The sequence below is a fragment of the Vipera berus genome, assembly GCF_964194415.1.
Source record: "Vipera berus genome assembly, chromosome: 3".
NCBI classification, from domain to species: Eukaryota; Metazoa; Chordata; class Lepidosauria; order Squamata; family Viperidae; genus Vipera; species Vipera berus.
The window spans coordinates 111,322,170-111,383,117 of record NC_138204.1 but is presented as its reverse complement, the minus strand read 5'-3'; the positions used below and the strand labels follow the sequence as shown (position 1 = coordinate 111,383,117).

General features: G+C 39.7%; 1 protein-coding gene across 1 annotated transcript; it reads left to right on the top strand.

The window, feature by feature from the left end:
- Window positions 1-4,729: 4,729 nt before the first annotated feature.
- Window positions 4,730-33,784, top strand: TDRD5 (tudor domain containing 5; the record flags this gene model as incomplete). The annotated part of the gene is made up of 16 exons (XM_081322492.1): window positions 4,730-4,961; window positions 5,653-6,084; window positions 6,614-6,801; window positions 8,377-8,454; window positions 9,978-10,034; window positions 10,490-10,643; window positions 16,000-16,151; window positions 20,564-20,784; window positions 21,840-22,052; window positions 23,006-23,072; window positions 25,077-25,277; window positions 26,107-26,265; window positions 28,011-28,235; window positions 31,525-31,614; window positions 32,010-32,181; window positions 32,841-33,784. 16 exons carry the CDS (start codon window positions 4,730-4,732, stop codon window positions 33,098-33,100), a joined length of 2,901 nt encoding a protein of 966 aa, XP_081178618.1. The 3' UTR covers window positions 33,101-33,784.
- Window positions 33,785-60,948: the final 27,164 nt, after the last annotated feature.

The window sequence follows — 60,948 nt, the reverse complement described above, 5'->3', positions numbered from 1 at the left end:
CAGAACTGCTTCAAAAGTTCTTGAGTATGTCTAGCAGTGTGCAGGCGAGCATTATTGTGAACCAACAACACACCAGAAGTCAGCATGCCCTGACGCTTGTTAGGGATGGCTCGTCTGAGTTTTCGTAATGTTTCCCAGTAGACTTTGAAATTGATGGTCAAACCATGCTCCATGAACTTCACTGGCAGTACTCCTTTGGCATCTTCACATTTGACAGGATTTTCTATGGCACCACTTCTGGTGTGGTGTTGGTTTGCGATAATGCTCGCCCGCACACCGCTAGACGAACTCAAGAACTTTTGAAGCAGTTTCATTGGGATCTTTTTTGATCACCCCCCCCATAGCTCAGATTTGGCACTGAGTGACTACTACTAAGGAATTTCAAACCTTGTAAGATGTTATGACAAGTGCCTCAATTTGAATGGCAATTATGTCAAAAAGTAATGTAATGTTGTAGTTTTCTAATGTGTATAACAAAAGTTCTGTATCTGTGAGTGTCTGTCACTGATAACCAAATGGAGGTTTATTTCTGAATTGTATGCGCTGAAGAAAAGCATGCACTGAAAGGCACAAGCTAGCAACTAGGCACTGTGTGCAGCAGGCATGTCAAACTGCTGGCCCACAGGCTGGATGCATCATACTGAAACCGCGCCCACCCCATTGCCAGCAATGGGGAAAAAGTCAAGATACATCGCACGACATCACGTGGCATCAGAGTTTGACGTGCTTGGTATACAGGAACAGCTATCATGTATGGGCCCTCCCAAGTCCAGATGAGAGATTCCACAGAAAGTCATGAGGAATAAAAGGGCCAAGATCATGTGGGACTTCCAGATTCAGACAGACAGCTAGGTCCTGACCAATCACGCAGACGTTGTGGTAGAAGACAAGGACCAGAAGACAACAGCAGGAATAGTCAGGAATAGCAACGTCAGGAAGGAGGAGTATGAAAAGGTAGAAAACTGCCAGGGCCTGAAGGAAGAACTAAAAAGGATGCGGAAAGTCAAAGCGGTCCCAGTGGTGGTAGTTATCACTCAAAAGCTATGAATCCTAAGGACGACATTTAAAGCTCTCTATCCAGAACAGTGCAATGTTAAAAAACAGCTTAGATCCCTCAAACTCTCAGGCCACTGATAGAAGACTTCAGAATGAGGAAACCACATATACTATGTGGGGGAGAAGGGAATTTTGCTTAAAACTTTTTTTTACACACACACACACACACAAGGATATACAACACATACATCTATCTGTGTGGTTGCTAGGATTCAAAGCTCTCTTTGCTGCCCCAAGTGGTTGTCCTGATTTTTTTTCCAGCCATCATTCCCCCTCCCCCCCCTTAGAAACCCCGATCCTGAGAACTGCTCGAGATACACTTCTAACAGCGTAGCCCAGGGGTCTTCAAACCTGGCCCTTTTATGACTCGTGGACTTCAACTCCCAGAATCCCTCAGCCAGGCACGCTGGCTGAGGAATTCTGGGAGTTGAAGTCCACGAGTCATAAAAGGGCCAAGTTTGAAGACCCTTGGCGTAGCCTTTTCTTTCTTTCTTCCTTCCTTGCAAGCGGTATCGCCATTCTTCTCATACCAAGCGCCGGCAGCGAAGCTACAAAAATCTCGAGCCGTGCTCGGACAGCCCCAGCGGCCCCAGCGCGAGCCTTAAGAGCTGAGCCAGAGGCTCACGCGGCTCTTCTCTCCCCCCCCCTCCCCCTCCCCCTCCCCTGCCAGGTGTCTGTAAGTGGTTTTCACAGAGCGGATTCTCGGGTTGAAAAAAATATAAAAGGAAGAGGCTGCGAGGCTGCACCCTTCCACCTTCTTTTTTTTCTTCTTCTTGAGAAGGGAGGGTGAGCGGACTGAGCGTGCGCAGCTGGCTTCGGGGCTCTAGTCGGCGCCTGAGGGAGCGAAGGCGGCCTTCGGAGCGGGCGTTGCTGTGGAAGTTTTTCAGACTCTTAAAACCGAGGCGCCGCTACTGGAGCAGGTGTGGATTCTGTTGGGAAAAGAGGGTTGTAAGTGTTGGACCTTGAGAAAAAAACCAAGCAAACGACATTTGCAAATGGGAGCTGGCTTGGCTGAATAGTCCCGCAGGCTTTCGGTGGGAGAGCTTTCAGTTGTGGGGATCCCACTTGCGCGTTTGAAAAGCAGCCCTCGTGCACCACCGCAGTTAAGAATAATAATAATAATAATTTTATTTATATACCGCCCTTCTCCCGAAGGATTCGGGGCGGTGAACAGGGCAAGTATATAAAAATACAAAAATAGAAAAGTTAAAAAAGAATTAAATACAATGCCCAAACTCAGGGGTCGGCAACCTCGGCTCTTTTATGACTCGTGGACTTCAACTCCCAGAATTCCTGAGCCAGCTATGCTGGCTCAGGAATTCTGGGAGTTGAAGTCCACGAGTCATAAAAGAGCCGAGGTTGCCGACCCCTGCCCAAACTAAAACAATAAATACATATATTTAAAAAAACAACAATAAAATCCCAAACCCATCCCCCCATCAGGCCAGGCCAGGCCGGCTTGTTCGAATAAGTGCGTCTTCAAACCGCGTCGGAAGGAGCGAAGATCGGGCGCCATCCGGAGCTCGACCGGCAACCGATTCCATAGCTCCGGGGCGCCCACAGAGAAGGATCTCCCCCTGGGAGCCACCAGACGACATTCTCTGACCGGTGGCACCCTGAGGAGGCCTTCTCTGTGGGAACGCACAGGGCGGAGGGAAGTTGATGCCGGCAGCAGGTGATCCCTGAGGAATTCCAGTGAAGAATTCCTCATCTGAGTAAAGAACAAGACTTACATTCTCATGACCTCAACTATAGTCAGCTAAATGTTAAATTAGTTTACTTTATGAATTTATTCCACATTTAATAGACCGGTTTATTGTGCAAAGCCAAAAAAATTAGTAAATGTGAGCATGGTTGCATGGAGACGTGCTCTTGTATGGAGACGTGCTCTTATGTTTTTGTCCAGGATTAAACAAGTGCGGAGTGGGGTGATCTGAACCTGAAAAGGTTATTTAAAAAACAACAACGCTTCTTTCCTCTATCCTAAGCCCATTGGAAGAGGGAGTAGAAGATGAAATAAGTTAAAAATCTTGCACAGGATTCCTTTCATAAACATACCGGTAGATATAAATATAAAAATGTTGCAAATATAGCTATAGTCATTGTACAGAATGAGTGTATTTAATGCAGAAAGTTTAATCAGATTTTGTTCAGGTTTTTCCCCCCTTATATTTTGTAATTTCTATATTACTGGGATTTTTAAAATTTTATTTAAAGCTGCCCATCTCACAAACAAGTGAGTCATTAATGGTGGCTCACAAAAGTATGCATACCTCGTTTAAGATTACTGAGTGGTCTACCACTTTAGACTTTAATAGATTTGTTGCATTGTTTTAATAAATAAATTGAAGTTCTTGGTGCTTTCTGAGCTTGGTTGTGCTTACAGACATTTTCATTACCTGACAGGTAATGTCTGCAAGCAAACAGCCAAACTCAGAGAGCCCTAAGGACTTCATAGTTGAACCCTGAGCTGTATATATTCTCTTCTGTTGGTGTATATATTTTAGATCTCTTATTAGTAGGCATAATACCTAATCACTTCAGGCAGGGTTTTAAAAATGGTTGTTCATACAGTGGAGATCAAAGAGTGATGTCATCTTTTCACATGGAATTTTATATAAAACCTCTTCCCTCTGTGGTCTGCTTATAGACTGCTGTGCTTATAAATGATGTAAATATGCTTTTTTATTCAGTAATGCCTTCCCTCTGTACCAACCTCCTCCAAACCAGCAACTCAGTCGTGTTTATAGCATATGATAATATTGTAGTAGAATAGTAGAGTATTAGTGTTCTAGAACCTTCATATTAATTGTTAAAGATATTTATAATGTATAGACTCAATGGGAATTTTCAATACAAGTATATTTTCAGAAGGAGAAAAAATTTCTGAACTATGATTGGGTTGCATTTGTGCTGAAAAAAAATAAAAGGAAATTATTTCTTTGAAGTAAATTGGATTTTTTTAATGGGACTTTTTTTTAAATTGCGGTGAGCTTCAAAATGATATTACCATCTTCTGGGGTTCCTCCAAGTTGTAATGGTAGCTTGTACTAAGAGCTACTGCTTATTGGTACAGATAGTCCTTGGTTAACAATGGTAATTGGGACCAGAATGTCCATCGCTAAGCAATATGGTTGTAGAGCATGATAATATGTGACCATCACTTAGTGATGGCAAACCTGGCACTCCTTACTGTCATTGTTAAGTCAGGAAAACGGATTATTAGGTGAGTTCAAGGCAGCTTGCAAGCAGACCAGCAACAGGGCTGTGGGATGTGTATAGCTGGGTGTGACTTACTGTGATGACCTGTGACTTTCCCTGCTGACTTCTCTGTTGACTTTGCTTGTGGGAAGTCAGGAGAGAAGATTACAAGTGGCCAATGACTGTGGGATGCTGCAGTTATTGTGTGAGCTGGTTGCCAAGCACATAGATCACGATCAAGTGAATGCAGGGGTGCTGGGCAGACTATCTCAAGGACCGGTTCTAAATACCATTCATTTAGCCCCATCTGTAACTTTGAACAGTCACTGAATGAATGCTTATTAAATTAAGACTGACTGTATTTGTATTCTTCTATTACTTCTTGACCATAGGCAAAGTTCTCTGACATTTTTGGTTCTGCTATCATAGGAAATACTATTTTCTTTGTCTTTTTCATTGTGTCAGTGTAAACATGACAGATCAAGAACAGCGAATGAACTCACTGAAGAAAGAAGTGAGGTCACTGTTGACACCTAGCAAGGAAGGTCTTACCCCTTGCCAATTAGAACAAGAATACAAGTCTATGATGGGAAAACTGCTTCCATTGCGTATGTTGGGTTACCATTCTGTTATGGAATTAGTGAAGGACATGCCTGATACTGTTAACATATGTCCAAAAGGAGACGGCACTGTAGTTCTCAAAGGTGGGTTTGATTTTAATCTGGTAAGAGCAGGGCATGGGGAAGTGATGTTTGAAAAATATATGGAAGGTGTAAGTATTGAAACAAGAGATTTAACTTGGCTAAGGAATTGGCTTTATAACTCTCTGACACATAAAACATTCATGCTTATAAATAAAGTTTTAGTTAATTAGAAAAGTTTTCACAACGATAGTTAGATTTCATTTTATCTGTTTTCCTTGGTCTTCCCAATTCTATCGACAAACTTGCAATATGATAATTTGTTTGCAGTCCCTTACATATTTTTAAATATGTACAGTGTTTTAGAGTTGTGATATCTTGCAAATCTTGGTCATTATGCTTAGCAAATAGCAGGGTTATTGCCAAACTATGCTATGAGCCTAATAGATTGGATATAGTTTATATTTTCCTTTATACTTTTTTAAGTCATGATTTTATCTTCAACTAATAAGGGCTTTCAGAGCAGCACAGAATTTGAAACATGAATTGTAAAGGTCAAAAGCCCAAAAAGGTGGGAGAGAAAATTGCAAATGAAACAAAGTAGAAAGCTGTGGGAGTGTTTGTTTTAAAATGTTCAGTAATGCTAGACTGGGAGGTTGTGGCCAGTAACAATTAGAAAAATACCTTTGCCTGCAGAAAGCAAACTCTGGGAACTAGCACTATGATAATACACACTATTTCTTCTGTCTTTTAGCTATTGCTGATGAATCTACCAAAAGGATTGCAAGCTTGATTGCCAGACAAAAGAGCAGATATAAGCCACAACATTCCAAAAATAAGCTGAATTTCTCTCTGCCTTCCACCTCTTGCTCTCAAGTGACTTTGCGCCCCCAACATTCTCTAAGCTTGCCTCGGCATGGAGGAGGTCCTCCTACTCTGCCTCCTGTTATAAAAAGTGAGCTGAAGGAAGTGCTGAGTTTTTCCCCAGTTTTGCTCTCAGATTTTGACAAAGCCTTTGCCCAACGCTTTGGACGCACATTTGAATTCATGCGTTATGGATTCTTCTCAATGTTTGAGGTGTTGAATGCAGCTTCAGATATTATCCAAATTGTGCAAACAAGAGCAGGCTCTTTGATGACATTAAAAGAACATCCTCTTACAAAGCAACCAGAAATATTGTCAGAGTGTAAGACAGTATTTATTTATATTCAACTGAAATTTAAATGTTTATATTCAACTGGAATATATTTATCACACTTTGATTACAAAGATTTTGAGAATTGCTGGAAAATGTATACTGTAGTGATTGAAGTTGTGGTGTTTTCCCTTCTGAGAGCATTTACTTTCTTTGAATTGATAACCAAGCACTCTTGGCTGTACCTAGAGGAGAAATAGTAATAGTAGAATTGCTAAGTGCTTCTTTAGGTTGAAGCTTGCAGCAGCTGGCTGGATTCCCAGTAAGAAGATTAACTTAGTGAGGTTAAGGCAAAGAAAGGTATATTTATTACAATAGTCTTTGTTGGAAGGTTGGTTGGTTAGATTTATGCATATCGTTACAGGTTACATACTGTATGTTGATGCAGTCATACATGTACATTCTCCCAACTGCTCTTTTGGTGAAAGATTGAAATTTTGCTGCTTAGAACTTTAATATTGACTGGCTTGAAATAGAAAATGGAGTTGTGTGTAATTATTTTTATGCTGGCTTTCTTAAGGCAAAATGGCAGTCCAGTCATGTGAAACAGAGCAAACTTTGCCTACTGCTGTATCAAAACCTGTGGCAGAGATGCCTTCTCCAGTCTTGCCTATGGATGTTCTGCAGTCAGCCACAGACCAGAAATCTAATGATTTGCAAACACAGATGAAACTAGTTGAAAGTCCAAAAGTGAGAACTGAGGACAGGATGGGACAAGTAAGATGTAAAAGTACTATAACCTAGAGATGACTGAAATGAAGGATACATTTAGATCATAGAAATTCTCTGGCACGGAATGCCTTTTAATTTTATATAGCAAGTCATCAGAAACTCACTGTGAAGTCAATTTTAAATATTACACTTAGCCAAAACCATTTTCTACGCATACCCACATATAACTTTTCAATGCAGCTATCCAAATGACAAGTCCCATTCTTGATTTATAATTCCTATCTAATCAGTATCTCTTAGGTTTTATTTGAATTGACTGTTTAAAAATTGTGAAAACATTGCTTTGGCTGAGCAATGGATTCAATGAAGAACTCCATCTTCTAAACTCCAATCCCTATCATTAGGGGAAAAAATATTTTAAATGGTCTTGGTATTTCCAGATATTTGGGGCCTTGCTGCATGTACTACTGGCTTAAGTCCTGCCAGTATGTTATCTTTGAAGATATACAGCCATTGACAAAAAAAGTTAACACTTCAAATTGGTATCAGTAGCAGAGAAACTGTGGTGCTGTTTCTGATGCTGAATTATACCTTTAGCATCATTCGCCTTCATCCATGGGGTTCTGGAAGTTGTAGTTAAGTACATTTAATCTGTGAAGATTAAATGATTAACATAAGGTAACGTGATAATCCTTGTGAACATTGGATTATCTATCTTTAAACATCCTTGTACAGTGTAAGGAGTTTAAATCCTATATTCCTAAGCAATCAACAAAAGTTGTGGGGTTCCACACAATATTCAGAGAATAGGTCTGTTTTCTAATTATTCCTGGATTAAAAGGTAGGAGCAATTACTAGTTTAGCTTTCAACATTTATTTCTGCTTTATTACAAAAATGTTCCCTTTTTTGTATGATAAATTTATTCGGGCCATTTACAAAAAGAAATAGAGAAATATATATCCAACTATTATGTAAAGTATTAAAATAATTTTTGAGAAAGAGAATATTAAAATAAATGGACGTTGGAGTAAAATTACCTTACATATATCAATCACACTTGAGAAAGCTCTTCAAACTTCAGCCTAATCTACGCATACATCTAACCAATCTACATTTGTTTAATAGAAATATCAGCTTCTCAATATTCTTACCTCATTAAAAAATGGAAAGAATTTTAAAAAAGAACTACTAAAATGCTTGAAAAGAAAGTTCCTTTCTCCCTGCTTATCACTGCAATGCAAAAGTTGGAGTTTCCCGTCCCCCCTCAACCAACAAATGCTATTAATTACTAATTAACTAGTGTACTGATTTACATAACTATTTAAATTTATTTCTGTTAGCTTTGTATTAGTTATATAAGGAAAGTACCCAAATTTAACACATTTCTGAATCTTTATTTTAGAACAGGTCTCTTAGATTTTTAATCCAATTCCAGCATTTTCTTTGGTTTGTAAACACTTGTTTTATTGTAAATGGTCAATGCAAATTTTCCATTAATGTTTTCATAAAATACTTGAGATGTAGAATTTTGCAAAAAAAAAAGTTTTTTTTATATGTACTTGTACTTCCTTTCACTCTGGATAATTCACTTTCCCCCCTCAAACCTCAAGAAAGAAATTAAGATTGCCCTTGCCCAAAAAGGACCTGGAGGAATAATCAGCTCAGAATTTAAAGAAAAAATTAAAATTGTAAGTACTCTGTTCTGTTTGGCTGTATTTTTGTATTTTGAGGATAGCAACCCAAAGAACATAGTAGGATCCATTCAGTGATAAAGGGAAATGCTTCAAACTTAGTGGGAAAAATTTAACATTGTGGCCCACCAGCTTTTGCTTAAACTTTTGTGGACATACCAAAACTAAACACTACCTGGGCGGGGAAAGAAACCCACACATATTTTTCTGCCTTTGCTTTTATCTATCATTGAAAGAATATTGAATTTCTAGACACAATAGTATCAGTTAGGATACAAACAATATTTGTTTTAAATGTTTTATAAAAATTTTATATTTTTCTTTTCTTATATGTAATTCTCTGGTGTATTTTTTTTAACAAAATTGAAATTTTCTTAACAACAGTAAATAGTCCTTTTAACATATAACTTGTAACAGATACCTTTTTGGATATATATTTCATAAATGGTTTTATTTTGTTTAGGTTTTTAAAGCAAGTTTTGGTGCAGCTTCACCGTCACATTTGCTGTTTGGATCTCATGTGTCTTTTCCATAGAAATCCTATGAGTTCTGCATTATAGTCCTGGGAATTTCTACAGGAATGCCCTACCTAATTTTTAAGACTGGTGAAAGTGCACCAGGATTCACAATGCTATTTGTACTACCAGGAAGCTGAGATTTCCCTCTCCTTCCTTTATTCTTAAAGCAAACTATAATTTGGTTTGCATTTACCCTCCACATCAAATTAGAATTCAAAGAATACCCAGATTAGTGCAAAACCAGCTGGGTTTCTTTTCTTATTTGTACTTCAAAATAATAAAAATGATACTAGCAAAATCAGAGTAGACAAATGTCATATTGCTATGGTCAAAGTATGGAAGTTTTGTTTAGGAATAAAGAGTATTGGTATTGAAACATTTTATAAATATTTAGACACATATCAATATAATCAATATTTTATACACAACAATATGAAATCACAGCTGCTACTTCCTTCATATGGCCTTCATATGCATCAAGTTCTTCCCAAGAACCTAGGATGTTGCAATATATCAGGGTAGTATATGTGTGGATCTAAGCAGTGTGGCCTTTTGTAATTGACAGATAGAAAATTTGTCAATGTGTAAATTTTCTAAGATTTTTTGGTATGGCACCCAGTGTGCCAATAATCACTGGGACTACCACGGCCGATTTATGCCACAATCCATACCAGTATTGTTATGATTTGTTGCACAGTCAACCAGATATTTAGACTGGATTTGGCATTTTTAATCCATCTATTGAGTCCCAAGCACCTGGGTTAGAGAAATGTTGTTGTTTGATGGGTTTAAAAGTATCCTCACAGGCTGTAAGCTGTTCCAAGTAAATCATCATCATTATTTATATCCTACTTTTATTTGTATAACTCAAAGCAGCATACATAATGCTCCCATCCTCTACTTTTCCCCACAGTAGCAAACTTGCTTAGATACAACGTTTTTTTACTGTTTGGGCCAAAGTTGTAAATAAGCTTAACAATCACTCTATGATTTGTTTTTAAGATTGTAGCCCAGTACCCAAATGGCCTCCGTGCTTCCAAGTTACCTGGAGAATTTGAGGTAGTGGTTGTTTGTTTATTCAGAATTACTTGTGTTTACTGCCTTTTGTGCCTGCAAGCCTTCTCTTTTTCTCATTCTATATGGCAACTTTTGGAACAAGTAGGACAGTGTATACTCTGGACTAAAGTAGCGCAATATTTAACCACTGCATGGATTTTTAGTATAAAAAATAGTCAATACATAACATTGCCTGACAGTGCCCATGCAGATAATGCCAGGTGCAGAGACATTGAGGGTCTTAATTCTTGGTTTCACATACTTTTTCCTCATTGTTGTGAATTTTTATTTGGAAATGATATAGCAATAGTAATAGCAAAATAGGCTTGCTATTCAGATGTCACTTTAGATCCTGGTAAATTCATTTCATAATGTTAGCTAAGTTAACTAATTTCTTATTTAATCATTCTTGCCATGGATTTCTATTTTGATTTCTAAGATTTTTTTTCTTTATCTAGGAGTATTTTCATGAAAAATTGGCTGTAAGAAAACTGGGTTTCTTAAATTTGATGGAACTTATTGGTGCCCTTAATGATGTTCTCCGTATTGAGTGCAGAGAAGGAGAAAATGATTGGCTCATCTTTGACATTGATTCACAAAGCCTACCAGATGGTGAGTGGAAGTCCTAGGGTCACAAATCTTCTAGAAAAATGGGCCTCTTAATTTAGTCATACAGGTTTCTAATTAAGTATTTAAATTTTGTTGCAATGTAATTAATAAAAATGCATATTGACATCCTCAGTGTAGATGCACTTTTTCCAATGACTAAAGAACCTGTATTGAATTGTGGTTTCTGTATGCCGTTTAAATTGCTTCCAGAAAATTGGGTTGATAACTGTTCTGTTCTTGTGTTCTTGGCACACAATATGTTGTGTATGTGTTTGCAATGGGAAGTTGCAACATGACCTCTCCATTATTATTACAAGTAGTAAAGTATATTTATTTATTTGGGAAATTTATATTGCCACCTACTTGCTCATGGCAACTCAGGGTGGCTTACAGGAAATTAAAAATACAATATAAAAGAAATAAAAATAATAAAAAATAAAAATAATAAGACAACCCCCCCACCCCATATCCCCGTGACAACACACATTCATGCCAGCCATTTAATGGGCTTTGTCCCATTTTGGGTTCCCCAGGCCCGCTGGCAGAACCACATCTTCGGGATCTTCCGAAAGAGTGTCAGAGTGAGGGGTCAGTCTAATTTCCAGAGTGATGATGCTCCGGGGGGAGGGAACCAGCACAGAGAAGGTCCTTCTTCCAGGTCCTGCCAGATATATCTCTTTAAGGTATGGGACCTGCAACATTCCTTGCCTCCCTGCTCTAGTGGGTCAGGTAGATGTGACCAGCAAGATACCGTTAACCTGATCCCAAGTCATGAAGGGTTTTAAAAGTGACAGGGGGTGTGTGTCTTGTGACATTTATTATGGAGGCTTTGTGACCTTTATTTAATATTCAAGGAGAGTCTTGGAGGGGGTGTGACCAAATGGATTGAATGTGATAAAGATATGGCTTCTTTTAAATAATCTACCTAAACAACTTCAGAAATTCACTGTTAATTTGACAGAAACAAACAGGGATGAGGACTTCTAGATAGTGGTAAATATAACTGAAAGTATCTTTGATTGGCCAGAATGCTGAGAATATGAGAAGATAATGTTTGAATGGGATATCAAATTGCCATTCATTTTATTTGAAATTTCTGTCCACTTAATTTTTTTCAATCGGTTGGCACCCATACCTGTATATCTTGACTGTGAGATTCAAGAGAAGATGGTGAAGACACTAGATATGTCAAACTTCCCCTAGAATAGTATACAATAGTTATAATAAATTACACTGTTTTAATTATACAATATAGATCACTGAAGTTTTTGTTTTTGTCTAAAATGCTTGCCCTGTTTGGGATAATCAACATTATTTGATGTTCTGCAAAGGACATTTTGCATAAGATGCAAATATGAATTTAAAAAAATTAAACCTCTATTCTCCCTGCAGAAGATGCATGGTAGATTCTAGGGAGCCTAATAAATGCTATGTGATGACACTTGACATGAGGCTTATTTGTACACTTCCATGTTTTTGCGCTAGTTGCCTAGTCTACTTCAGGATACTGAATAGAGGTGAAACATGAATCAGTGCTAGTTATAGCTTGTATTTCTGTCTTTCACTAAAATCAGACAAGTTAGGTATCATAAAGGTTGGTTATGAAACTCGACTTTTAAAGCTGTAGTTTGTTGTTAGTTGCGAAGTTGTGTCCGACCCATCGTGACCCTATGGACAATGTTCCTCCAGGCCTTCCTGTCCTCTACCATCTTCTGGACTCCATTTAAGCTCACGCCTACTGCTTCAGTGACTCCATCCAGCCACCTCATTCTCTGTTGTCCCCTTCTTCTATTGCCCTCAATCTTTCCCAGCATTAGGCTCTTCTCCAGTGAGTCCTTCCTTCTCATTAGGTGGCCAAAGTATTTGAGTTTTAGCTTCAGGATCTGGCCTTCTAAAGAACAGTCAGGGTTGATCTCCTCTAGGACTGACCGGTTTGATCGCCTTGCAGTCCAAGGAACTCGCAGGAGTCTTCTCCAGCACCATAGTTCAAAAGCTTCAATTCTTTGGCGCTCAGCCTTTCTTATGGTCCAGCTTTCACTGCCATACATTGCAACTGGGAAGACCATAGCCTTGACTATACGCACTTTTGTTGACAGGGTGATGTCTCTGCTTTTTAGTGTGCTGTCTAGATTTGCCATGGCTTTCCTCCCAAGGAGCAAGCGTCTTTTAATTTCTTGGCTACAGTCCCCATCTGCAGTGATCTTGGAGCCCAGGAAAATAAAATCTGTCACTACCTCCATTTCTTCCCCATCTATTTGCCAGGAATTGAGAGGGCCGGATGCCATGATCTTGGTTTTCTTAATGTTTAGTTTCAACTCAAATTTTGCATTCTCCTTCTTCACTCGCAACAAGAGGCTCTTTAGTTCCTCTTCACTTTCTGCCATTAGAGTGGTATCATCTGCATATCTTAGGTTGTTGATGTTTCTTCCGGCAATCTTAATTCCACCTTTGGATTCATCTAGCCCTGCCTTTCTCATGATGTGCTTTGCATCTAAGTTAAATAGGCAAGGCGACAGTATACAGCCTTGCCGGACTCCTTTCCCAATTTTGAACCAATCAGTGGTTCCGTGTCCAGTTCTCACTGTTGCTTCTTGGCCCGCATATAGGTTTCTCAAGAGACAAATAAGGTGGTCTGGTATGCCCATCTCTTTAAGGACTTGCCACAGTTTGTTATGATCCACACAATCAAAGGCTTTAGCATAGTCAATGAAGCAGAAGTAGATGTTTTCCTGGAACTCCCTAGCTTTCTCCATGATCCCGCGTTTGTTAGCAATTTGATCTCTAGTTCCTCTGCCTCTTCGAAATCCTGCCTGTAGTTCTGGTAGTTCTCGATCCACATACTGCTGGAGTCTAGCTTGTAGAATTTTAAGCATAACTTTACTAGCATGAGAAATGAGTGCAATGGTGCAATAGTTTGAATATTCTTTGGCACTGCCTTTCTTTGGAATTGGAATGTAAACTGATCTTTTCCAATCCTGTGGCCACTGTTGAGTTTTCCAAATTTGCTGGCAAATTGAGTGTAGCACTTTTACTGCATCGTCTTTTAAGATTTTGAATAGCTCAGCTGGAATACTGTCACCTCCACTAGCTTTGTTGTTGCTCAGCTTTTCTAAGGCCCACTTCATTTCACATTCTAGGATGTCTGGCTCGAGGTCAGTGACCACCTCATTGTGATTATCAGGGACATTAAGCTCATTCTTGTATAGTTCTTCTGTGTAATTTTGCCACCTCTTCTTAATCTCTTCTGCCTCTGTTAGGTCCCTGCCATTTTGGTCCTTTATCATGCCCATTTTTGCATGAAACGTTCCTTTCATCTCTCCAATTTTCTTGAAAAGATCTCTGGTCCCCCCTATTCTATTGTTTTCTTCTATTTCTTTGCACTGTTCATTTAAGAAGGCATTCTTATCTCTTCTAGCTATTCTTTGCAATTCTGCATTTAATTGGGCGTATCTTTCTTTTTCTCCCTTGCCTTTCGCTTCCCTCCTTTCCTCAGCTATTTGCAAAGCTTCCTCAGACAGCCATTTTGCTTTCTTGCATTTCTTTTTCTTTGGGATGGTTTTGGTTGCTACCTGTTGTACAATGTTGCGAACCTCTGTCCATAGTTCTTCAGGCACTCTGTCTATCAGATCTAATTCCTTAAATCTATTTGTCACCTCTACTGTATATTGAACAGGGATATGATTTAATTCATACCTAACTGGCCTAGCGCTTTTCCCTACTTTCTTTAATTTAAGCCTAAACTTTGCAACAAGAAGCTCATGGTCTGAGCCACAGTCAGCTCCTGGTCTTGTTTTTACTGACTGTATAGAGCTTCTCCATCTTTGGCTGCAGAGCATATAGTCAATCTGATTTCTGTGTTGACCGTCTGGTGATGTCCATGTGTAAAGCCGTCTCTTGGGTTGTTGGAAAAGAGTGTTTGCTATCACCATCGTATTCTCTTGACAAAATTCTATCAGCCTGTGCCCTGCTTCATTTTGTACTCCAAGGCCAAACTTGCCTGTTATTCCAGTTATCTTTTGGCTTCCTACTTTAGCATTCCAATCCCCCATGATGATAAGGACATCATTTTTGGGTGTTAGTTCTATAAGGTGCTGTAGGGCTTCATAGAACCGGTCAATTTCATCCTCTTCAGCACCGGTGGTTGGGGCATAGACTTGGACTACTGTGATATTGAATGGTTTGCCTTCGATTCGAACTGAGATCATTCTGTCATTTTGAGGATTGTATCCCAGTATTGCTTTTCCTACTCTTTTATTGACTATGAAGGCTACTCCATTTCTTCTGAGGGATTCTTGCCCGCAGTAGTATACCTGATGGTCATCTGAATTAAATTCACCCATTCCTGTCCATTTTAGTTCGCTAATACCTAAGATGTCGATGTTTAGTCTTGTCATCTCTTGTTTGACCACGTCCAGCTTTCCTTGATTCATGGATCTTACATTCCAGGTTCCTATGGAGAAAAAATCTTTACAGCATCAGACTTTCCTTTCACCACCAGACACATCCACAGCTGAGCGTCCTTTCGGCTTTGGCCCAGTCGCTTCATTCTTTCTGGCGCTACTAGTACTAGCCCTCTGCTCTTCCCCAGTAGCATATTGGACGCCTTCCGACCTGAGGGGCTCATCTTCCAGCGTCATATCATTTTGCCTTTTGGTACTGTCCATAGGGTTTTCATGGCAAAGATACTGGAGTGGTTTGCCATTTCCTTCTCCAGTGGATCACGTTTTGTCAGAACTCTCTGCTATGACCTTTCCGTCTTGGGTGGCCCTGCACGGCATAGCTCATAGCTTCATTGAATTACGCAAGCCCCTTCGCCAGGACAAGGCAGTAATCCATGAAGGGGAAAGCTGTAGTAGCTCAATGCAAATAATGTTACAGTTTTATGCTTTACGGTTTTCATAGTTCAGGTTTGTTTATTGTTGTTATGAGCCACATAGAGTTGCACAAATAATTAAAAAACTAAATAACATTCCCCCAGGTATGACTTAACATGGAAGAGGTAATATTATTTGGGAGTTTGAACCACTGTGCTTACCTAGCAGCTTTTTGGGGGGTGGGTAAAAGTCAGAAGACTACAAAGAGTGCTCTGTGCTTCTGAATTTTTTTTTCTGTTTTGCATTTCCAAAGGCAAAGAGCAGTCAGGTGGGCATGAGTTTCACCAGAAAACCACTGCAGGCATTTGGAGTATATCTCCCACTGAATTTTTTTCTCTAAAATTAAAATAGCCAGATTAATAAGTGTTTTTTAAATGTATGATTTATAACATACAGAATCACAGCATTCCTAAGTACAAAAACTTTGCTTATTTTTGAATGAAAGTTTCTGCGTGTTCTGATATAAATCTATATTGTTCCTACAGATGAACAGACAAATGTTAAGATTTCTCAGTCTAGTTTATTAGTACACCAGGAGGCTTCTGAAGAGCACAAACTGCCCACTTGGGATTTCCCGGCTGAGGATTCTAAGATTCTGGAGACTAAGTTCAATGTAGTAACAAAGATGGTAACGCCGGTATGACATTATAATAATATATATTTACGTAGTAAAAGAGCATTTAACTTTAAATAAGCGTAATAAAACCAAAGTTGCACAGAGCAATAACAGAAATAAAATCCAAGAGCTGAAAAGGCCAAGAAAACAACAATGGCTTTGCCTGACTTCAAAGTGACAATGATCTGGGGAAGGGGTGTGTGACCAGATACATTTCTGGGAAGTATTTACTATGTGAGCACCTCTACTTAAAATACCAGTTGCTGTACCTAGTGCCACTCAGTGGGGCCTCTAAAGAAAAACTCAAGGTCTAGTATTCACTTGTACAGAGAGGTACTCTTTCAGTACTCTGTACTAGAGATGAAGCCCCAGAACGAAGAAAAGGAAGTATGTTAAATTGGCTCCAAAGTGGAATGGGAGCTATTGCATATTTATATTTTTCAATTCTATTTAGTAGTCTCAACCATATTTTTAATAATATGACATTACTAATGCACTTCCAAAGGCCATGTGTAGTCCAAATGAGAAACCATTAAGACATGATTAGCTGAAGACAGGCTGTAATCTGTCCTGAGATCTTTGTGTGTGTATGTCATAGTTTAGGTGTTTTTAGCTGGGAAAAATACCGGCACTACAGTATAGTTTACAGAGGCTACTTGTTTTCTAAGGGACAAAAATGGACCATGAACATTATCTGAGTGTGAATCTGATCCTTCAGGGAGAACACATTTTATCTAGAAAACAGAACTTTAATAATATGGACAACCAACTGTTACAAGGTCCTTAACCTTATCCATGTTGAGTAGCCTTTTTGATCTCATAAATTCCATTACTATTTCCATGTACTAATTTAGTTTACTCAGTAATGAAATTAGATAAAAAGGAATAGAATTGGATGTTAGACTAATTATAATTTAACTCCAAATCAGTTCAATACTTCTAAGATCCCAAAAACATATCTCTTGGAAAAATTGAACAGCAATGTCCCACTTGTCCCAGCATCCTTTCTTGAATTTACAGTTAAAAACGGTGGAATCAATGAAAAATTCTGAGAGCCCAACTTCTCTGATGGATTCTCCAAAGTATACCAATGTATTCCAGAGAAGAGAGAACAAATCAATGAGACTGAGTCCCCACATTATTTTCCTGGCAAAAATTATTTCAGGAAATGGCCAAAATTGAGCCTAAATCTTGAATGAAAAGTGGAAAAAAAGTTTCATTTAAGAGTACTTGAAATTGACTAGCACCCATGTGTAAGCAATAATTAATTCTATTGTTTCCTTGAAAAAAATGTTAGGGTAATGTTGGTGTGAAGAGTTCTTAAATATTAAGATTCTCATACTTTTCAAGATATGTATTCTTCCACTGATTTAATGCAGATTTTTAAATTTGTTCATGCTATTTTGTGCAGTCCTTTTCATTTATTAAATGATATATAAAATGAAGGTGGAAGATACTGTATGATGTGGGTGATGGAGAGACTGTTGTTGTTAGTTGCGAACTCATGTCCGACCCATCACGACCCCATGGACAACGTTCCTCCAGGCCTTCCTGTCCTCTACCATCTTCTGGAGTCCATTTAAGCTCACGCCTACTGCTTCAGTGACTTCATCCAGCCACCTCATTCTCTGTCGTCCCCTTCTTCTACTGCCCTCAATCTTTCCCAGCATTAGGCTCTTCTCCAGTGAGTCTTTCCTTCTCATTAGGTGGCCAAAGTATTTGAGTTTCAACTTCAGGATCTGGCCTTCTAAACAGCAGTCTTTTATTTATTTATTTTTATTTATTTATTTTATTACATTTATATACCGCCCTTTCCCTGAGGACTCAGGGCGGTTTACAGGGAATTAAAAACCATAATACAAAAGTTAAAAACCAGTTTAAAAAAGATTAAACTTAACCCTGTGCAAATAAAACCCCAGTTAAAATAAATTAATCCTCAGCCTGGGCCAGAGAGCTCAAAGAGCCAGGTCTTCAGGCCCCGGCGGAATGAACGGAGGTCGGGGGCAGTCTTCAGCTCCACTGGCAGCTGGTTCCAGAGGGCAGGCTGAGAAGGCCCTATCCCTGGGTGTTACCCGCCGGCAATCTCTTACCGGTGGGACCCTGAGAAGACCCTCCATGTGGGAGCGCACTGGACGAAGGGCACTTGATGCTGGCAGCAGGTGTTCCCTCAAATACCCTGGACCCAAGCCATGTAGGGCTTTATAGGTAATGACCAGCACCTTGAATTTCACCCGGAGGGCAACCGGAGGCCAATGCAGCTCGCGGAGTAGAGGTGTTACATGGGAGTATCGGGAGACCCCCATTACAACTCGCGCGGCCGCATTCTGCACCAGTTGAAGCCTCTGAGTGGTCCTCAAGGGCAGCCCCATGTAGAGAGCGTTGCAGTAGTCCAAACGGGAGGTCACGAGCGCATGAGTAACTGTGCGTAGGGCATCTCGGTCCAGATAGGGACGCAACTGGCGCACCAGGCGAACCTGGGCAAAAGCCCCCCTGGTCACGGCTCCTATGTGGTCTTCAAAATTGAGTCGTGAATCCAGGAGGACGCCCAAGTTGCGAGCCCTATCAACGGGGGGTAACACCTCACCCCCCATCGTTAGAGATGGAATAGTCTGGTTGACCCGAGATGCCGATATGCACAGCCACTCAGTCTTGGCGGGATTGAGACGAAGCCTGTTTCTCCCCATCCAGACCCGGACCGCCTCCAGGCACCGGGACATCATGGCGAGGGCATCACTGGGTTGGTTCGGGGTGGAAAGAAAAAGTTGGGTATCATCAGCGTACTGATGATACCCCACCCCGAAACCACGAATGATCTCGCCCAGCGGCTTCATATAGATGTTGAACAGGAGGGGCGAGAGAACCGACCCCTGAGGAACTCCACAAATGAGAGGCCTCGGGGCGGATCTCTGCCCTCCCGCCAACACCGACTGCGAACGGCCCAGGAGATAGGAGGAGAACCACCGTAAAACGGTGCCTCCCACTCCCAACCCCCTGAGACGCCGCAGCAGGATACCATGGTCGATGGTATCGAAAGCCGCTGAGAGATCTAATAGGACCAGGACAGAGGAGCAACCCCTGTCCCTAGCCCTCCAGAGATCATTCACCAGCGCGACCAATGCCGTCTCCGTGCTGTGTCCGGGTCTGAAACCCGATTGGTACGGGTCCAGATAATCAGTTTCCTCCAGGAACAGAGGAAGCTGATGCGCCACCACACTCTCAACAACCTTCGCCAAAAAGCGAAGTTTGGAGACTGGACGATAGTTATTTAAAACAGCCGGGTCCAAAGCAGGCTTCTTGAGGAGGGGTCTCACCACCGCCTCCTTCAAGGCGGCAGGGAAGACACCCTCCTTCAAAGAAGCAGTTATTACTGCATGGAACCAGCCTCGTGTCCCCTCCCGGGCTGCATAAGCTAGCCAGGAGGGGCACGGATCCAACAAACAGGTGGTGGTGCTCAGTCTCCCCATGATCCTGTCCACATCATCAGGGGAAACAGGGTCGAACTCAGTCCAGATAACATGCTGAAGACCGCCCGATTCCTCCACATCAGACTCTGCCCAGTCAGAGTCCAGACCGGTCCGGATCTGAGCGATTTTGTCCGCCAGATGATGACTAAACTCCTCGGCTCGTCCCCGCAAGGGATCCTCTCTCACCTCCTGGTTAAGGAGGGAGCGAGTTACCCTAAACAGGGCGGCCGGGCGATTATCTGCGGACGCGATAAGGGCAGCAAAGTAGTTAGACTTCGCCGTCCTTATCGCCGCAAGATAAGACCTTATAAAGGTTCTTAACTGCAATCGGTCAGATTCGGATCGGCTGGACCTCCAACCGCTCTCTAGACCTCGTCTCCGACGCTTCATCTCCTGGAGCTCCGCAGAGAACCATGGGGCCCAACGGGATCTGCGCCGGGTCAGAGGTCGCAAGGGTACAACGCAGCCAAGTGCCCCGGCGGCCGCCGTTTCCCAGGCATCCACCAGAGCATCGACTGGGCTGTGGGTAAGGGTGATGGGTATAGGCCCAAGCGCCCTCTGGAACCGTCAAGGTTGATCTACTCTAGGACTGACCGGTTTGATCGCCTTGCAGTCCAAGGGACTCGCAGGAGTCTTCTCCGGCACTGGAGAGACTGTAGGGATACCTTTTTGCAAATGATATCCAAGTTACAGAATAAGGCAGGCAACACCCTATTGCACTGGAGACAAATTCCTTGTGTGTCTAATCGTAGTTGGCCAAATAAGGTTTCCAGTTCAAATTTCTGTGTATATGTGTATTGTAGTATAATGAAGAGTGGTCATACACAAAATTCAAATATAAAGAGCTGAAACATCACAATGAAAATCTTGAAAGAATAGTTTTTCTGTTTCTTTGCATTGGTTTTTCAGCCATGATCATTAGTCCTGCATTTTATGTGAAAGTGATTCTTTCTTTCCTTGCATTTGCAGCACCTAGGCATAGAGAAAGATAACATTATACAGGAAATAATGGAAGAAGAAGTACCACCAGATGCTGTTCAAGATGAAACCCTTTATAATCTCCCTAAGCTTGACAACAATGCTTTTGTTGGATTATTTGTGGAGGACATTGTGTCTCCTTCACAATTCTATATCCGGATCTACAGTGGAGAAACTTCTGATGAGCTAGAAAATATCATGATTGAGATGAGGTGAAGATATATTTGGCCAGTTTTTGAGAGTTCTAGAGACATCTGCACAAACTTTACTAAAATTAAAGGGAGAGGGAGAATTTACTTTGTGTATAGATGCCTGTAATCCATAACTCTCAACCACTTGCAGTGCAACTGCTCTCAAGATGGTTTATCAATGCACATTTCAAAGTGTGTACTTTCAACATTTCATACTTGTCATATTTGTTTGAAAAATTGTGGGTAAGAACTTAAACATTGTCATAATCTGTCAATAATTCCAAGTTTCCACAACTTGCTTATAACCATTGCCATTAAAAAATAGCAAAGAAGATTAGATAGAAAACATTTTTGCAGGCTTGAAGAAAAACTTGCTAAAATAGTACTAGATAATTTAGCCTGCTATTAATATATCATGATATGAGATAATGGGGAAGTTGCTTAAGATGGCCAGTTAGGAGTTCAAAGATTGACACTCCAACTGCTTCCTAGTGCTCATCTCAGGGTTTGTTCTGTGACTAGGAAAAAAAAAGTGCTCCACTATGTGGGAACAGCAGAGTCACTCCTTAAAGCCATCAGAGAAGATGAATGAGCAGTATAAGGTACATGTATTCTTCAGGAAAGGGGAGGGCATTCCTATCAGTGGAAATTTCAGTTTTTCTCAAGACAGGAGAGAGGTAGCCCATGAAAATGAAGGATGTCTTTGTTCTGGTGTTTCTAACTGAAGTTTTCCCAAATGACCTGTTTAATTTTTTTAAAAAAATTGAAATTGGTTAAAAATAGGATTTTAAAAACTGGGTATTTTTTGCCAGTCCAAAAAATGCCTCAGGGATCAATTTCTGTTTATATGAAGTCCCATTGAATTCAATCCAGAGTAGTTCAGTACTGATCCATTTTTATAAGGTTGTGGGACGAAAATTGTATTAGTGTATGGTAGCCAAAAAAACAGGAGTCTGACAGCACTTTTTCAGGCTGCAGAGCTTTTAATAACATTTGTTAAACTGAAAAGGTACTACCAGTTTCCCTCAGATATATAGGAAGCTACAGTGGTGATACATTTGAATCTTCTCTTTCAGACGATGCTATTCTAGTAAATATGTAACTAATCGTTATGTCATACCTGAAGCCTTCATCCGTCCTGGCCAGCTTTGTTGTGTAAAGAACTCTCAAGACAAATGGTGGTACCGAGTTATCATTCATCGACTTCTTAATGACCAAGAAGTTGAAGTGTTTTACCCAGACTTTGGAAATATCACAATAGCTCAGAAATCTTCACTGAGGTTTCTCAAGTAAGTAAACTGTCTTTAAAGATGTATATTCTTTCATTACCCCATTATCACATGCTATAGTTTAGACTTAATGATGATTAAGTTTTGGACACTAATCTGGCGGTCATTGCCCAGACTGACAAATTAAGATCCTTACCATTGCCTTCTCCCTTTTGTGCCAAGATCAGATATACAACAACTTTTACACTGATTACACTTTCTGATCATTATTTTTTATGACCCCGTAATCCCTTAATTTGGGGTAAAGTTGGGGCATCTGAATGGAGCTGAGCATTTACTGGCCGGATGCCCTTCCTGACACCTACATGGAGTTTTCAGCAGATATTTTCTTTTTGCATCCTGAAAGAAACATCTGTTGCTACCTAGGATTCGACTCTCAACCTTCCAACCTTGGCTTGTTTTGGATTTGCATGCTCTGAAAACAGAAGCAAATTGTGTGGTTCATTTCAGAGTAGTGAACATCAGGCAGAAACGTGCTTTATTCATCAATTACATCTTTTACTTAGTGTGATATATGAATGGAAAGGAATTTTTTGTTTGTGGTTTTCTGAATTGAGGTTTGTTTTTCTACCTTTCCCCAGCATCTAACCAGTTCACAGAGGTGCAAGGCAATATAAATGTTTTTTTTAAAAAGGAAGAAAACAAAAAAATGGCTTTACAAGTTTTGATTGTTTTGCCAGCCTGTTAAACTGTGTTCTGAACCTTTCAACAGAGTATATTGTAATGTGATGTGCATATGTAGTCAGTGGTGGAATCACACACTGAACCAAGCTATAGTGAAGTTTTTTGGTTTTGGCTTAGTACAGTGTATGCATGAAGGCATCATGGTTTGCGAAATATGGTATACTGCATAAAGTGATATATGAATCAAAAGCATATAAAAGGATTGGAGAACATCAAATTACATTTTGTTGATAAATCTGAATTAGTCTATTATGTCATTCTTCCAATAGACATTGCTATGCAAAACTTCCTGCCCAAGTTATCCCTTCCTGTTTAGCCTGGGTGAAGCCAGAAAAGGTATGTAATTTCCTATTTGTTTGGTTCGCATCTGGGGAATTGGCTGGAGATAACTGAAGAGATAATCAAAAGAAGCTCAAAATGGAAATAGTTAAAGCACAAGTGATACAAAACTAATATTAAGTTTAGTCAGATCATATATTAGAATGCACGATTGTCAAAAGCTGTAAGATTTATGTTATTTTCTCCATTATAGCTAGTAAAGATTGTCCCAGTGATTTGGAATTTATTATAATCTTAATTTAATATTTTATCTAATATTGTGTGTAATTTATATATAGATAATATATTATATTAGATTATATATTATATTAGATAAAATATTATATTAGATAATATTTTATCTAATATTGTGTGTGTAACACACAATATTAGATAAAATATTAAATTAAGATTATAATAAATTCCAAATCACTGGGACAATATGTATATAGTCAGCCCAGGTTTGAGACCTGAATGCCACGTGATGGGGTGAACTCCATCCTCACTCCAGCTCCTGCCAACTTAGCAGCTGGAAAGCATACAAATGTGAATAGATGAACAGGTACCACTACAGTGGGAAAGTAACAGCACTCTGACGTCTGTCTTGGACAGTGCTGGCTCAATGTAAAATCTGCACAGACTCGCTTCCTTTTATATATTTGTATAGTGGTGATTGCATGACCTCTGTAAATGCCATAGACCAAATAAAAATCATCTTTTATAAGGAAACCTATGTTGTAGCCCTTGAAATTTGCTGTAACAAACTTAATATCAGATTGAGAACATACCTGTATCCTTCAAATAGTTTGAATGCCTCTTGGAATATGTTATGTACCAAAGTATCTTATCTTTTTCTGGGGACCTTTTTTCAGTGGTTTAGGTGAATTTAGGCAGTAGCAAATACATACTTGCATCTTGAAGCAAGTTCATCTATTCCTGAAAAGTTCATCTATTCCTCCCCTGAATCCAGAAGTCTGTGCTTTATTTAATGAAAAGGAAGATGACCCTGAACTTAAGAATGCCTCTCAAGAAAAACAGAAGGAAAGAAAATGATACACATAGATTAAAAAGTCCTATGCACTGCCTTCTTTGCCTACTGTATCAACTCACACTTGCCAAATTAAATTAACCGGGGAGATTTCTACCTTGTTCTGTCAGTGAATGACATCTATTTATATCTGTATGCATATCAGAAGTCACATTCCAAAATGGGCAGGGCCAGGATAATTCTTTTAAATAAATGAAAATAAAAAGTAATTGATTCCACATCTGTCTATATCAGCTAGTCGTCTCACATACATACAAACATTTTTTCTCCTGCCCACTTCTAGCACAAAAATAGAAAGTGACTAAACCTAGATGGAGTTGGGCTAGCTGCCTTGATTAAGGGATAAGAATTGGATTGATATTAAGTGATGGGAGGAGTGAAGGAAGAAACAACAGAGCAGAGAATACTGAGTAAGATTCTGGAATAATTTCATGTAGTTATTTATTGTTTTAAATATTTTGCTTATTTTGTATTTTAGTGTATGGATTTTTTTAGATTTAAATAATTTACAAAACTGCTGAAACAGGTTCAAAGAAAAAATAAGTTGCAACATTAGGAAAGAATAAGAGGTTTGCCTTACTTACAGAGCAATGTTAGCATTGGAATTTAAACCTTGGAACTATCAAATAAGTCAGGGAATGAATAGATCAGTGAAAATGTAAAAGCAGGTGAAGAGAAGAGAAGTTAAAGATTATTTATTAACTAGGGAAGAAGTTAAATTTGAAACTGATATTTTTAAGACAGACTGGCAAAAAATCAAGTAAAACAAAGCAAATATGATTATTTATTAAATTTATATTTTCCTTTTCTCCAGGGGTTGAAGGCAACATACACAGCACAACATTATTTCCTCCAAATTTTCCCAAAGCCTTCCATGACTCTGAGAATACTTGAACTTGTGCTTTTCTGATTCTAAATCTAAACTTTTCATTTATTTTATATTTTGCTTTATCCTCTCTTTTTTCTGCATAAAGGGTGATTGGTCTGTCAGTGCTATAAAGGAATTCCGAAGGCTGTGTGAGCTGAAATTGCTGGTGGGACTGGTAGATGAATATATAAATGATGTCCTTTACCTCTTCCTTTGTGATACCAGTTCCGATGATGACGTCTATTTGCACAATGTTTTGAAATTAGAGGGCCATGCTCTCATTTGTAGGGAGAACATTCCTTCCAAGGTAAAAGGGGTGGGGTGGGGCTACAATGTTGAATTATGGCAAGTAATTCTCAGACTTGCCTTGAGCTGGACTGAAAATTAAAAAAAATGAATCAGGAAGATCATGACATTGTTTCAAAGAAATCCATATTGGAAATGGGAGTTTATTTCTTATAATTTTTAAAGCAATATAATTATACAAAAAAAGCTGAACATGGATCAATTATCTCTCTACTTAAAAAAAAGTTTTAAAAAGTAACCTGGGTATATAGAAATAGGTTCCATAAAATTACCTTGAAAACAACTCCATTTTCTAATCAAACTACAAATCAAAAATCAGTAATAGGTAAGCAAGCCTATCGATGGGTTGGCATGATATCTAATTAACAAAGTAGTGTTCTGGTCATAGCTCTTACCTTCAGGTACAGGTAGCATTATCTAAATAGTACTGAAGTCATAAAACTGAGCTGTAAGAAAACAGCAAATGAAAACAAGTAATGTTTCATCCTGTCAACCTTGTGCGTTAAACCAGGTAAAAATCACAACCAGATGAGCTAATTCTACTTTATTGTAAAGCCACGTCAACCGAACCATGCAAGTCTGAAAATGCAGCCCTCCTCTCCCCCATTTCTTCTGCAGTGGAAGAAACAGCAGAGTCTCTCTTCTGAGCCGCTTGCCCCAGCTACTATACTTGTGGGCTACACTATTTCTTAAGTGACCATTCCCTTGCAGCCTCTCTCTGCCCAATGTCCCAAGGTCTTTCCCACGTAGCATTAACCATCCAGGGTTGCAGCTTGTTTCTAAGGTCAGACTGGAAGTTATTAAGTATTTCTTTATTTTTACTTTAACAGGGCTTCAAAGAGTTAAATCCTTTTACACTGTATATGAAACCAAACCCAAACCAGCTGGCTGATTTCACAGAAGCAGACACTCCATTGCTTCAGCAGGACTTTCTTGTAAACCTCCCAGCAACAAATTCAGAGATTTGCAACAATGAAACAGTTTCACAGGTGGGAAAATCTGAGTGTCTGATTAGTGCTTACTCTGTTCCTGTAAAAAATCACAGAAAAGTGGGGAAGGGTTAGTTTTTCTTCTAATCTAGCATCTAGTAACTATGGTTACATGGTTGGGTGAATCCCAAAAATACTATGTTGAGGCAGATTGGTGCTCTATAGTCAGAAAAAAAAACTTTTCTTGATGCCCTGCATTGTGTACTGTAGCGCCTGACAATCTCTTAGCATCGATCCAACTTCCTTCATGAGCTGTCCTTATATTTTTAAATTAAAATGAGTGTTTGCATGATGCAAATCAGAGCACCAGCCTCCAACGTTACCTCTGTTCCCAATAGTTATTCTGGACCCAGCTTCAGACCAAGAGGCATTAGAAAATGAAAATAATGGGTTGCCGCAATCCAGTGTTTTGTTTAGATGTACATTCACTTACCTAGAGAAAAAAACAAGTAGTATGGTAGTGAACAGCCTAGGGAGGTAATGAAGGAGTAACCTTCTAGTTTACTTTCTTGTAAATGGGTGTTTTGCGGCTGCCCAAACCAACTATACACTCATTTGCAAATGGGAAAGCCCACCCCACAGCTGGGGACTTCACTGTCCTTCAGATATTATTCCAATGCTCCTTTTTCTTCTTCAACTGTCTAGTATACTAACAATATTCTACACCCACATAATTTCCTTGGTAAGTAGACACTGCATGGATGAAGTGTCATTATTTTACTAGTCTCCCTATCCAGAGCTTTCAGTATTATTGTTCATATTACTACTGAGGGAATGAGATAATCTTACGTAAATATTTCTTCATAATGTTTAAAATATTTCTTTGCCAATCAAATGTTAATGCATCTACTGAGACATTTTCAGTGTTTTTACTTTTAAAACAATGAATGTGAAATTACATAATCAGATATGTCGGTGGGATTAGGAAATGAAGCATACATAAAAAAGACTTTAAAATAAAGATAGTTTCAACTACAGTATTTAGCATTTTCTATTTATACATTGAAAAGGTAGTAAATAGAAAAGTCCATGAATAAAATATTGTAAAGTCTCTGATTAAAAAGTTAAACATGAATATGTGGGAGTATTTATTCAGCAAATTTCATCCATATTTATTTTGAAACTATAAAGCACTAAAATGTTTTAGTGTCTTAAATCATTGGATACTTACTAAACTATATTATAAAGTTGATGCAGGTAGTCCTCACCTACTGACCGTAATTGGGATCAGCAACTCTTTTCTGTGACCATGACAATTTATGACCTTAGTTCCAGCTGTGGCCATTAAGTGAATCACCCATGGTTGTTAAGCATGCTGTCATATGACCATGATTGGTAACTTCCTGTTGGCTTCCCCATTAACTTTGCTTGTTGGAAGTTGTGCAGGTCACAAATGATGATCTTGTGATTGTGGAATGTTGTGACTAGTATAAATATGTATTGGTTGCCAAGCACCTAAATGTCAAATCACGTGACTCTGGAGGTGCTGTGATGGTTGCAACTTCAAAGTTTGCTCATAATCTCCTTTTTCAGTTCCTTTGTAACTTCGAGTGATTGCTGAACAAGCAGTCGGTAAGCAAGGACTCCCTGTACAGTGTAGGAGTTGAACAAAATGGCTACAAGTGATTGGATTACTTTTAATAAATGGAATTTTGTGCAGGATTTCCTAATGAACAAATTCTCTAAAATTCTGTACTTGAAATTAAATATATAATTGAAATGACAGTATTGTAAACATTTTCTAGCATACAGCAAGCCAATCCTTAGATCCTGATGTACCATACCTGGAGCCAGTGTATTTATGCCAAGAAATTTGGGATGAGAACTGGTTGCCTTCAATATATTATGAAGAAAAGAAAAATAAGGATACTTCTGATAATTTAAATTCTGATATGGTAGTTTCTGACCAGACTTCAGGTAACAAAGGCAACAAAAATGAGGTCCAACACAACCAAGGTTTGATTCAAAAGGTAGATTTTGTTACTGGTTTTTAGTGTTACTAATCCAAAGGTTGAAATGAAATGCATTACTCTCACTCCCAAAGATTCAAAGTTTGTAGTATATAGATTTTTTTAAAAAAAAACACCCCATAATCTATCTGTATGCATAAACTTTAAATTGGTGAAAATACAGATTGAAACTAAAAAGGGTAAAATACAAAATTACTAAAACAAGGAAACAGCGTGGCAATAAAAACAGACTGGAAAATCATTACAAGCCAGCAAGCATACCACATGGAGCAGAATACCAAAATATTTTGGAAAACTTAAGGCTATGATTTAAATGTCTGCTTTAAAATGCTTTCAGTTTGTACTTAGGAACAGTACATGTATTCCCCAACTTACAACCGTAATTGAGCCCAGGATTACTGTCATAAATTGTGCCAGTCGCTAAGCCAGTCATCATGACCAACCCGATTTTATAACATTTTTTGTAGTGGTCATTAAACTCAGTGGTCATAAAGCAAACACTGCGTCTGTTAAGCAAACCCATTGTCTACAAATTAAATGCAGGTTTCTGGGAAAAATTCGTTGTGAATTGGGTCACATGACTCTGGGAAGCTGTAAAGCAGGCCCTTTGTTGGGTGACCAGAATGTGATCACATGACATGCCCGGCTGTCAGAACTTTGAATCTGGTTCATTAGTATCTTTTGGGGGCGACAGATGTCTGCCATAACTTCAGTCACTAAGCAACCTACTTGTATTTCATAACGTGAATGCCACTACTAAAAAACCTTAATGTCCTACAAGCTCTGTTCAAATAACAGATGCTAAGGTCTCGCAGAGAAGTATGCAAGCTCGGAAAGAAGCAGATATTTAGCTACATTGTCGAAACTTTATTTCCCAGATTGGATAGGACACAGACATGAATGTTTTCACATAGTATCTGCTGATATGGTAGTGGGCTATTAAACTCCCTCTTTTTTTAAGGACACTTCAGCAGTTAGCAGTGCCTATCTGATTGTTTCTGGAGTTAGAAGGGTCAGGCCTGGAGAGTACTTAGACTGGGTTTAAATTAGGCTAGATTGGGATGCCAGAATCATCTAAGAAGAAAGTAAAGGCAAACTATTTCTACTGTTGTGTTGTCAAAAAGACTGCACAGATATATCTATGAAGTTCCCAGAAATAGATCTGGACGTGAAGGAGACATTGCTTATCTCCAAGATAGCCCCATGTTGAATCCCATGAAATAATCAAGATTTGGACGCTATGGAGAAATTGGTCTCAGAACAAATATTATATTCAGAACAAATATGGCACTAAAAAGTTCCATTTAGCTTATGAGTAGATTTTAGTGGGATATTGTTATTGGCACGTTGTTTGTAGTTATATTAAAGGGGAGTTAAAGCACATTGTGAATTTGATTAATTGTATATTATGCATAATTTTTATTTAGAATATGATTATTGTAACTATAATCCTGTATTTAGCTCTGGGAAGTGGGGGGGGGAAGTGGGCGGGTTTGGGGTGGGAGGGATTTGGGGATATATTGTAAAATTTTGTTTTTGTAAAACTCTTTAATAAAAAAAAATAAAAAAAAAAGAAATTGGTCTCACTTCTTCAGGAAGGAGTATTGCTGAGAACAAAGTCAAAAGTAGTTAAAAAGGAATCTTAATCATTGATGACCTCTGATACAAACAGCAACTGTGTTCAAAGGAGTATCATAGCCTACCAGTTGGATTTGTCTAATGGGGTGAAATCTTGTTCAAAACAAGTGTCACCACATTCCCAGATTATCTCCACCTCATCCCTAAATTGAAGAAAATGTAAATTTCCAGAAACTTAACCCTCCTCTAATACCATTTTCCTATTTGGAAAAAAAATGAAGTTCAAAATAATAAAATCCCTTTTTTAAAGCTTCTTTACTAAATTCACTTTGCCAATTGGGAAACCTAAAATGCATGATGGTATAACTTGCTTTTCTCACAAGAGCATCACGTTTGGTATATTAATAGATTTAAGAGTGTTTGAGGAGTGACCTGTGACAAAAGCAGACTGACAAGCATTTATATAGTTAAAGTTTTAATTACTCTTGCCTTCAGTAAGGAATACAAAGCTTTACAGATATGTTCTTCTTACAAACAAGTTATGATCCCAAAAGTCCGTTTTGGTCACAAGCATTAAAAAGAGACACAGTACATGTCTGTGAAGATTTTCAGTCATCCAGGTCATAGTTGTCTCAAAGGTGCTTTTTCAAAAGGCAACTGGACTGTTTTTTCCTTGAGGAAGAAAAAGACATTTTGCTTCTCATTCAAAAAACTTCATCCGTTCTGACAGGATGTGGGTGGGGGTGGTTGGAAGAAACATATTTATTTTCAGTCATCTGGTCTTCCTCACTTGAGGAAAAAACAGTCCAGGTGTGTGCGCGTGTATGTGGAAATATACCGTATTTTTCCGTCTATAAGATGCACCCTTGTATAAGAAGCTCTGGCATGTGAGTTTTTCTGCACCGATCAGCTGAGCCGGCAAATTCGGAGGTTTGGCCAGCCGACGATCTTGCCCCCTCCCCCCACACCCTTCCCATTAGTGGCAAGCCCACAGGGGCTTGACACCTGCACCAGGCAGCATGGCAACCCACACAGGCATGCCCTGGGCTGTGCAGGTTACCATTATTTTTCCGTGTATAAGACGCTGCACTTGTATAAGACGCACCTGATTTTTGAAAAGGGTATTTGCAGGAAAAAATAGCGTCTTATAAACGGAAAAATATGGTATATATTATTTTAGCAACAAGAATAAAATAAAAAACAGAAAAAACATACATCGAACACTAACAACAACAAAAAAGAAATAAAAAAAATTGTACAAAAGAGAAAAAAATGACCCAAATATCAAATAAATTTAACATTAAACATATAGAATCCACCCCAGCTGGATGCTGAGGGAAAAAAAAAGAAAAACTGATATTTTTTCTTCCCCTTTACATAATGGGTCTGCAAATAGTTATAAGCTTTCCCACCCCGATTTAACAAAAATACTACATTAAAGTTTACTACTAAAAAGTTTGTGAATGTCTCTTTTACACTGCTTTTGTGAATTTCACAGCTTCCAGAAGAGTTCTCAACACCAAAACATTTCAATTGATTTCTATTTTCTTAACTAAAGAATGCAAATAACTGTTCTGTTTAACCCTACTTAACTAAGTAGATTGCTACCCTCACTGCTGCTACCATAGTGCTTGAGTCTCAGGCAATTCCAAGACTTAAGGGGTGGAGGAAGTTCATTTTCTCCTTGTAATAAATCTAATTCCTCTGGCAGAACAGAGATGCATCCAGTGCCATTGAGTCAGCAGATCATCCAAGTCTGGAACCACCAAATGAAATTCTGAGCTCGACAGCAGAAATAAAGGTAATTGATTTGTACTGTTTCTATTTAGGAGAAAATATTTTATTAGGCTGGACAGATGTATGTTCTATAGCAGTTCCAAAAGAAGAAAATATATATAGCTCAGGGTTAAACTGTGGAGGCCTTGGTACTTTCTGAGCTTGTTTGGTTGCAGACATTTCATTATCCAACTAGGTAACTATACTCCACAGACTACAGCGATTGTTATAAGATATGCAAAATATAGGTGTATTGTTAGACTTTTCAGATCTTCGCCATATTTGCCATTCCAAAGTTATGTGACCGTCACCTATGCCACATGAAGCCTATGCTTCAAATGTTTTTTTTTAATTGCAACAATGTCAATCATATGGATATCCTGTGTTTTAAAGCAGGTTTCTTTTTTCACTTGACTGCAGATAGAATCCTCTGTTGGAGATATACCTGATTCTTTGTCACAAACATTAGAAGAATTTTATGTTTCCATCATTCATTCCAAGAAATCAGAAAAGCTGAGTCAAAATGAATCAGATGTAAACAAATCGTCTCCTTCCCATTCCCAGCTTCTTCCATCAACATCTCTGTTGCATGGTATATATGTATGCATTGGTCTTCTAATGATGCTAACTTTGCTGTTACTATAGTGTTAGTAAATTTGTTGCCAAAATGTCATAGCCTTTTAAAATGGATTTGTAGCTAAGCTGATATTACAAAATCAGATTCAGTAGAGATTACAAAATCATCAGCTTTTCAACCATAAAAGGTCTCTGTTGAATCCTAGAAGAACTAAATTCTGAGATACCAGGATTGGTGGTTAACCAGAATAGTATGGGACATACTGATTCTGAAAGGGTTAACATTTAAGGGAAAATATGGGGGAGCTATGGGTGAAAAATAGGGAAATATTGACTATTGATTTACACAGAGATTCTATTGATCATGTTTCAGATAAGAAATCATCATGCAGTCTAGACAGATTTCCTTTAGGGACATGAGAGCAGCTTCCTCTTCTCAGTTAGCACTTCCTGTTCATGATGAAAACTGTGTTTTGTTGATTTTATATGACTTCATATTTGTTTAATCAAAAGTAAAATTAGAATGATTTAAGGAGAAGCTGTGGGAAAGCAGAACCTACGCTTACATTGTGGAAATCTGAACTAGTTAAAGTAAGATTGGTCAGGGCAAAACAGTTGGATCCAGGCACTATAGCAAATAACTTCTGACCACTTTTTCTTCTCTTTGTTATGTAGAAAGAGCTGCTTCAGAAGAGATGATTAATGATGCTCCTGGAACTCAAACACTTTCAGTATATAATGCCAATCATTACTTTGAACCTTGTGCCATTGGTCACAATGCCTTAGTCTTTACTGCTGAGCTTCAGAGCTCTTCAAAATTCTGTGTTCCATGCAGTCCAACTGTTGCCTTGGGAGCATCTGCACGATTAGCTGCCTCTGGTGGATATTTCTTCCCTAACTTTAGGAAGATGAAGATATCACAAAAGTCAGCATGAAAGATTCTCAAAAGACTTTAATGTTCATCTAGTTAACTGGACAGTAGCTAAAAAAAATCTTATAATTTGAGCCTAAATTATAATTTAAAGCCCAATTGAAATTTAGGCAATTTATGCCATGACTTTTTCCCATATATTGCTTTTCCTGTTGTATACTACTGTTAACATTTCTACTCTTTAATATAGTGGTTTTACAAAGAATCAGTGAACTGTCTTACTTAAGTCGTATGCATATTTTTGTGGGCTGGCAGAGTCATTGAGAGTTGAGGACAGCAAATGCAACAATGTCAAATCACAGCTGCCAATTCTTTAGCCTGTATTGGCATTCATACGCATTAAGTTCTTGGCAACCTGGGATATTGCAATGTATATGTGTAGCGTGTGTGCGGGTATGAGCAGTGTGGGGCCAGCCTTAGTAATAACCATGCAGTGTTATTCAGTTGTTTTTTTAAGTGTATGGAGTTTTCTGGGAAAGAGCTTAAATTAATACGGACATAGTATTTTGTCTTCTCAGCATTTCTAATGACTCACGTTAAAATATTCAGTCTCAATATTTTCCTGCACATGTGCAATGTGAGTGGGAGTGAGTTGTTTATACAGCGTAAACTGCTGACTGTTTCTAATGAAATTTCTAATGGAGTCCCTCTTTGAAGGCAGTCTAGAAATGAGAAATATATAAATAATGAACTGTGCACCTGTTGCAGTACCTTTCTCATACATAGGCAGCAAGTGCTATTAGGGTGTGTGTATTTTATACTTCTAAAAATAACTATCAATAAAATACAAATAAAATATGAATTTATGATTTAAATATGAAAAGATATTGAATAGAAACACCATAAAAATAATAGTGCCTACCCAAGTAAAACCTACTTCAGTAGACGTCAGCTTTAGAGATCAAAAATCTGCCTGAAAAAAATGAGTATTTGCACAACACATTAAGTCGTAACATAATTAGACTTTCAAGTTCACTCCAGGTCTAAAATTGCTGTTAATACAGAAGATATTAATCAAATCTGGAACCATGCTTGATGGTAATTCAATCTTGGGGGCCAAATTAATTTCCCTCCTTTGGCTTCCAGCCATAGGCCAAGGAATGGTCCCTGTCCAGGATTTTCAGTTCTCATTAATGAAAATTTTAAACAGTACAGTAATGGGTTTAAGGAGTGAATCATTTTCACTTCTCACTTGGTTTTTCCCTCCAATTTTTGTTTACTATGGTTTTCAAGGCAGTGCCAAAGAATGTTCAAACTATCGCACCACTGCACTCATTTCACATGCTAGTAAAGTTATGCTTAAAATCCTACAAGCTAGACTCCAGCAGTATGTGGATTGAGAACTACCAGAAGTACAGGCAGGATTTCGAAGAGGCAGAGGAACTAGAGATCAAATTGCCAATCTACGCTGGATCATGGAGAAAGCTAGGGAGTTTCAGAAAAACATCTACTTCTGCTTCATTGACTATGCAAAAGCCTTTGATTGTGTGGATCACAACAAACTTTGGCAAGTGCTTAAAGAGATAGGAGTACCAGTCCATCTTATTAGTCTCTTGAGAAACCTATATGCGGGTCAAGAAGCAACAGTGAGAACTGGACATGGAACCACTGATTGGTTCAAAATTGGGAAAGGAGTCCAGCAAGGCTGTATACTGTCGCCCTGCATATTTAACTTATATGCAGAGCACATCATGAGAAAGGCAGGGCTAGATGAATCAAAAGTTGGAATTAAGATTGCCTGGAGAAATAACAACCTAAGATATGCAGATGATACCACTCTAATGGCAGAAAGTGAAGAGGAACTAAAGAGCCTCTTGTTGCGGGTGACGAAGGAGATTGCAAAAGTTGGCTTGAAACTTAGCATTAAGAAGACCAAGATCATAGCATCTGGCCCTCTCAATTCCTGGCAAATAGATGGGGAAGAAATGGAGGTAGTGACAGATTTTATTTTCCTGGGCTACAAGATCACCGCAGATGGGGACTCCAGCCAAGAAATTAAAAGTCACTTGCTCCTGGGGAGGAAAGCCATGGCAAATCTAGACAGCACACTAAAAAGCAGAGACATCACCCTGTCAACAAAAGTGCGTATAGTCAAGGCTATGGTCTTCCCAGTTGCAATGTATGGCTGTGAAAGTTGGACCACAAGAAAGGCTGAGCGCCAAAGAATTGAGGCCTTTGAACTATGGTGTTGGCGAGTCCCTTGGACTGCAAGGCGTTCAAACCAGTCAGTCCTAGAGGAGATCAACCCTGACTGCTCTTTAGAAGGCCAGATCCTGAAGCTAAAACTCAAATACTTTGGCCACCTAATGAGAAGGAAGGACTCACTGGAGAAGAGCCTAATGCTGGGAAAGATTGAGGGCAATAGAAGAAGGGGACGACAGAGAATGAGGTGGCTGGATGGAGTCACTGAAGCAGTAGGCATGAGCTTAAATGGACTCCAGAAGATGGTAGAGGACAGGAAGGCCTGGAGGAACGTCGTCCATGGGGTCGCGATGGGTCGGACACGACTTCGCAACTAACAAGAACATGGTTTTCAAGCCAGTCACTGTTCTATCTGTAATCAACAAGCTATTCAGTTTATACTTAAATTACATGTATCTCATTCCAACAATCTACTGAATGACCATGTTTGGCATCCCAATAATTGTGGGAAAATATAGAAATTGTGCTAATCTTGCTTGATGAATAATTGTCAGAGGCTGAAAAAAAGCAAACATTCCAGGAAGGTTAGATACGAAGAAGCCTAAACAGATTTATGTGGAGTGAACAAGTTGTTGTTATTACCCACTTGTTTATTGATTTTATTCAGATCACTTTTTGTTTTATTACATGTTTTGGTTTTATGAATAATTGCAGAGAGGTTAGGTTTTTCCAATGGCCGTTGTCCACCATAAGCCTTTGTGATGAGTAATTTGTCAGTATATGATAAATAAATATTTCAAATAGCCTGGTCCCAAATTTATTGGAATTAAGACATTTGTTTTCACCACTTTGAATTCTACAGACATCTAGTGAAACTATTGCATCAGTTTCTCCCCCAGCCATATATTGTGGTTTTTCACAATTTTTTGACGTAGGAGAAAAATTGAAAAAATATTGAGGTGTTACAATACTCCCATATTTGCAGTATAATTCTGTGGTTCCCCTTGCTCGGGATCATGCTATTAAATGCAGCCCCTTTTCAGTTATAGGACTGAAAAAAAAGGATGCATTTTATAGGGAAAATTTTACAGGACTGAAAAGGGGCTGCATTTGATAGGGAATTAGTCAATATAATATCAGGCATTGGTAGGTGTCACTGATCATGTATAAATACGTGGATATTGTGCTGTATTTGTAAGTTTTAAGCAGACTACAGCAGTTGTTTTAGAGAAATAGTGTCAGGTTGAACCAAAAGAAGTCTTAACATCTATTAGGTTGCAGCACTGAAAAGTAGCTGGTTGCTTCCCCTGTCTCTCATTGCCTCTGAAGTGGCAACTCATCTACAAATTACAGTACAGGGTGCTACGTTTTAAAAAGTTTAAGATTGCATCTTGTGTTTCAAACAGAAATGCTTTCCCATTTTTATTATTTTTTTCCTCTAAATAATACCAGCTCAGAAAAAGCTTCTAAGCAGACTTTCCATTGCTCTGGTCCAAAGCTTTTGTTCCAGCTTTTGGTCATTAGATGGTGCTCAATTACAGGACATTTTCTTACTGAAGTCATCCCTGGACTCAGTTCTTTTTTGGTTTGAAACGAAGCAGCGAAAGGTTTCAAACCAAAAAAGAGAAGTCCAATTATGTCTCAACTTCCAGACAACTCTACCTGGATAACTGAAAATCTTCATGGACAAAATGTCATTCTTGCACAGTTATTTTAAGATTTCTGAAATACCATATGCAGGTAGTCCTTGACTTATGTCCACAAATGAGCTCAAAATTTCCACTGCTAAACAAGACAGTTATTCAGTGAGTTTTACCCCATTTTACGATCTTTCTTGACACTTAAGTGAATCAATGAATCAATGAAGTTAAGTCAATAACATGGCTGTTAAACGAATCTGGCTTCTCTGTTGATTTTCTTGTCAGAGGGTCACAAAAGGTGATCACATGACTCCTGGACATTGCAACAGTCGTAAATAGATGCCAGTTGCCAAGCATCCAAATTCTGATCACATGACCATGGGGATGCCGCAATGGCCATTAGTATGAAAAATGGTCCTGTCATTTTTTTTCAGTGCTGTTGTAATTTCAAATGGTCACTAAACGAATGGTTGTATAAGTCAAGGACTACATACAGTATATACTAAAATATTTAGCCTTAAAAACTGAATTTAAGGTAGAATGATATCAGCAGACTGATATTCCATTAACCAAGAAATTTGGGAATTGTGTCTATATTTGCATAAACAATGAGAGAGGTGCTTTTTGGTGATGTAAGTTTCTAAGATTTACTCACCCAGGTTTTGGGGTTGGTTTGTTGGTTTTTTTTGCTATATAAGCTGATACTTACAAAAATGGCTTCAGACTTTTTTTTAAAAAAGGTGTGTTTTATCCTCTTTGCATGGACCAGAGATTAGATTGGCTGCAATCCTGTTAGCCTTCTGTAAGGTCTTAAAGTTGTAGCTCTGTTACCAGGACTGGGAGACAGAAGGTGGGACTGAGCCTGTGTTTTGGCTTAGCTAATTGTGATTGATGGTTTGTTTTTACCCTGGTTGCTGTTTTTTTTTTTTGCTTTCTGGGTTTTTTTTAAAATGCTTTTTAGAGTTTAGCACTGTTAGCCACCCAGAAACATGAACTTGAGATGGGCAGCCGTGCAAATGGAAATCATTGGAAATAATACATACATACATACATACATACATACATATATACATACCTGATCCAAATGATTTAAAACAAAACTTGTAGAATTTGTTGTCACTGGATGTCTATGGAGATTCTCAGTCATCCAGGTCATGGTTGTCCCAAAGGTGCTTTTTTTCAAAAGGCAACTGGACTTTGTTATTCCTTGACATTTCGCTTGTCATCCAAGAAGCTTTTTCGGTTTTGACACTGGATATTCTGCAGATCACCCTTAAAGTTGCAGTGATGCTTATAAATGGTTTAATAAAAATGATAGATCTTTATTCATGTGTAATAAAACTGTTACAAACAACATGTCGCTTTGGAAAAAACCAATCTATTGAAGAATAAAGAGACCTAAAACAAGATGCATCAATGACATCAGCAAGTATTGCAGGCCCAATTGGCAAAAGAAAGCTCAGGACCATATTGATGTTAAACATGCGGAAGAGGACTTCATCCTACAGTGGATAGACAATAGCTAAAATGATGAGGATGACTGAAGAATAATGGAACACTAAATAATGACACGCCCAATTAAATGCAGAATTCCAAAGAATAGCTAGAAGAGATAAGAATGTCTTCTTAAATGAACAATGCAAAGAAATAGAAGAAAACAATAGAATAGGGAGGACCAGAGATCTTTTCAAGAAAATTGGAGAGATGAAAGGAACGTTTCATGCAAAAATGGGCATGATAAAGGACCAAAATGGCAGGGACCTAACAGAGGCAGAAGAGATTAAGAAGAGGTGGAAAAATTACACAGAAGAACTATACAAGAATGAGCTTAACATCCCTGATAATCACAATGAGGTGGTCACTGACCTCGAGCCAGACATCCTAGGATGTGAAGTGAAGTGGGCCTTAGAAAAGCTGAGCAACAATAAAGCTAGTGGAGGTGACAGTATTCCAGCTGAGCTATTCAAAATCTTAAAAGACGATGCAGTAAAAGTGCTACACTCAATTTGCCAGCAAATTTGGAAAACTCAACAGTGGCCACAGGATTGGAAAAGATCAGTTTACATTCCCATTCCAAAGAAAGGCAGTGCCAAAGAATGTTCAAACTATCGCACCATTGCACTCATTTCTCATGCTAGTAAAGTTATGCTTAAAATTCTACAAGCTAGACTCCAGCAGTATGTGGATCGAGAACTACCAGAAGTACAGGCAGGATTTCGAAGAGGCAGAGGAACTAGAGATCAAATTGCTAACATACGCTGGATCATGGAGAAAGCTAGAGAGTTCCAGAAAAACATCTACTTCTGCTTCATTGACTATGCTAAAGCCTTTGATTGTGTGGATCATAACAAACTGTGGCAAGTCCTTAAAGAGATGGGGATACCAGACCATCTTATTTGTCTCTTGAGAAACCTATATGCGGGCCAAGAAGCAACAGTGAGAACTGGACACGGAACCACTGATTGGTTCAAAATTGGGAAAGGAGTCCGGCAAGGCTGTATACTGTCACCTTGCCTATTTAACTTATATGCAGAGCACATCATGAGAAAGGCAGGGCTAGATGAATCAAAAGTTGGAATTAAGATTGCCGGAAGAAACATCAACAACCTAAGATATGCAGATGATACCACTCTAATGGCAGAAAGTGAAGAGGAACTAAAGAGCCTCTTGTTGCGAGTGAAGAAGGAGAGTGCAAAACTTGGGTTGAAACTAAACATTAAGAAAACCAAGATCATGGCATCCGGCCCTCTCAATTCCTGGCAAATAGATGGGGAAGAAATGGAGGTAGTGACAGATTTTATTTTCCTGGGCTCCAAGATCACTGCAGATGGGGACTCCAGCCAAGAAATTAAAAGACGCTTGCTCCTCGGGAGGAAAGCCATGGCAAATCTAGACAGCACACTAAAAAGCAGAGACATCACCCTGTCAACAAAAGTGCGTATAGTCAAGGCTATGGTCTTCCCAGTTGCAATGTATGGCAGTGAAAGCTGGACCATAAGAAAGGCTGAGCGCCAAAGAATTGAAGCCTTTGAACTATGGTGCTGGAGAAGACTCCTGCGAGTCCCTTGGACTGCAAGGCGATCAAACCGGTCAGTCCTAGAGGAGATCAACCCTGACTGCTCTTTAGAAGGCCAGATCCTGAAGCTAAAACTCAAATACTTTGGCCACCTAATGAGAAGGAAGGACTCACTGGAGAAGAGCCTAATGCTGGGAAAGATTGAGGGCAATAGAAGAAGGGGACGACAGAGAATGAGGTGGCTGGATGGAGTTACTGAAGCAGTAAGCGTGAGCTTAGATGGACTCCAGAAGATGGTAGAGGACAGGAAAGCCTGGAGGAACATTGTCCATAGGGTCACGATGGGTCGGACACGACTTCGCAACTAACAACAACAACAACAACAAAAAATGATATCTGATCCCCGTGCAGTGCAGAAATGTGAGAAAACTAAGCTCCCAGCATAGTGAACCGAAGATCCTACTATGGGTGAAGTGGTGTCAGGCAGATTTAGGTCACAATACAAGTCTTACTCAATGCAGTATGTTCATAGGCTGCAAACTACTCAGTAGTTTTGCATCATTTTCAATATGTCACTTGCATGTGTGCAGAAGAGGATTTCATTTGGACAATTCCTCCTCCAGTTTAATGGTAGCTCCTAGCTGACAGTCGCTGATGAGCAGAGTTATACCTGTAGGGTGTGGAAGCAGCCAAAAAGGTCAATGCAATCCTTGGCTGCATAAACAGAGATAGAGTCACGATCACGTGAAATATTAATACCACTATATAAAGCCTCAGTAAGACCACGGAATACTGCATCCAGTTTTGGTTACCACATTATAAAAAAGATTTGAGACTTTGGAAAGAGTGCAGAGAAGAGCAACTAAGATGATTAAAAGCATGGAGACTAAAACAAAGAATGGTTGCAGGAATTGGGTATGGCTAGTCTGGAGAAAAGAAGAACTAGGGGTGACATAGCAGTGTTCCAATATTTGGGGCTGCCACAAAGAAGAGGGGGTCAACCTATTTTCCAAAGGACCAGAAGGCAGGACAAGAAGATTAGAAACTAATCAAGGAGAGAAGCAATCTAGAACCAAGAAGAAACTTCCTAACAGAACAATTACAGAAGTGGAATGGCTTGCTTTCAGAAGTTGTAGGTGCTTCATCACTGGAGGTTTCTAAGAAGAGACTGGACAGCCACTTGCTGAAAAAAGACACTGGCAAACCATTTCAGGATTGTTGCCTAGAAAAAATGCAAAGGTATCTCAGTTTGGCCATGTCATGCGGGGGAATTTATTGGAGACAGCAATTAAGTTTGGAAGAGTTAGTGGCAAAAGGAAACCGGGCCACTAAAGAACACAGTGGCGGGACACCAAAATGACACACAAAAATGACACTAGCCAGAGCATAGAAGAAGTGCAAGAATGGAAAATGTGGAGAGACCTGGCCCATAGAGTCACTGAAGAGTCAAACACGACTGAATGGATTACATCATCATCATCATCATCATCATCATCCATTATCATCTCCATGAACTCATCAAGGAGTTGAATTAAACTCAAAGGAGACTTTACCTCTTTCAGGCTGTAGCACTGGCAGGTAACTAGTCATTTCCCTGTCATAATGTAGCAATTCATCTACAATTGTTAAATCACTATTTGTTATCTTTCAAAAGATTTAGTGAGGTTGTATCCTGCGTTTTAAACCTATTTTTATTTTGTTACTCTTCCTCTTCAAAGATTATCAGCACCTTAATGGCAGATCTTAAATAGCTTATACTGTAGACTTTGGTTAATGGATTTTTTTTAATTGAACAAAAAAGAAATCTTGCTTTCAGAACTAGCACAGAATATTTAAAAGTAAGTACAGTTGCACTACATCCATCCTGGCATCTTGTTGAACAAATTAGCAATCCCAAGGGAAAGCTAATCATTTTTAATATGCTCAAATTTATCCTGAATATTTTTATATCCTACTTTTTTATTGGTTTGAGGGAACTTCTGTAAAATTATATTTATTTTCCTAATCCCAAAACTTAGTCCTGTGTATAACCAGACAAACTTATGGTCAGGTGCTCAAAATAGTTCATAAGCAAAATACTTTTGGACAAGGGTGATAGTAATGCACTGATTGGCTCATGTGTGTTCTCCATGTTCTGTGACTGACATAAGTAAAAATCAGATCAGCTTCAAGCCAATTTTGAAACATCAAGAATGGAAACCAGCATGGAAGTGATTTAAAGGGCAAACGTTAGTAAGAACTAAGCAGGCCTGTAGCTGGTCTGTTGTCTGCTCTTAAGAATACTTTTCAGCTTCTATATCCTATCAAAAACTCCAATTAGTGTAGGAAACAGCAGCCAAAAGATTTGTAGAAGCTATGTGTCTGGATCATGTTATTCCTATTTTGCACCAGCTGTGTTGGTTTCTTAGTTATTGCTAGCCCCATTTTATGGTGATCTATTGGCTCTTAAACCCTGATGATCTGGGACCAAGTTAGCAAAATAAGCCCCAGAATTCAGGTCAACCTCTACAACCTTGCTCTGTGATCTTTCAATAGGAACTGTGAAATGATTGAGTTTTTAGGACAAGGCCTTTTCTATACTGGCCCCATATCTTTGGAATGCCTTGTTCCAGGACATATACAAGGCTCTGTCTTTGCTGGCCTTCTGGAGATTGTTCAAGATATGTTTGTTTTGAAATGCATATTTTTAGTTTTAGTGTGCTTTCTTAATTATGTTTTGAGCCTGCTGCTACTTTATCCTTAGTTTTTTTGGTTTTGCTGTTTTTATGATACATAAGTTATATCTAATTTAAATGTTTTGAATACATGTGTTATTAGAATTCATCTTTTCAGGGCGAGACATTTCACCTTGAAAAACAGTTAATGTTTTAAACTTCTAGAAATACAAATATGTTTTTGCAGAGGCCTATTTAGATTCATATGACGAAGGAATCTTCCTGATTGCCTTCCCATTTGTGTGCTTGTTTATTTGCTGACTTACTTATTATCCCATCTTTATTACTTTTGTAAATAAGGCGGTGAAATATCTAACACTGTTTTTCTTTCTGCAAGCCTGTGAGGTGGGTTCGGCTGAGAGAGTGACTGACCTAAAGTCACCCAGCCAGCTTTCATGCCTAGAACTCACAACCTCCTGGTTTCTAGCATGCTACCTTAAACACTACATCGTACCAGCTCTCACAATATGGTAAGAGTCTAGATGGAAATACAGATGTTGATATCTTCTGACTGTAACCATTGTGTTATTTAATTTATTTCATCTGCATGAGTTGGAATTTTAGTTCAGACGTAGGGGGAAGAGGAGGAGTAGGAAGAGGAAACGGTATGACTTGCAAATCATTGCTTGTTTGCAATGCTTGGGATGGTAGGTGGTATAGCATTTTAAACTCTTTCAGTATTCACTCTGAGTGATCAGGACCTTTACCAATCAGCCATCTTTTCTAATGCAGAGTGCACGTTTATGCTCCTACAGGTCTATCACTATGGTCTCTAACCTGACCTCTTTCAGGTGTGTTGTGTATAGTTGCTGGGATTTTTTGGAAGTGAAAGTGTAGCATCAGTGCTTTTTTTGTAAAAGAAAAAGGTGCCGGAACACACACACACTTGCCTATCCTACAAGGTTCCATCCAAAAAAGGTGCCGGAACTCCGTTCTGAGCGTTTTATGAGGAAAAAAAAGCCCTGTGTACCATGCTTGGAAGTTACTAAGACTCATAACACACTGTGGTGCATTAGCAGCAAAAAAAGAGGGGGAAAAACATCTAAAGTTTCCAGGATTGCTAACAAGTGATATATTAGCAAGATGGATTATTACACAAGAGGTAAGGGGAATGTTTACAATGAATTAAAATTGAACTTCAAAAGAATGTTCCTTCTCACTCCAGCTGTTCCTAAAAGCTAGGCCATACTCAACTCCAGTGCAGTATGTACTCTGGGGAGCTTCTAATGGAATCCAGTGAAGTGGAGGTCACAGTTCATTACATTTATATTGAAGTACCCTTAAAACAGAAGTACTCAAATACATAGCATTACTATATCTAAAAAGTAGAAGTTGAAGTCCTTTTGGTCTAATGACTGCATTGTAAAAAATGTATTTTTCTCCATATATAGACCACTTATTATCTAGGCATCCAAGACAACTTTATAGAGCAGGTGGGTCTTCTTGCACACTCTCCTCATGGCAATATTTTTGTGAGATAGGTTAGGTTGAATGAATTCATGGCCAAGTCACAAAGGCCAAGGTCATATGGGAACTTTTATGCCTGCAGAAACTCTTACATGCACACATTTGTTCTCTCAATAGTGCACACTATTGTCCTTCTGAACCCTAACTCTTTACTGCTCATCTCCTATGGTAGAAAGACAGGCAAAGTAAGAGAGATCCCAGGCTGAGAGGCTCGAGAGCAGGAGGATTAAGATCTGGGATCCACAGAGTTTACGCTAAGAACAAGTAGGCCTCAGATATCAAAGCCTAGAGGTCGCCAACGCTGCCCCTTTTTCAGAATCATTCTGCAAATGCAAATTTTCAGTGGTGCCATTAGTCAGAGTGGCTTGGGGCACCATATACCCTTCAGTCAGCACTGGATACAGTGATTGAGAGAATGAGTGGCCTCTATAATTAGTGTACTAACTATATAGCAATTCTGTTTTAGATCTTTTTAGTTTCCCTGACAGCTCCAAAAAGTAGGTTTGTCTGGGAAATTATGGCCATTTCCCTCAGCCCAGACCTAAGCTTATATAAGTAGATATTGAACTTTTCTTCTTCTCCCAACATGTTCATGACACTTCTAAGAGAAGGATGTACTTGATGTTTGTCTGAGGGTTCAAGGTTATGTAGTGAATGGATGGCTCAATTACTCAGTGGCTTGATCTAGAGATATCCTAGAGACTGGGGATTGAGTTTGATACACTGACGTAAAAAACCTTAACTATTCAATTAAAAATACTTTTCCACGATCAGATTTTTTCTGTGTATGTTTGCAGGTCACCAGATTAAGAAAGTCAGATTTGGTACAGAGAACTAGTGCTGTGTTGAATTGTCAAATAGTGGGAGGTAACAATATCTGGTGGATAAGGGACTTTTTTTACTTCTGCCTTTTCCCGTAACCTTCAGTTTATTCCCTTAGAATTCAGAAACAGTTGAATCCCAAAGCTTTGGATTAAATCTGAAATTTTGATTATCGTATTTAATGGATGCAAACAGTGAGCTTGGATAAGCAGCCCTGGGTTTGTTCACATCCTTATCTTGAATTTCACTGATTGACTTCTAGCTAGACAGCTACTCCTGGATAATTCTGTCTTGCAAGAAAAGATATAAAGATAAAACAACAGAGCAGGATACCCAAAATGTTGACTGACAGGAACCAGGAGGCTTTTTCCTCTGCTATATTCTCCCCTGCCCTCTGGAATATTCTCCCTTCAGATATCAGGATGACCCCTGGGCTTTTGGCTTTTCACAAGGCTGTGAGTACTTGGTTTTATGCCCAGCCCTGTATATTAAGGGCCCCATTGCCTGGCTGTATTAACATCCATAGTAGCAGTTTTATTTGGTGTCGTGTATATTTATTTTGTGCTATTGTCATTGTTTTTATGTTTTATGATACGTGCCACCAAGTGTTGATAGAGGCAGCTATGGAAATTAAAAATAAATAAAATACCAATATAACCAGTGGATAAGGCCTAACGTTTCACTTTTCTTCTTAAAAAAGCAGATTGTATCTCCTATTTTATAGGTGCCATCGGCTGTCACTTTGGGCTGATGGATGGGTGCAGTCTCCTTGATATACTGTATGTGCTATTCTATGCTATAGCATGTTGTAGGTGAAATGGGAAAAGTAGTAATTAGGTAGGCTCTCCTTTGTCCCTTCCATAGTTCTCTCTTGTCCAAAATTCATGCCATATCTTTCCACAGAACTGAATTCAGCGGTGTGGTTATGATCCAGCGAGAACATTTGGCTTAAGTTTGTCAAGTTCAATAGACTTTAACATGCCTTCCTCTAGTTTGAGTTGTGGTCTTTAGAGTTTGGGGAGAAGGTGAGTGGTGGTGAGCAGTGGTGAGAGACAGGAACTGCACCCAGAAGGTCATGCATGATTATCTTTACAAAGGAACCCAACCAGGATTAGACAGGCTAGCAATAGTGTTGCAGCGTGCCCTGTTTTTCAGAAGATTGGAGGCATAGAGATCCATCCCTTCTATACAACTTTTGGGTTCCTCCACCTCCTGCCGTCGTGGTCAGCAGTTATTGCAGAGTGTAAATGAAAGTGCTTTGAGTTTTAAATGGGCTGTCAGAAAGCATTTGGCACTGGCAGGAGGAAGCTGGAAAATGACAGCTCATTTCAGTTTTAACAAAGTGCTTTGAGGGCTGCCAAATTTTCAGGCACAGATAAATCCTTGGCTGCTGTAGGAGGTCTAGGTTCCTTTCTCTGTTTGCCTCCTGGGAGGAAAGCAGGGGGGAAGATGAGGGTGTGGAGATTCTTCCCAGAAAATGAACTACTTCTCTCTAATTTCCAAAAGAGTACAAATGCAATTTAGTGAGACAATTTACTCTCCTACCATCGGGTAGGAGATATAGGAGTATAGCCAGCCGCACCAACAGGCTGAAAAACAGCTTCTGTCCGTGGGCTGTTAGGCTTTTGAATGAGAAATAACTTTTGTGAACTTTTGTGAATTTTATGCAGAATTGACTTGGGAGGCCGGTGTGTGGTGTAGTTGGTTCACATGGTGTAGTAAGATGGAGGTTTTGTTGTCACTGTGTGTTGGGGGGGTGGGAGCACAAAGGGAGGCTCAGCTAATCTCAATGTACACATAGTGGTACTTTGACAATAAAAGTTCATTTCATTTTATTTCATAAGGAGTCACGCACCTTATTCTGGACAAGTGCTGTTAACAGAGCCCCGAGGCTAAATGCTTATACTATCACAGGAGGAATAAGCAAATGGCATAGGGGGGAAAAAAGGCCCCAAATATTGGCAGGGTACTTCCTTAGTCCACGTCCCTTAAGTTCTTCATTTCTCCTCCTTTCAGATTTTGTCAATAGGTTTTTGATTTTAGTGGGGAGCGAATTGATGCCAAACCAGAAAGTTTCATAGGCTATCTAAGAAGCTGAATAGGACCTGCTGTGCAATTGTATGTCAGAAAATTGCGAGGAGGCAGCTCTTACAGGAAAAATTCCATCTCATTCTCATGACTTTTTTATACCTTGCCATGCTCTCTGATGAAAAAAGAATCAGTGAATCTGCCTACATCTCCATCCATTACCATGATCATTATCATTACTTAGGTCTTAGGACATTTTTCTGAAGTTGCTGAAAAACACTCTTTCATTTCATTACTCAGTGCTGCCTTGATCATCAACAGAGAGATGGGGATCAATGTTTTAAACAGTAAATTAGGAAGCAGAAAATGATTTTGTATTTATCAGTCATTGAATGAATTCTTAATTTCCACAGGCTTTCAATATTTTCTTAGTATTGCTCCAAATGATTCTTTCCTTCTCCAGCAGCTTCAGTAAACCCATAAGTAATGACTCCTTTTGGATACATGAATATTCTCAACAGAAGATGAAATTAAGGCAGAAAAAAGAAACTGAGCCATTTTGGCCTTCAAACATAGAAGCCAAGTTGTCATCACCTCTTAAGTCTCCATCTGCTTTACTCTGAGTCTGGTTATATTCCAACAAGAAGATGCTGAGGCCAAAGGAGATAATTTTAGTAGCTTTTCAAGGGCTGCCAGGTATCTTCTCCTGGTCATGGTCCTGATTTGGTCCAATCAATATTCTTATAAACATTTTGAAAATTGAAATGTGCATACAGTACTTCAGTCTTACCCAGTGATAATTTTGATCTTTGTTAGATATAGAATATTACATTCCAGAGTCTGACATTCTACATCCCGCAAGGACTGCCTTTTCTCAATAAGATCTGAAAACCCCAGATCTGGTATAAAACTACCAGATCTGGATGGCAAAAACTATGGCAACAAAGAGTTGGAGATTTCTATATCTTTTCTGCATTTTTGCAGAAGTAGTAATCCTAAGTCAGGGCACTATTCTGAACTGACATTGGGTATTATTTCATATAAGTAGATGCATTGATTGTAGATAGCAATTGTATCTTCTTTCTGAATGTAGGATCTAGATAGATCGTAGTGGTAGCTGATCAAGATAGGTCTCCGCAGCAGAAGTAAGAAGGCAAGTGATGAAATGCACGTGATGATGCCATGAAACAAAACCTGAAATGTATTACTTGCATCCCACATTGGGACCTAAGTACAAAAAGTAGGTGTTTGCGTATTGATGTCACTGCTTGTATGACTAGCTACCCACAGCAGCTAGCAGGACAAAGAACCCCAGATATACTGTATCCTCGGGTTGTGAATCCTTGAGAGAATCACTTTATATGCAAATCAATAGCAATAAATTAAAGAGGACATGTTGAACCTAAGTCCGAAGCTTCCAGGTAACGTTGAGTAAAATCATTATGTGAAACATGAGATTGTAAAATGAACAAAAGATGCTATGTTTCTTGGTGTTTTATGAATCATCATATTTGTTTAATCTTGGAAATGACTCATTTGAAGAAAATTTAAATACTTTTGTTTCTCTCTCTTCCCTTGTCCATCACTGAATAGCAATCTTTCAACTGAAAAATATTAACTATTTGAATCCACTTTTGTTACTTGCTTTTATAACAGAGAGGTGCTGAGCTCAGGTGGGATCCAAAATACTTCCCAAACTGTTTTTGAAGCATCACAGGCATATAAACTACTTAAAGTTTGGTGATTTACCCAGTGAATACAGTAATTCCCAGAGGCGAACATTTGAGAATAACCTAAAGCCCACCTCTGTTTCCAGAGGCAAACTAAAAATGCTCTTCCATGGTTATTCAGTCAAGAATTGCCAAGAAAAGAATCTCACCTGCTGCCTTGACCAATGTTATCATGTGCATGGAAGAGAAACCAATAAGCACTGAGTGCGGTTTTTTTCTCTGGAGAGTAGCTTAGGATGTAGATTTTCAATGTGAAGTATTTTTAGTATTGCAATGGTCTTACCTAAAAGGTAAAGGTAAAGGTTCCCTGCACATGCGTGCTAGTCGTTTCCGACTCTAGGGGCCGGTGCTCATCTCCGTTTCAAAGCCGAAGAGCCAGCGCTTGTCCAAGGACGTCTCCGTGGTCATGTGGCCGGCATGACTAGATGCCAAAGGCGCACGGAACGCTGTTACCTTCCCACCGTAGTGGTCCCTATTTTTCTACTTGCATTTTTACGTGCTTTCGAACTGCTAGGTGGGCAGAAGCTGGGACGAGTAACAGGCGCTCACTCTGTTACGCGGCACTCGGGATTCGACCCGCCAAACTGCCGACCTTCTGATCGACAAGCTCAGCGTCCTAACCCACTGAGCCACTGCGTCCCTGGTCTTACCTGCTTGTAATAAATAGGAGCTTATGATAAAGAGGAAGAAACTTTTTAACAAGTTAATGGAACAGATTTTGTTTGTAATATGGGAACCGTTAGAAGAAGTACTGTAATCCTTTACTTGTAGTGGTAGTGTCTGATGGTACACCACTTAAGCCCACCCATTGTGTATAGCAGCTCTTAGAAACCATCTTGTGTAATAGAAAGAAGTAGGCAATTTGGTGGCAAGCTATGCAAAAGGAAATTGATGTAACATTGCCCAGCCATATAAGCTAATTTTTAAAAGACTGAAGTGAAATTCCTGGAAGATATGAACATCAACAGCTTTTAAGTACAATGCTCAAGGCATCTGTCCTAATGCACTGGGTGTCCCAATTACCTTAAATTGCTAGAAGCTAAACGTGGGCAGCAAGAGAAACATGTACTAAAGTATAAAAGGAGTCCTGGGATACACAGAATTATGGAGATGAGAGTTTAGGGGTGTCTTACGGGTTTGCTCTGAGGGAGTATTCTCCTCCAGATGCTTCATAAATGCTGAGAAGAAGGTTTGGTTATCCTGCTTTTCCCAACCCATCAGAACTATGAGCAAGTCCCACAGGTATGCTCAACTACAGTAGTACCCTTATACATTCTCTTAGTTCCTGGAATCCCTTTTCTGCTGGTCCAGTCTCCAAATTGCAACCAAAGCTTTGCAGGCATCAATGTGCATCCTAACATTGTGTTAATTGTGTTTCTATAAAACAGTAGTTCAAACCTTGTCCTTGACTTACACATGATCCTGAGTGTCCTGAGTATCTTCTGATGCTTTGTGCATATCTCTAGTTCCATTTTAATTGGATGACATTTGACCACATTGTCATATCTATAATCTTAAATCTATAAGAAATCTGTAGTCCAGGATGGAGCTATTCAGCTATGCTATCACTGCCTAGATATCAGGTCCCTCAGGAGGACCTGATTTTGTGCTATGACCCTCCAGTAAATTAGTTTTGTTTGTCTTGTTTCTTAACCATCTGGTTTTACTAGCCTTAAATCTATACTGGCTGTGATAATGGGAATTAAGAGTCCAATAAATCTGGAAAACATTTGGTTGAAGAAGATTGACTCTACATCCAAATTATGTGTGCTCAGGCTTCAGTCTCCATCCATGTGCTCTGAGTCTTATCATGGACTTTCTGCTTTCTGCTAAAGATGAACCTTTACAAGCTATTTCTACTGCTAGTTAGCAATAAAGTATTGCTAAAATAAAATAAAAATATGGCCAGCTAGGAAGTATATCTCCAGATTCTCACCCTCACCACCATTAAAGCCATCTGCAGCTTTTCTGTGAATTCCATTTTAAATCCAAGCTGTATGCACCAATTCTGTAATAGCTCAAGTTTCGTCATATTAAGAGACAAGGTCCTTTTAATCCAAATGTATTTTATTATTATGAGGAGGAACAGAAGAACATAATAGAAAGCACTGACACACTGCAGGGAAAAAAGGCCCACCAATGGCTGAGATCACCTCCAACAACAACATTCAAGATGACTGGCTTTCCTAGTCACTGAAAATAATCAACCTGCAAGCAATTGATATATTAAATGTGGAGTGGGATTGGGGGACACTAAAAGAAACCATAGGATGCCCCATATTATTGCCTCTTCATTTCCTTGAAAAGATTTGGTAGTTTTTCTGATACAATACTGGCTTGTGGATCATGAAATTCCAGCTGCAAAGTACTCCATACCTTGTTTTTGAGTTTCCTAGTATTATCTGATTGGCTCTGATGGGAATGAAATGATAGATTAGCCAAATCTTTGGTCTAATCCACCAAAGGGTATTCTTGTGTTCTTAAATGGCAACTCACTCAATGATATTTTAGTGGCATTTGTGCTTCCCAGTTTTTACCTACCGTACAATCACTTGCATGTTGTAACAATAATGATTTATGAATGTTGAGATTAATGTCAGCCAAAATCAAAACAAGCAAGGCAACCCAACAAACTAGAACATGCAGATTCTGTGGCTCAAGCTGCTGTTAAAAACAACAACTTTCCAATTCAAATTATCTGTTTCATAATTAAAAGTTTCAACTTCTGAGCTCTTTCCAGTGTATTCCCATTCACTCCACTGATGAAGTTCTAATAAAACATTATGAGCAGAATTGTAAAGTAAAGAAGGTCTCTACTATCCATTCCGTTTGGGGCTTTGCTGTGGTGCATGTGGTTTTTTTTAAAAGGCTTAAAGAGATTTGTCTCTTGCACTTTTTGTTCTTCTGCTGTCTTTTCTGCAGTGAAACATATGCACCACCCCCAGAGTTCCATCTTCCCCGTTGCTCTTTAATTACTTGCTTGAACTTCTCTGTCTCTGGCACTTATCCCAACCAAAAGGTTTGTTTTATGGTTCGGCTCTTTAAAAGAAGAGGCTGATTGCAGGGTGATGATATCTTATTTACTGCCTTTTGGATGCTGTGTTCTGCTTTGAATCCCACTGCTGTCAAGCTCCATTAGGAGATTTGGCCATCATCTTCTACCTTTGGGGCCCAGCCTCCTACTAGCCAAGCTCGAAATGAGGGCAGCACTTCCGCCATGGAAGGAGATAGATGCAGAAAACAGGTTTAAAGAGACAACGCCTTGCACCTTGTCTCTCAATAGGCACAACTAGTTTGGTTTCAGAGATGTTTAGCCTGGACCATACATTGTGCTAAACAGTAATCTGTTTGATTATCTATTTATCATATTTATATGCTGCATACTCTCAGTAGGACAGAATGACTTAGCTCACTGTGCTAAACTATAAGCCAGCATAGCACTGTTTGAAGGCTGGAGGTTGCAGCTAAATACAATGTACAAAAGTTAAGAAAGAATTAAATATTGTAGCCCAATTACAGTAAAAATCAATAAAATTAATATTAAAATGCCCCAAACCCATCAGACCAGGCCGGCTTGTTCAAATAAGTAAGTTTTTAGGTCAAGGCGGAAGGAGCGAAGGTCAGGAGCCGTCCGGAGCTCAACCGGTAAACGGTTCCAAAGGTCTGGCGCGCCCACAGAAAACGCTCTCCCCCTGGGGGTCGCCAGTCGACACTCTGACCGACGGCATCCTGAGGAGGCCCTCTCTGTGGGAGCGCACTGGACGAAGGGGATGCCAGCAGCAGGTGCTCCCGTAAGTAATCCGGACCCATGCCATTTAGGGCTTTATAGGTCATCACCAGCACCTTGAACCTCACCCGGAGGGCAACCGGAAGCCAATGCAGCTCGCGGAGTAGAGGTGTTACATGGGAGTATCGGGAAACCCCCACCACCACTCCCGCGGCCCCATTCTGCACCAGCTGAAGCCTCCGAGTAGTCCTCAAGGGCAGCCCCATGTAGAGGGCATTGCAGTAGTCTAAACGAGAGGTCACGAGCGCATGAGTGACTGTACGCAAGGCATCCCGGTCCAGATAGGGCCGCAACTGGCGCACCAGGCAAGCCTGGGCAAAGGCCCCCCTAGTCACAGCTCCTATATGATCTTCCAAGGAGAGCTGCGAATCTAGGAGGACACCCAAGTTGCGAGCCCTATCTACGGGGGGTAATAACTCACCCCCCATAATTAGAGGTGGAATAATCTGAATTTCCCGAGATGCCGGCACGTACAACCACTCAGTCTTGTCAGGATTGAGCCGAAGCCTGTTCCTCCCCATCCAGACCTGAACCGCCTCCAGGCAACGGGACATCACATCGAGGGCATCACTGGGGTGGTTTGGGGTAGAGATGGAAAGCTGGGTATCATCAGCATATTGATGATACCCAACCCCAAAACCACGAATGATCTCACCCAGTGGCTTCATATAAATGTTGACCAGGAGAGGTGAGAGGACCAACCCCTGAGGGACTCCACAAATGAGAGGCCTCGAGGCCGACCTCTGCCCTCCTGCCAACACCAACTGCGAACGTCCCAGGAGGTAGGAGGGGAACCACTGCAAGACAGTGCCTCCCACTCCCAACCCCCTGAAACGCCGCAGTAAGATACCATGGTCGATGGTATCGAAAGCCGCCGAGAGGAAGCTATTCTTTGTCTCCGTGACATCACTAGAGAAGCCAACATTTCTGACCTGTTTTTGATGTTAAGGTTTTGGATGGGAGCTGGTGGTTACAAGTTATTTCCATTCCATCCTTAAAACCACTCCTCTTGTCTACTATAAAGTTTGGATCCTCTTTGCGACCCCAGCCTGCTTGCTGGGGAATCCTGGAAGCTGATGTCCACATATCTTAAAATTGCCAAGGTTGATAAACACTGATTTAGATGTCTCTGCCTATGACTTTAATCATCCCCAGTCACGCTGACTATGCAATAGAGCAACTGTAGTCCATAGCTTCTGGAAGGTCAGTACTGGAAGGCCCAGTTGTATCACTTAATGCTCACCACCAGTGTTTTGCTTTTTGAGGGCATTTTTTTTCCACTAGAATTGATGCAATTGGAAAGAGAGAGCTTTTTTTTTTTGCTAGCTTGTGACACTCTTCCAAGCCTCCAGTGACAAAATTTACTTTGTATAACTATGGTATATTGACACCTCATTTATATACTCATTAACTGAACTTGAGACCAGCTGTAGCCCATAGAAAAAAAATGTGTTTTGCACTTTTCAAATCCTATTGTCATCCTTTTATCCAATATTTTTGCCATAAATATTACAGGAATAAGGTAGACCAAAGATTATTTCCTAGTTCGCCACAAATCTATACCTTCTGTAACTGATCTGAAATCTTATTCATCCTGCTCTGGCCATAGGAGATACCCTTAGGCTATCTGAGGTTGGCCTGCAAAGGTGGAATCCTTGAGCCATGTAATGTTACGTGGGAATGACCTTGGAAGACAAGGAAAAGGGCCTTAGCCAGGGAACAGTTGGATAACAGCCAGCTTAGCTTGCAGAAGGAATCTGGCCACATGCTTCTTTGCCGTTCTGATAAGGAATCTGGGATTATTTCCATCCATCACATTCTGATGAAATTCCCAAGTAGAGAGCATAACATCTCTCATTTTTTCTTTCTGTCTGATCAGGAGTCAAATATGTGCCCTAATGTTGCTCAATGTTATGCCTTTATATGTACTTTTGTTGTGACTGCAGAATTGTAATCATTTTTACCATTAGCTTAATTTTACAATAAATATCAATTTATCTTAATCACAAATATTAATTTCCATGATAGGAAATGACAATGTTTACAAGTCTTCTTTTCAAAATAAAAAAACAACAATGCTCAGAATGTTGATATAATGATTTAATCAGAGAGCTAAAACGGGATTGTTCAGACCATTATGTAAGGATAATAGATGTCACAATAGTCTTTTCTTTTCTTCTGCAAGAATCAAACTGGATTATAATCTGATATTTTATCTACTCAAAGTTTAACACATCCACTTTCCTTAGTTTTTCTCCTCCAAATCCAATTGCTTTTCTCTATTTTGTGCTGGATATCAGTGGCATTGTCTTTGGGCTCTAGAAAGTACCAACCCTCCCCCACTCCGAACAACAACAACCGCCAGAAGCGGTTCAACTCTGCCCTGCATGAAATATTTCTTTCACAGTATGGAAGAAGGAAAGTTTAAAGATGATTGTGCATTGTCACCAGTGTCCTCTAGGCAGTGCTTTTCAACCTTTTCACCGATTGTACCACTTTTAGGATATGGCAATATTCAAGTATTACTTAGCAAGGTGTCAAAAACTACATGACCAAAAAAACCCCCCAAAACTGTTCAAAGTTGCAATTGGACTGAAGTGACATATGACCATTTTTCACACTTATGACCATTGCAGCATGCCCAGGGTCGTGATTTATATTTGGATGCTTGGCAACTGATTCATATTTATGATGGTCACAGTGTCCTAGGGTCATGTGATCCCCTTTTGCAACCTTTTGACAAAATCAATGGCAGGGCTGCTGGTGGCCAAGTACTAAGGCAGGACTTCCTTCCCTCCCTCCCTCCTTTCCTGCCTCCATCTTTCTCAAAAGCCCCCAGAGACAGAAAAGACAAGCCACTGAGTGAACTAGCTTAAACAGGCTCATTCCCCTTTAAGAATTAGCTACTGGCTAGACAGGAAAGTTAAGGAGCCAGCAGCCAGCTAAGGAAGAAGAAAAAAATTGTAATAAGTACTGGCTGCCGTCTAAGGCAGCCTCCCCAAATGGCTCCATTCATAAGTAAAGGAATGCTACGGGCAAAATCCTTGCTTGATGAATATATGGAAGAGGGAAAATATGGGGAGGGGGGTTCAAATTCTTCCTTCAAAAGGAGATGGGAATGAAAAAGAGGGAGGCAGGGAAGGAAGTCCCACCTTAGCATTTGGCCACCAGCAGCCCTGCCATTGACATTGCTTGTCAAAAGGTTGCAAAAGAGGATCACATGACCCTGGGACACTGTGACCATCATAAATATGAATCAGTTGCCAAGCATCCAAATATAAATCACATGACCCTGGGCGTGCTGCAATTGTCATAAATGTGGAAAGTAGTCACAAGTCATTTCAGTGCAATTGCAACTTTGAACAGGTTTTTTTTGGTGTGTTTTTGGTCATCAAGTTTTTGACACCTTGCTAGATGGTACTCGAATATTGCCAAATCCTAAAAGTGGTGCAATCGGTGAAAAGGTTGAAAAGCCCTGCTCTAGGGCACCAGAAAACTGAAGGAAACCCTCAGTGGCAGCTGGTTCTTAGGTAGTTACTGATGTCTATCTAGGGGCAACATAATTACCGATGTCTAAGCTGCAATCAGAATTGCTTTCTTCTGATCCCAGTTGCCAAGAAGCACTGTGCAAATCTGCATGCATTTTGGAAGGGAAAGTATGGGAATTGAAAAATAAAAATGAGTCTTAAAACGACTCCTCCTCCTCTTCTCTTTCTAAGATGATGGCCATAGGTCAGAGAGCAGACTTCACATCAAATCAAGAATTTGCCTATCATCGGGATGAACTTCTTTCACTTCTATTCGACTAGCAGTGAGTTGGACAAAACAAAATGATTGAAGGATGAGATGTGAGTCTTCTCTCAAATGACATACAAAGCTTCTTAAAAAAAACAGTTCACTTCTTCCAGCATGGCAGTCTATGTAAAAGATATTTGTGAATAATTTGGCCTTGTTCTAGGCTCACCAGCTGTCAGATAGTCATCCCCATCCTACCCCACTCATTTAAGGGAATGCTGGTTCTTCTATTTTCTTGAAAATGACCCATAATATGGAACAGGTTTCCTTGTTCATCAAATATTAAGTTAATCAGTGAGGGGGGAAAAATATTTCTCTCTTAACTAATAGGATCTGTATGAATTGGGAGAGGGTCAGATTCCTCTTACAGTGATTGAATGGGGTTGGTTAGACCTAAACCAAATTCATTACAATCAGTTTTTTCATTTTGATACTGGTATTTGGCTGCATATGATAACATCAATCTCAGAAGACTGAAACAGAAGGTTTATGATATGACAAACGATTTTAAACTTACAAATATCATTAGGAATCTGTTCCTGAACCCTATGTTTTTTGTGGAGCTCCAGGGGAGGTGAAGTAGATGGAGGAATCAAAGGAATGGCTTACCACGGGATAGTGTATTGACCCCAACTCAATATTTACACCAATGATCAGCCACTCCCTGTAGGTACTAACAACTATATGTATGCTGATGATTGAGTAATGACGGCACAGAGAAAAACATTTGAGGAGGTAGCACAGTGTCTAACTGAAGCCCTGATAGAGCTGTACTGATATTATCGTGATAACCAGTTAAGGCCATACCCAGCAAAAACTCAGGTTTGTGCCTTCCATATACACAATAAGAAGGCTGTCAGGAAGCTGCTCATTATATGGAAAGAAACATTTTTGGAGCATTGCTACAGCCCCAAATATTTAGGGGTCACTTTAGATAGGGCCCTAACAAACAGTATAAGTAGCACTGTACCAACACTAAACTGAAAGTCAGTGGAAGAAATAACATCCTCAGGAAATTAATGAACTCTACCCGGGGTGCCAAACCAAGGGTCCTTTGGTATTTGGCAGGTGAATACGCCTGCCCAGTCTGTTATAAATCAGCACATGATGGGAAAGTAGATGTTGCTGTGAATGAAGCTAGCAGAATTATTACCGGATGCCTTAAATCTACCCCTCTAGAAAAGATCTACCATCCAGCTGGCATTGCCCCACCAGCTGTTTGCAGAGAAGAAGCATCCAGAGAGGGACTCAAATCTTCAATATCTAGACAACACCCTCTCTATGGCCTACAACCAGCTCATCAGAGATTAAAATCCAAGAAAAGCTTCCTTAGCTCAGAGGAAGTATTTGAAAGCAGAGTGTACCTGTGGAATGTTACAAAGAACCAACAGTGGATAGAAACAAGAGAGGAGCTGGCACCTGGGTCTAGCACATGATGAGAACATGAGAGAAGTAAACATATATACACAGTCTACATAATTATAAGTGAAACTTCTGTGGAGTTATCACACTGGCCTCATAACTGGATGTCCAATTCAGCTACCCAGGCAATTGCTTCATGCAGATCTTCTAGGGAACCAGAGAACATATTGTGGGCAAGCTTGCACAATAGGTTTAATAGTTTGCATATCAATACCACAGTTGCAACAAGGGGAATCTTTCCATCCCCACTGATACAGGAGAGAGGCACTTCTTCCAGTATCACACCTAATTTTGTTCAATTTCGACCAGACAAGTTTCTAGATGACAGATAATATACAATTCTCGCAAGGGAGACGTGCCAAGCTGGAAAGACAGAAATGGGATTTGAGGTGAAAGCTGGAGGGAGAAAGAAGATTCTAAAGCTGAAGCATTTTTTGAGTGGGGTGTCTATAATAATTTAAAATAATGAAAAATATAACAAAGCACTATAATTATATCATATTGCAATATATAATGTTGTCTTAGATTAGAATTCTATTATGCAAACTTTTTGCCCGCAGAAAGCTTATTGCAACAGTTACTGGAATCTCAATGTAATTTGACCCTTTAAATTATATCTATGGTGATCCTCCTCTTATGACCATTTGTTTAATGATGGTTCAAAGTTATAATGGCCTCAGAAAAAGCGACTTGCAACTTGTCCTCAAACTGTCACACCATCCATGCAGTCATCTGATCACAATTTGGCAGTTGGCAACCAGCTTCCATTTATGATGGTTGCAACATCTTGCACTCATGTGATTATGATTTTTGACCTTCCCAGTCAGCTTTCAACAAAGTTAATTGCAGAAACCAGATTCACTTAGCCACTGGGTGATTCAATTAATGACCATATGATTTGCTTCATGACCACAGTAAAAATGATTGTAAAATTGGGTCTGGTCACTCGATGACGTGCTTAATAATCACATTGCTTAGAGGCCAAACTTCCTGTCTCAGTTATGACTGTAAGTTGTAGACTTGCTATAATAAGATGGTCCTCTAGTTGGTTGTTAGCTCAAATTTCTGAATTTGTGCAAAAGTTTGAAACAATGCTCAAGAAGCAAGTAACACACCTCTGCATGTATAATCAGAGAGAAAAAGTAGAGTTCCCATTTATGGGGCTATGTGAAAACATCTTGTTCATGAAATTGAATAGTGTTCATGCTTGCATAGATTTTCTATAGCAGTGATGGCAAACCTTTTAGAGACCGAGTGCCCAAACCGCAAGCCAAAACCCACTTATTTATCGCAAAGTGCCAGGGCTGCATCAGCATTGTGGTGCCCTTGGGGGGGTAGCAGGGAGGCGCCTCTGAGTGCTGCCTCTGGCACACAAAAACCGAGGGTGCAAAAATGGGCCACCGTGTGCAAGGTGTAAAAATGGCCGCCGCCATGCCGCAGGGTACTGCACCATACAAGGTGCTGCACCACACAAGAATGGGGCAGGGCTAGTGAGTATCATGCAGGCACTATCCCTGCCCCATTTGCAGCAGGTACATGCTCGCGGCCCGGTGCACGCATGCCAATTGATGTTCCATGCAGAAGAAGCAGCCATAACTCACCAACTGCTGTGCTTGTGAATTAACTCTTCTGTTTTCCTCCCCAAAAGATAAATTGCTGTAGGCTATTCTTGCTCCATGTCCTATTTATTCAAGCCAGAATATAAGAAATTGGCTTGCTACATAAGATGAAGGGCTATTTAATCCAAGGTGCTGTTTCCTGCTGCAGCTAGCTATATATAAGAAGGCTCTGAAGGAGATAATGTTATTATTCTTCCTTATACACCCCTAACACCTAGGAAGACCAAATACCATTTCATATTATAATTTGCTTTATGGAATTGCCCTAAAACTATCTTGAGTGAGGGTGTGGCAGGGTGGGTGGGGGGCTAACTTCTTCCCCGCCATAACTTTTAAAATCTGTATTGTATGCCTTCCCAACAGTTCACCAGCCATATAGTTTCAAATGGGCATTTAGAAATTCAAAGGCATATCAAGAATTTACTCCAGTGATGAAGCTACTCAGTAAGAGTTGCTGCTAGCCCAAATACATTCCTCTAAGGCAGGGGTCCCCTTCATGGATTACTGCCTTGTCGTGGTGAAGGGGCTTGCGTAATTCAATGAAGCTATGAGCTATGCCGTGCAGGGCCACCCAAGACGGAAAGGTCATAGCAGAGAGTTCTGACAAAACGTGATCCACTGGAGAAGGAAATGGCAAACCACTCCAGTATCTTTGCCATGAAAACCCTATGGACAGTACTAAAAGGCAAAACGATATGACGCTGGAAGATGAGCCCCTCAGGTCGGAAGGCGTCCAATATGCTACTGGGGAAGAGCAGAGGACTAATACTAGTAGCGCCAGAAAGAATGAAGCGACTGGGCCAAAGCCGAAAGGACGCTCAGCTGTGGATATGTCTGGTGGTGGTGAAAGGAAAGTCCGATGCTGTAAAGATTTTTTCTCCATAGGAACCTGGAATGTAAGATCCATGAATCAAGGAAAGCTGGACGTGGTCAAACAAGAGATGACAAGACTAAACATTGACATCTTAGGTATCAGCGAACTAAAATGGACAGGAATGGGTGAATTTAATTCAGATGACCATCAGGTATACTACTGCGGGCAAGAATCCCTCAGAAGAAATGGAGTAGCCTTCATAGTCAATAAAAAAATAGGAAAAGCAATACTGGGATACAATCCTCAAAATGACAGAATGATCTCAGTTCGAATCCAAGGCAAACCATTCAATATCACAGTAGTCCAAGTCTATGCCCCAACCACCAGTGCTGAAGAGGATGAAATTGACCGGTTCTATGAAGCCCTACAGCACCTTATAGAACTAACACCCAAAAATGATGTCCTTATAATCATGGGGGATTGGAATGCTAAAGTAGGAAGCCAAAAGATAACGGGAATAACAGGCAAGTTTGGCCTTGGAGTACAAAATGAAGCAGGGCACAGGCTGATAGAATTTTGTCAAGAGAATACGATGGTCATAGCAAACACTCTTTTCCAACAACCCAAGAGACGGCTTTACACATGGACATCACCAGACGGTCAACACAGAAATCAGATTGACTATATGCTCTGCAGCCAAAGATGGAGAAGCTCTATACAGTCAGTAAAAACAAGACCAGGAGCTGACTGTGGCTCAGACCATGAGCTTCTTGTTGCAAAGTTTAGGCTTAAATTAAAGAAAGTAGGGAAAAGTGTTAGGCCAGTCAGGTATGAATTAAATCATATCCCTGTTGAA